This window comes from Aythya marila (assembly GCF_965140915.1).
Source record: "Aythya marila genome assembly, chromosome: 16".
In the NCBI taxonomy this organism is placed as follows: Eukaryota; Metazoa; Chordata; class Aves; order Anseriformes; family Anatidae; genus Aythya; species Aythya marila.
The window spans coordinates 14,303,099-14,372,787 of NC_139057.1; the positions used below are offsets into that span (position 1 = coordinate 14,303,099).

The 69,689-nt window shown below is 51.4% G+C and overlaps 2 protein-coding genes across 3 annotated transcripts in view; one reads left to right on the forward strand and one right to left on the reverse strand.

Moving 5' to 3' along the window:
* Positions 1–1,505: 1,505 nt before the first annotated feature.
* On the forward strand, positions 1,506–51,482 carry RIMS4 (regulating synaptic membrane exocytosis 4; the record flags this gene model as incomplete). The annotated part of the gene is made up of 6 exons (XM_082772941.1): positions 1,506–1,602; positions 35,857–35,998; positions 47,396–47,508; positions 48,157–48,258; positions 48,537–48,676; positions 51,264–51,482. The coding sequence occupies 6 exons, from the start codon at positions 1,506–1,508 to the stop codon at positions 51,480–51,482; spliced, it is 813 nt and encodes a 270-aa protein (XP_082629067.1).
* An 8,989-nt stretch (positions 51,483–60,471) lies between these two features.
* The window catches only part of KCNK15 (potassium two pore domain channel subfamily K member 15), a 10,154-nt gene continuing 936 nt past the window's right edge, over positions 60,472–69,689 (reverse strand). Inside the window, exons 1-2 of one of the 2 annotated variants that reach the window (XM_082773677.1) lie at positions 64,498–64,798; positions 60,472–62,351 (exon numbers count right to left, since the gene is read on the reverse strand). In XM_082773677.1, the coding sequence (XP_082629803.1) occupies positions 61,441–62,351; positions 64,498–64,780 (1,194 nt within the window). In that variant the 5' untranslated portion in view covers positions 64,781–64,798 and the 3' untranslated portion in view covers positions 60,472–61,440. Of the gene's footprint in view, positions 62,352–64,497; positions 64,799–69,689 lie in introns of those variants that run through there. The other variant, XM_082773678.1, reaches the window with a different exon arrangement.

Sequence of the window (69,689 nt, forward strand, 5' to 3'; positions counted from 1 at the left end):
GCACAGGCGATGTCACGATGTCTGTGGCACTTGAGAGCAAGCGGTGTTCAGCTGGCACGTCTGAGCCGGCACTGGTAATTCCTCACGGGGCCTGCCAGCAGAGGAATCCAAGCAGCCAGCCTTTGGGGATAAGCTGAAAATTCACTCTGTTGCTGTGGTGCCCCAAATTCCCAGCAGCATCTATCAAATGGCGTGTCGCAGAACCAGTTTAAATGCTAAGCAAGCTCTGCCTGGTAACTCAAATACCTCCACATTGTGTTTGTTTTTTATTTTTTTCTTGTTGATTTATTTATTTACTGGTATCCAAAGAGAATCATCTGGGGGAAAGAAGATGTTTTCTGATGAATGCCGATGGCACTGCCCTATGGCATGTGGGATGGGGGAGGAAGAGAGGCGCGAGGAAGTTCAACGCATGGCATTAAATGCCACCACGGCCAGGCTGGGTACAGACTTCTCCACGGCCGCAGAGGGACTTCTGAGACATGTAATGAGTGAAACCTCTTCTCAGAAGTTTTCTTCTGAAGCAATTATTTCTGAAAATAAATGTTTCAGGAGAAAAAGGTATGGATTTTCCCATTGCTGCTGGGCCTTTAGTCTACAGGAACCACCGATGCCGTTCTCTGTCTCAAGTCAGAGCACTACAAGTGAGCTGCGTCCGCCTCCTCTGGGGGACCTCCTGCCAGCCACCCCAGGTCTTCTCATGGCTGTTGCCTCTCTGACATGGTGCCCCTGGGAGCAATGTACCCACCCCGTGTCCTAAAACCCTGCAGAGCATGGGGAAATGGGGCCCTGAGCCGTTTATGGCACCGAGCTGGGGAATGGGGCAGCTCTTGGTGTCCTTCACCTCCTCCATCCCCACATGGCGCCTCGCACCCCCTGCCAACAAATATCCTTCAATACAACCAGAAACGTGTATGGGGCAGACGGAGGCGGTAGGGCTCAGCGTGACGACCACCCTTAGGACCACCTTTGTGAGAAAAACACCTTCAAACTCTAACTTTTGTGTTTATTTTTCTGTGGGGGGGGACGGGCACCGGACCGCAATGGCGGCACCCCCTTCACCGCACTGAGGCGAGCCCGCTCCCGGGGCTCCCCTCACGAACCAGAGGGGCCGGGGGGCTGCGCTACGAGCCCGGCCGGAGGGCGGCGAGCCCGGGCTCGGCCCCTCCATCCCCTTCCCCTTCTCCTCCCCTCCCTCCCCTCAGGGCCGCCATTGGCGGCGCCGGTGCCGGGCGTGAGGCGGGGCCGCGGCCCCGGAGCGGGGCGGTGCCGGCAGCGGCGGGCGGCAGCAGGTGGCTCCGCACCGCTCGGCTCCGCTCGGCTCCGCTCCGCACCGCTCCGCTCGGCCCCGCAGCGCCCCGCACCGCCTCGCCGAGGCCCCTGCCGCAGCCAAGACGCCGCGGGCCGTGCTCCGAGTGAAGAATGGCGCGGCCAAGCTGGCCAAGCCACCGGCGGCGGCGGCGGCGGGGGAAGCCCCCGGCGGTGCCCCCGGCTCCGGGCTGTTCATGGAGCGGTCGCAGAGCCGCCTCAGCCTCTCCGCCTCCTTCGAGGCCCTGGCCATTTATTTCCCCTGCATGAACAGCTTCGACGAGGAGGACGCGGGTAGGGGGAGAGGGAGCGGTGCGGGCTCGGGGCTGGGTGGGGGAAGGAGCCGAAAGGGGCTGGGGAGGGGCTGTGGGGGGCGAGGGGACGGTGCCTGCCCGGCCACCGCTGTGCTGGGAGCAGGTAGCGAGGCGGCTGCGCTCCCAGGGGTCGGGGGCTGGCGGGGGAGCTGGGGGCTGTGGGGTGCCGGCACTCGCCCTGGCCCAAGGTGAAGGCTGGGGGTGTCAGTGGTCCCCACCTGTGGGCTCCTTTTGGGGTCCCCTTCGGCTCCCCGGCCACAAGGAGCGGCTGCCCAGGGGTGGTCCAGCGCCCACGGTGTGCCTGGCGCTGGGATGCCCACCAGCACGCATCAGGGAGCGCGTGCCCGCGGAGGTTAGGAGGGAAGGCGTTTCGTGGCGATGAAACATGCTCTGTCTTCCCATCGGTATCGAAACCGGGGGAGATTTGCCAAAGAACGGCTTCAGCATCAGCCGCCTGGTGCTGGCTGCCTCCAGGGAGGAGGTGGGTTTGCTGCCGGACATCGCGGCCGGCTCTCAGGCTGGTTGGGCTGAGGGGTGCTGAGCCTTCAGGGCTGGGGAGCGGGGCAATCAGTCCCTTTAAACGAGAGTGAAGTGGATCATGACATACATGGAAGTGCAGAAGCCTCTCAGAGCGGGTGCGGTGGTTTTTGTCTGCTTTGTAAAGACGTTTCTGGCCTCAAAGAGTTGGCAGTGTCCATAAAATGAGACCGAGCTTCAAAAAGAAGGCTGTTGGGTAAGGAAAAGCAGGAAAGAAATTGGATTGAATGGGAAAGGAAGGGCACCGGGTGCTGGAGAAGGTGCCGGGAGTGGAGGGCAGCACAGCAGCTGTGTGGGTAGGGAGGGCACAAGGCAGTGGATGCAGTGGCTGTAAGCGCTTCATCCGTCCCCAGCGGCTCACTCGTAAATGAAAGATGTTTTTCACAGTCCGTGCTGTGCAAGAGACCGAACCTATACATGAATCTGAGCAGCAAATAATGAAAGTTGGTAACTAAGGCGTGTTTTAACATGGACTGTCATGGTTGCATCCCTCAAAATGCCGGCATGCTCCTTTGTCTGGGAGCTCATCCCAGGATGTGCAGATGCCAGCAGGAATACATGGGCAAATCAGCACTGCTGCACCTTTAACATTGTTGTTTCTAAAGGAATTGACGTAAGAATAAATTCATCATCTGTGTGATTAACTTCTGATTGTCATCAGCATCATGCAAGGATGCCAGGCAGCAGGCAGAAGATTGCATCCTCCAGTGGATAGATATTTATTTTAATGTTATCCTCAACATTTTGCTCTTGATTTATTTTCACTTCATGTTTGGTTTGGATGCCGGGGAGCATGCATGGCGATAACGGGAGCTTTGGGAAGTCTTGGCGCTGTTGCTTCAGAAATGACTGATGGTGAGACATGCTGGAGCACAAGCACCCGGCGCGAAGCCCTGAGCAGCATTTCGTTCCCTGCTGCCCAGCCCCTTTGCTCGGCGTTGGGCGATGGTTTAAGCAAATGCTTCCTGTTCCAGCGCTTAGAAAAATGGGTTTGCACACAATTGTATTTATTTATTCACACTTAGTGAATGCTCATGCATGAATGCTGATAGGCTGTCTTTATACAGCACAAGTGCTCACCTCTGAATTAAATAAATCTACAATTAAGACCTCATTCTCCAGCAGCTTATTAGAGGATCTTGCCTGCCTGAGTTAGCCTCATCAGTAAAGCTGTTTGGGGTGCTGTGCAGCACACCGGGGATGTTGCAGCGTTTGTTTCTGTATTTTGTGCCTCTGAATGTGCGTTCAGACACGTATGAGCAACCAGTAAGGATGAGTGTGTGCTGCTTTGTATTTGTGTGTGTGTGTGTGTTAAAACCAGAAGCCTGGATTTTTTTTTTTTTTAAGGAAGTAAATGTCACAAAAGGGAAATGATAAATGATGAAATTGTGCCAGAAGAGATTCTGTAATTTTCATGCCCATGCGTAGAGTGAGATTCTGACCAGTTTGGGTTGCAGTGTGATTTCTGTCCAAAAAAAAAAATAAAATCTTGATAGCTCATTCAGGGAGGTGAATGTTGCATATGGCAAGATGTTCTCCACAGGAGGTGGCAGCAAAAAAATAAATGAATTGATCCCACGAGCATTGGTAAAGTAAGCAAGCTTATTTCAAACAGGCACATCATCCATTTTGTCTGAAGCTGAGAAGCACATCTTTAGGAGAATGCTCATCCTACGGAAAAAGACGAGGAGTTGATAAATGGCCACACCATTCCTTCTGAACAGAGGTGCTTGGGAACTAATGAGAACTCAAATCATCAAACAAGGACAATTTTTGAGTTGTTTCATTTGAGTTACTACAGGTGGGTCAGATTAAAGGGATTAGAAGGAAGTTTTCAGGAGAGCCCATGCTGAGAGGTGTGGTGACATGGAAACAGCTAGCCAGGTTTGGCCAGTGCTGGAACCATCTGGGGGTTCTAGGATGTTCCACTTTTTCTCTTGAAACATGGATCTGCTTTTGAGAAATGCTTTTACTTGTAATGTTTCCTTTTTTGTATTGGCCCTTTTGTTAGTGTCCATCTTTCAGGCAGCAGATGAGGAGGCTGTTCTCAGCTTCTCTTCTGCTTGCCACAAAACCGGTGATGATGTGAGAAAACTGATTTCTCGGCAGTGGAGTGGGTGCAGATGCTGCTCGTATCACAGTGCACAGAGGCTGGAGGCGAGTATACACAGGACAGTGATGGCAGTGAAGGACCTGGAGCTAGAAAGTGGATTTTCTGAATGCTTCCAGAGCTAATCACCCCGTGGGGAGGGGGTGATAGAGCCTCAGATGTGTGCCGTGGCAAATAAGATCACGTGTCTGTCTCTCCAAAGAGATGGATGTGGAGTGGCACTGAAATTTGCTCTCCTGTGTTGTAATACCCTGTTCATTCCTCAGCTGCTTACACAAAGAGGATACTCTGAGCAAACACTGAGCTCTGTTCGCTGGTAAGCTGCAGTGGGGCTCTGAAATAACAGAAATTACTGTCTGCACTCAATAGTGTAAGGACTCGAGGTTAATAACTCTTTTGATCTCGGCATGGTAATGTTGCTGTGCTTCCTGCCGGCTGAGTGCTGCTGCCTTTGCTCCACGAAGGTCCCCATCAATGTCAGCGGAAGGTAAGGATTCTGAAACTGCGGTTATTATCTGCTTAGGTGTTGGTTTAACTTATGCAAATGCCTGTCCTGAACTCTGATAGTTTTTCCCTAATGGAGTAGTAGACTAAAAAGAGTTGTTTTTTTTTTTTTTTTTAAATTAAGCATAAATGTCCAAATGGTTACATGCCTCTCTGTACAAAGCAGGGTGGTTTGCCTTGGTTGCACTTGTCCTGGGGATTATTCCTCTGCCCTGCTGGCCTTTGAGGGCCTGCCTGCCATCCCGGGGCCCTCTCCTGACTTGCTTTGCCTGCTGTCCATCACCAGCATGTTAAATGTGACTGACTGCACTCTGTGCACGTTTCTCTAGAAATGCAAGCCTTAAACCCATGCATATTTTTAACTAAGCACAAACCTTGGTTGTGTGAAGGATCCGCCTTGCTCTTGTTCTTGCTCCTGGCTGGAAGCAGCAATTTGCTGTGCTGGTGGCAACGTGTCAGAAGGGCCTGAACTGCCAGGTGGCAAGTGCACGTGGCTTAAAAATAGGCTGTCAAGGACTTGCGATGGCTGTGGCAACCTGCCTTGGGGACAGCTCACGAGCTCTGTGTGCAGGTTGCAGTCAAAAACCCCGAGCAGTGTGGAGCAGGGTGCTGGAAATCCACCGCGAGAGGTCTTGGCACTGTCCAGGACCGAGGAGGATCCTTAGGGTCAGTGGGGATGTTCTGCTGAACCCTCTGCTTGCTGCAGAGAGCCTGCACGTCCCAGCTGTGGGGCTTGGAGTTTGGGGAAATTCTCTAAAGCAGAGCAGAAGGCGAGGATTTGGTAGAGAGCAGTAGCAGTGACTTGGAGCTGTAGGCGAAAAACCCTGTGGGCTTTGGGCAGGAGAGGGGAGGTGGTTGTGCAGTGGGGGCAGTTGGTGTAAGAGGGGTCCTGGTGGGAATCCAGGAGCAGCCCTTGGCTCTGAGGAGAGGGGAGCCTCCAGCCAGGACCCTGTGCGCTGCAGAGGACACAGATCCTACCTGAAGACACACAGGTAGGGAAGGGCTAAAGATCACTGAAGTAAGGGCAGCCTGCTCTGAACTCTGTGGAACCTGCACGTCCTGCGGTGTCTCTGGGGAGTGGCATTGTCCTGAGTGCTCTCAGAGCTGGTCCTTGGGGTTGCTGGAGACCCTGTGCGTGAACCTCAGGATCCAGGAGCACTTCTCGTGCCCGAGTGTCTGCTCCAGCTGTGCTGGGACTGAAGAGTGAGGGGCAGGCGTGCACCAGCTCCTTTCTCTTCCATCCCGAGTCCTGCCTTCCTTGGGAAGGAAACCTGTTTGCACTGGGAGCAGGCATCTAAGGCATGCCCCGACAGAGAGACAGGTTGGATGTCTGGGAGCCTGTAACCACGGGTCGTGTTGCAGATACAGCTGCCCTGAAGTCCAGGCATCCCTGAGCATCTGCACAGGGGTAAACTCACGTGAGTTACAGGGATCCTACACCTGTGAAAGCCTGGAGAGCGAAGAGGCTTTGATGAGGAACCAGCAGGAGCCGTGGTGCAGCTGCAGAGGACACGTCGGAGTGCAGCAGGTCAGCGGGCCACGGCCACGGCCACGAGACGGCAGGAGGAGATCGTGCCTCAGCCAGCTGGAGCCAAGTGTCTGGCAGAGAGAAAATGGTTTCCAAAGTCAAAATGTCTCCTAGATACTGCCAGTAAGCCTTCTTGTGGCAGCTGCTTGTTCGGAAGAGAGTTGAGCTCGAGATAAAATTCAGCCTCGGCTGCTGCTTTCACACGCTATCGAGTACTGGCAGATGCGCTGCGCCACGATCAATTGCTTTGAAGAGCAACTGTGTGAAATGTTAATTCAGTGGGTTGGTAAACGTTTAATACTGGGCTGGAACAATGGGCTGGGTGCAGGCTTCTAGGTTAGTTTAGAAAACTTTTTTGTCTGGGTTGTATCTGCTGAAATTCTCTAATTTTAAACATTTAACTTCTCTATAATTTTAAACATTAAAGAGCCGTGAAGTTATTAAATAGAGAGATCCCCTATGTAGGTTTTCAAGTTGCCATGGATATTTCTCAATGGCAACACTGTGCTGGATTGGGGTGCACATAATGTTAAAGAAAATGATGATTCAAGCATTAATCTTTTTTAAAAAAATATATATTGAAATTGTTAAGTCCTTGTGGTCTGCTTTTCCTTCTTTTGGATGAAGCTAAGAGGTTTACAGACTACCCCAAACCCACTTTTATTAATTATTTGGTAGGTAGGTAACCACATTCACACAGAGAACGTACGGAGGACAAGGCAAATTATTTGCACAGTGGGGATGTTAAGTATTTTTCCTGTTAACCTTTTACAAGTAAGATGATAGTTCATCCCTGAAGCCCTGCACAAACCTAAAATCTGGGGCTCATCTGGCAATGCGTTACCCAGGGGATGCTGCAGGGCAAATCCGAATCAGCCTTGGAATAACCGGGTGTGGAGGGAGTTTGCTTGTGGCCTGATCCCTGCTATGAACCTCGCTGGCTCTCTTGTGCAGGAGGCAGTGAAAGCTGTGGCTTTTCATGGAACCATAGAATGAAAAAACATGGCTTTCACTGCCTCTTTTCCCTCTCCGTGGGGTGTACCTTGGCCTCAGGTTGTCCTGGTTGGAAGGAGTGCCTTCCTCCCAGCTGGGCTCGTTCTGGCTCTGTGGAAGCAGACCTTTGTTTTACAAAGGGATTAAAACTAAAAATAGGAATGATTTTAGAGGAGCTGCTGGAACAATCACTCTTCCATCAAAGGAAGGTGTATGGAGTGAACCAACAGCAGAGGTGCCGTGGCTAATGGCTGCGGAGCCTTGTCGGGACTGAATCCGGATCAGACGTGATGAGTATCTTCCACCGCAGACCTCGGGTCGGCACGGAGCTTGCCGGATTGTGCTGTTCCTGCACCTCCTGTGCAGTGAAGACCCTGCACTGAACTCTTGGTCCTGTGGATCCGCTGCCCGCTGTGTGACCGGTGTGCACGGGGAGGGCTGCAGAGACACAGTAAGGATTTGTTCGCCTTCGAGACCAGAAGGGAGCGAGAACCCCGTGAAAGAGTCAGCTTTAGGAGCGAGGGACTTGAAACCTTTTCCTTATTTTCCCTCTACCCACAGAACTTGCTTGCAGTCGTGGAGAGCACAGCGCTGCTTCCCTCGAAGGTGACGGCGCCCAGCCGGCCGTACATCTCCTGCCGGATGCTGCGAGGATGTTGGTGCTCCCCAGCCACGTGTGCAGGAGCTGTGGAGGGCTGCCTCTGTGTCATCTCCGCCAGCCACAGGGGAAGTGTCTCTCTTCCCCTTGTTTTGCTGTCAATTTGCTGCAAATAGAGAAGTGTGTCCCTGGAAAGCTTTCTGTCTAGGAGAAACTGTTTCCTTCCTGCTTCTATTTCATGTGAAATTAATTCTAATGCAACATTTATTAATTCAAAAGCACTCTGTTCTCCAGGCTAAAGAAAATAGTCTTTACTCCGTCAGGTTCCTGCATCAGAACAAGCTGGGAAGTGCTGGAAGTGCTTTGCTTCAGCGTTTCTGTTTGACAATGTATGAACCTGCTTCGTGTGGGGGGATAATCACGTTTGGTTGGAGTAGCTGTTCTGAGAAATAATTTATCTGTGCGATTATTTTTTGAAGCCCTATCTGCCCGTATTTGAGTGCCTCGGTTAGATTAGAAACATGAGTGTTTTAATTTAGGGGATGGTCTGCAAGCTGCTGACGCAGTTAGTGGGCAGTGGGACCTGCCTTACACGGGCTTCTCGGGCCTCCCATCTCCTCCGCCCCTGCTCTTTCCCGCAGCCACCTGCCTCGAAGCACGGCCAGCGTGGTTGAACGAGGATTTCTAGTCCTCTGCAGAGCTGCTCGGCACCATTTGAATATCCGTGTACCCAGGAATGCTCCTCTGAGGTTTGGCTTTGGCTTCTGGGACAGGCTGTGAGAGCTGCGCTGTGTGGGGATGTGTCAGGGCAGGGATCGTGCAACACGAGCGAGGCCTCAGCAGGTGCCAGTGCTCTGACCACCTGCTGGCAGCACGCACGAACGGGGCACGCTCTGCTCGTGCTACCAAACTGTGCTTGCCTGGGATCAGCTTTTAAGCTGGATCTTTGGCTTTGCTTTTGCAAAGCTGCATGCATAGAAGGACTGGAAGCCCTGAGCCAGCTGAACTTCGCATAGGAATAAAGCAGAGCTCAGCACCCCCTGTTTTTTAACCAAATCTAGCCACAGTTCAATCCCCGTGGCAGTTAATGGGTTTCAGCCTCGTGCCATTAGCGTTATATCACCTTCTTCCAACACACAAAGAACTCACACGATCTTGCAGAAGCCAGTTAAAATGTTCAAGTGCTCAACAAGCTGGAGAGTACAGCGTGTACAGGGGTGAATCTCACATTTCTGTTAAACCTGGTTTATGACTAAGGAGCTCTTGCTCATGTCTGCGTGTCCTTACTCCGAGGAGCATAGGGGTGGGAGGTGTCCTTGAGAAGTCACTTTTCAGCACCCCAGCTTGTTGTCATCTTCCTGCTGAAGTTTCTAATTAGAAGGACAGCTTTCCTGAAAAATTCAACCTAAATCTTCATGGAAATTAAGCGCCTTACTGGTGTCTTGCTCCTAGTGACGCGGGAGGCAGCCGATCGCTGCTGGCTGTAGGGGAAGGCTTCGCTCCTCTTCCCTGTGCTGATACCCCGACGTCAGGAGGTGACCGTCATCACCACGGTCGCTCTCTCTCATCCCTCTCCCTCCTTTTTAGCCTCTTGCTTTTTACACTAAAGAAGCCTGATTTGGTTCTTAGCACAGAGCACTTTGCCAGCACTGCGTTGCCCTCATTGCTGTGTGCAGGCTCTTGCTCGCGGAGCATCGTGGACAGTGCTCTGGCTGAGCTCTGCCCGGCTGCTAGCAGAGAGGAAATCATCCCCCACGCTTTGGGGACGGCGTTCCTATAAAGGCACAGCATTTGCAGGAGCACCCCTCTTCCTGACTCGCGTTTCGGATGTGATCCGTTCTCCGTTCCAGATTGTTCTGTGCAGGATTGCTGCCTGGCTGCTCGTTCCCTCTTTGGCCTTTGTGCATTTAATTTCTTTCTGCGTTCGGAGCTACTGCTTGTGCCTTTGCTGAGTCTCCTCTTACTGATTTGTGGGGTGACCTATTTTATCCCGTTGGTACCCGCCTAAATTCTGTGTCTGCCATTTACCCAGACCTGTGCTGCAGGACATTGGTGGGATTTGGGGTTGGGGACGTGGCTATACCAGGGAGCTTTGTCCCCCCGGCTCTGGGCGCACTGCACTGTTTTGGATGGTTTTGGCAGCCTGAGAAGCAGAGACCTGAAACTGAGGATCCACAGTTGAACTGCAGCATCCCTGCAAACCTCTTGGGACTGTGAGGTGTCTCCCTCCCCATGACACGTGTGATTTTGTCCCTCTCTGGATCTCACCATCCCCGTAGCTGTAAGAGCTCGGTGTTTGCGGGGTCAGGCCTGCCTCCAGTGCTGTGGGACTCCCGCCGGCTGCCCACCGATACCGCGAGTACTGACAGCTAGCAGGAAATGTGTCCTGCCACGGGGATGGGAAACATGGTAATTGTGTCACAGCCAAGATGTCTAAGAAGATGAATGTGTTTTTTCTTTTTTTCTTTTTTTTTTTTTGTTGGAAATCCAGCTCCTCATTTAGCACTTCTCAGCATCTTGGAAGGATTGTGTGGGTGGCTGGTGTTTTGTTTTTTTTTTTTTTTTTATAATTTTATTTCTACTATTTACCTTTCCTTTCTTGTATTCGATGCGTGAAATTGCAGCACAAGTAAAAAGGAAAATTTGACTCCAAATTTAAATGTTGCTGCTTTATATCCGTATTTTGTTTTTAATTGCATTGTCAGGGAAATAAATGAGAAGGCTTTTCCTCTTTCATGCTTGTCGGACTTCCAGCTGTTGTAGCCGGTTTGTTCCTAGAGAGCCACATCATGGCAAATACAACCCAGTAGCGCTCTGATGTCCATCACGTGCCGCCTCCCGCTGGCTGAAGCCCTGTTAGCCCATACGAGGTCTCACTGGTGGCCCGTGGGATCGGGGCAGTTGCCCTGCAGCAGTTCTGCGGGGCCCTTTTACCTCCACAGGGGTTTTAAAAATTCATCCGATGGTGCAGGTAGGTAGCGATCCATTCTAACTTCTGTGGTTTGATAGTTGGCCGCTGCTCCCCACCTCAACAAAACAAAAACCGCACAACCAGGATGAGTTGCTGTCACAGCCCACTGTTACATTTCCCCTTTGGTCAGAGGTGATTTCGGTACCTGTCAGGAAGCACACGGTTTTGTACCTGGTCTGCCTGATCCCTGTACATCTGCCTTTGGGAATCACAGCCCACAGATGCATCCCCTCTGGATTTGGGATTTTTGTTTCTTTGTAATAAGACGGAACAGGCTAGGTTGGTGTAGCTCAAGATAAAAACAAGCTTTCTGCCACGGATCGTGGTTTTGACAACCAGAGCACGTGCTTGTTTTAAATATTAAATATGGAAAGTTGGGCAGAAACGCCTGCGAGTTTCGGGCTCTACTTTTTATTGAAAAGGAATGGGATTTCGGGCCGCATCTGCCCACAGCCATTGTGAAAATCAGCAGCAGTCCTGCTTGTGTGAGGCTGAAGCTCTGCTGGTCCGGGCTTGAGCCAGCGAGCGGAGGAGCAGCCTCGGGATGGGAACAGGCTGATGGAGGAGCACTGAGAACGCTGGTGTGGAAACCAGGGCAAGAAATGCCCAAGGTGGGTGTGCAGACCAGCACCTGGCCTGGCAGACGGTACACATGAAATCAGAGTGATTTATGGAGCTGTGCTTCCTCGTGTGTTTTTGAAAGCTGCCAGCTTGGTCAAAACCCACCGCCCGGGCACTCCGAAGGGGCTGCAGGGACACCCGTGGCGACGCTCTGACAGCCCCTTCGTGCGGGCTTTGCAGGCTGCCACGTCCTCGCTGCCTCTCGGAAATCAGACGGTGTCAAAATGTTGTGCGGTACGGGGACATTTCCATGGTAACGTCAGCATCCCATGGCACCCGCTCCTGTGCCGTCGCTGTGCCTTCCTCCTGCGGCTGGGGCCGTCGCGGCACCCAGCTACGGGCTCTGTGAGCTGCGGGATGGGGCTGAGGCTGGAAGAGGTGCCCTCCCTGCCCGTCGGGGTGCCTGCAGTGAGGCAGGTATTCCTGCTTTCCACGGGGCGGTTCCTGCATAATTCAGCTTTAAAGCATCTGCCCCTGTTTTCCGCAGCGCCGGAGGAGCAGCATCTCGCTGGAAGATCTGCCGTGCTCCTGGCACCCCCAGCACCTGCTCCTACCTTCGGCTCCTTGTTGGGGGCTCCAAGATCACTCGATGGGGGAAATGACCTGGCCACACGTGGGGCCAATCCCTTCAGCAGCCTCCTGCACGCAATCCATCGGCTGCTCCGGGCGCTGCTGGCCCTGGGGCCACCTTGGACAGCAGCCTCAGGTCTTTGGGTAGAGCCCCCATGGTTTTGGTCTGCCTATAAATGCTTCAGTTCCTGCTGCTACTTCTGCGCTCACAGTGTCCCGCTAGGGTTCTCAGCATTTCCCATCTGTTTTTTCCCCCTTTTCTTTCTGTATTTACACGTTTCCACCAGGTGATGTTTTCCAAAATTAGCATCGTGGATTTCTTCGCGGTGCAGACAACACATGTTTGTTGGCTCCTTTCCCTTGACATCAAGAAAGCTGTTCTCAATGTTTTATTGATAAGCTAGAGACTTGGCAAGGAGCAAGCTGAAGATACTCTCTGTATGGCAGCCCGTGGCCGTTCCACCACTGATATTTTCCACTCCTGCTCGACTCTCTGGAGGAGCAGCGCAGTGGTCTTGGTTTTATCAGTGTGCACGTGCTGCTTCTGAGAATTGCGTGGGTCAAGAGTCATTTACCTGGTGGTTTGTCTTTCTGAAATGCATGAGGTGTGGATGATCAAACCAGCACCACGTGAGTGCGCGGCAGGCCCATCTCTCACATGGTGCTGTCGCGTAAAGGGGTCATGGTATCACGTATGATAAAACCCAGGCTTGTGGCTTCCCCACCTGGTCTAAAGGACTTCACTTGAAGGGAATGCGAGGATAGATGGAAGACTGGAGAAAGCACCGGTTGAAAATAAGGGAAGAGCTTGACTTTTGATCACGTCTGTTCCTCGGGACCCTCTTCTGGACTGTTTCACAACAGCAATTCTCAGCTCCCCCATTTGGCAGAGGGTTTCCTCTGCTTGAGCAATGCCAGAGACTTGAGCTATCTTTCTACAAACTTGTTTTTCATCTGTCTCCTCTGAAATCCTAGCTTCTGGCTAGCATCACAAGTAAATCTGTTTTTGTGACCTGTCTGCTCTGTGTCTGGAGAAACACTTACTGCTCTGGGACAACAGTTTGTTTTGTTTTGTTTTGTTTTTAAATCCTAAACTCAATTTTGCCAAGACCCAGCCCAAGCCAGGTGCCCCTAACATGGCATCATGTTGGTCCTATTTACTGTTTCCTATTTTTGACTCCATGCCACCCAGTTTACCTACTGGAGAGGCCCATGAAACATTGTATGGGTGGTTGAAGTGAAATTTGGCTTGCAGCTGTAGGAGTAATACCAGGCTAATTATCCACAGTCCATTTTCGTTGGTGTACTTGACACCATCTTCACAGTCTGTTCGCTGCAACCATCTGCTTGTAGGACAGACTGACTGTGGAAAATCAGGAAGTCTTCATTCGGGCCACAATTGTGCTTAATTTCCTGAAATCTCTAAAACTGTTTATTTCCCTCAGCACCTGCCGTGGCGTCCAAAGGCTGGGCTTCCAGAGCTGAGCTGTCCAGGATATGAACCGCACACGAAGTGTTCGGGAGGCAGGCGGTGCAGGGGGAAGTGAATCCTGGCGGGGTGACATCATGATGGGCTGAAAACGTTTAATTGATCAAAATGCTCATGAATGATTTCCCAGGCTTCTGTCTGTCCTTTACGAATGTTTTTGTGTACGGACTGACTGATACAAAAGTGTTCTGCAGGTGTCAGTAATGTTGATTCGAGCAGTATTTTGCCTCAGTAAATGGTTTGAAAGCTGGATTTTGCCTGCTCTAATGCTAAATATCTATGATAGCAAAGATTCTCATCCTTTTATTTCAGTTTGTAAGGAAAAAAAAGAAAGCTTAACATCTTGATATGAGTGTGTCTTGCTAGGCATTGTGAAAGATTCATTGACCTGTTCTTGTGAGCTCTTACAGTTCTCAGGTTCGAGATGAAATTGCAGTCAAAAGCAAACATTTTAAAACTTGCTGATCTAAGTGGTCTAATAGTCGATGTGTTTTTTCCCTTAATTTTCCTGTGCTTATCTCTTCAGAACTGCAGGTGTTCAGTCCACTAAGGCTGCAGCGCACAAAGAGGAAAAGAGCTGAAAAACTAGGACAGAGTTGGATTATATTTAACAATGTTCTATTTCAACTTGACAACCAGCTATCGAACACCTACAAGTTTGCGACTGTGATTCACTCGGAAGCTGACGTAACTGATGTCACGTTGTATTAATAGCTACAGAATCGTAACTGCATTTAGCAGCGAGTTTCATTAACAGCCTCTACAAACACACTGACAATCGTTTGAAAACCTGAAAATATTAGGTGTATATAAAAATGGATTCTGCCATAAAGGAACCTCCCGATACTGCCAAATGTGTTTACAGCAAGTTCTTGCAGGTGTTATGCATAATAATTCCTCTTTAGCACTTTCAGTAGGTCTTACTGATGGCAAAAAAAAATAATGTTTGAGAACTGATCCACGCTCCTAAATTAATTCCAAGCTGCTGATCTAGTCAGGTTACACACGAGCATGCTTGGCGCTTGCGGCCACAGCAGTTTTCTTGGCAAGTGGAAGCTGTCCAACAGCCTCCTGAACGGGGCAGGCCGTTGTGTTGGGAGGCAGTCGGTAAGCCTGCAGGGGTTGTAGTTAAACACTTGGGTTTCAGCTGGAAGTGTTGTTCTGAAAGCTGCGTCTCAACAATTCTCTGCGAGCTGAACGGAGCTGCCTGAGTTCAGCTCCCTGTGGAGCTCCGCACGTTTTCCTCGGGTGGGCTGCTAGCCACCTCCGAGATTTTCCGGGGGAGGTGGGAGTGCTGAGCGTTTCCTCCCAGCTTTTTTTTGGAGATGCTGAGTCAGAAGCTAGCGATGTTGGCGTGTAACCGATCCTCACCAGCCTTGGTTAGCTGTCCCGGGCTGAACGAAGCCGTTACTCTGCGGCCTTTCCACTCTCCGTATGCACTGTCTTAGCGTTTGCATCACTGGCAGGAAAGGTCAAGACTGGCTCCAGAAGTGAAATGAAAACTGAGAGTCCAGAGGGTGTGTGGATGTCGAGTTACGCGCTCAGACTCTTGCTGGGACCTGCAGCCTCCCCTCCCAAAATGTCTCTGGGAGTAATCTGTGGAGCCGTACGTACATTTTGGGTAGGCTTTCTAAACTCTGGGTACCTCTGAAAAGCAGTCCGCTGCTCCTCACGGCAACCATCTCCTTCCCTCAGTTCCTTCTGTCTGTTACATACTTTGCCTGGCCTCTTCTCTTCCTTCTCGCTATGAATAATTCAGTCGGGTTTAAATTTTATGATGACGCCTGTCTCATCCATCTATCACCCATATTTGACACCTGTCACTTGGATGCATCCTGGCTTTTGCTGACCTCCGACTTCCAGGCTGGCCTCCCCTGCCCTCTTTGAGAGGCTGCGAGTCTCCCAAGACCAGCAGGGGTGGCTGCCTCGGGACACGACGAAATGGCAAACAACAGCCCTTTGAAAGGCAAGGGAACAGCATTATTTATTTTAAAAAGATGGAAACCATGGGCAATTTTTCTCCTTGTACCTCGCAGGGTTAGAAACATCGTCTTCAAGCACAACACCAAATGGCCCCTCTCCCTTCCTCCCATAGAGTCCTAAGTAGCTGTCCAGACAAATAAGCATATTTTGTGATCTTCCCATGACGTGGCTTTGTTTTAAACGTTGCAGTGGCAAATCTGAGCGTGGAAGATAGCTTCCTGACACAGCTGGTTAGTGAACCTACCAGGGGTGGTGCCCCGCTAGACCTTCTCTTCACAAACAGAGAAGGACTGGTGGAGGATGTGATTGTCGGGAGCTGTCTTGGGCAGAGTGATCACGCAATGGTGGAGTTCACTATTCTTGGCGAGGCCAGGAAGGGGACCAGTAAAACCGCTGTATTGGACTTTCAGAGGGCTGACTTTGAGCTGCTCAGGACACTGGTTGGTGGAGTCCCTTGGGAGGCAGTTCTGAAGGGCAGAGGGGTCCAGGAAGGCTGGGCGCTCTTCAAGAGGGAAATCTTAATGGCGCAGGAACGGTCTGTCCCCACGTGCCCAAAGACGAGCTGGCGGGGAAGAAGACAAGCCTGGCTCAACAGAGAATTGTGGCTTGATCTTAGGAGAAAAAAGAGGGTTTATAATCTTTGGAAAAGTGGGCAGGCCACTAGGGAGGACTATAAGGATGTAGCAAGGCTGTGCAGGGACAAAATTAGGAAGGCCAAAGCTCATCTGGAGCTCAATCTGGCTACTGCCGTTAAAGATAACAAAAAACGTTTCTATAAATACATCAACACAAAAAGGAGGACTAAGGAGAATCTCCATCCTTTACTGGATGCGGGGGGAAACTTAGTTACAAGGGATGACGAAAAGGCGGAGGTGCTCAATGCCTTCTTCGCCTCAGTCTTTAGCGGCAATACCGGTTGTTCTCTGGATACCCAGTACCCTGAGCTGGTGGAAGGGGATGGGGAGCAGGATGTGGCCCTCACTATCCATGAAGAACTGGTTGGTGACCTGCTACGGCACTTAGATGTGCACAAGTCGATGGGGCCGGATGGGATCCACCCAAGGGTACTGAGAGAACTGGCAGAGGAGCTGGCCAAGCCACTGTCCATCATTTATCAGCAGTCCTGGCTATCGGGGAAGGTCCCAATTGACTGGCGGCTAGCAAACGTGACGCCCATCTACAAGAAGGGCCGGAGGGCAGACCCAGGAAACTACAGGCCTGTCAGTTTGACCTCAGTGCCAGGAAAGCTCATGGAGCAGATCCTCTTGAGAGTCATCACGCAGCACTTGCAGGGGAAGCAGGCGATCAGGCCCAGTCAGCATGCGTTTATGAAAGGCAGGTCCTGCTTGACGAACCTGATCTCCTTCTATGACAAAGTGACGTAATGGGTGGATGAGGGAAAGGCTGTGGATGTGGTCTACCTTGACTTCAGCAAGGCTTTTGACACCGTCTCCCACAGCATTCTCCTCAAGAAACTGACTGCTCTTGGCTTGGACTGGCGCACGCTTCGTTGGGTTAGAAACTGGCTGGATAGCCGGGCCCAAAGAGTCGTGGTGAATGGAGCCAAGTCCAGTTGGAGGCCGGTCACTAGTGGCGTCCCCCAGGGCTCGGTGCTGGGGCCGGTCCTCTTTAATATCTTCATCGATGATCTGGACGAGGGCATCAAGTGCACCCTCAGTAAGTTTGCAGATGACACCAAGCTATGCGCATGTGTCGATCTGCTTGAGGGTAGGAAAGCTCTGCAGGAGGATCTGGATAGGCTGCACCGATGGGCTGAGGTCAACTGCATGAAGTTCAACAAGGCCAAGTGCCGGGTCCTGTACCTGGGGTGCAATAACCCCAAGCAGAGCTACAGGCTGGGAGATGAGTGGTTGGAGAGCTGCCAGGCAGAGAAGGATCTGGGAGTGATGGTGGATAGTCGGCTGAATATGAGCCAGCAGTGTGCTCAGGTGGCCAAGAAGGCCAACGGCATCCTGGCTTGTATCAGAAACAGTGTGACCAGCAGGGCTAGGGAGGTGATCGTCCCCCTGTACTCGGCTCTGGTGAGGCCGCACCTCGAGTACTGTGTTCAGTTTTGGGCCCCTCGCTTCAAGAAGGACATCGAGGTGCTCGAGCAAGTCCAGAGAAGGGCGATGAAGCTGGTGAGGGGCCTGGAGAACAAGTCCTACGAGGAGCGGCTGAGGGAGCTGGGCTTGTTCAGCCTGGAGAAAAGGAGGCTCAGGGGCGACCTTACCGCTCTCTACAGGTACCTTAAAAGAGGCTGTAGCGAGGTGGGGGTTGGTCTGTTCTCCCACGTGCCTGGTGACAGGACGAGGGGGAATGGGCTAAAGTTGCGCCAGGGGAGTTTTAGGTTAGATGTTAGGAAGAACTTCTTTACCGAAAGGGTTGTGAGGCATTGGAACAGGCTGCCCAGGGAAGTGGTGGAGTCACCATCCCTGGAAGTCTTCAAAAGACGTTTAGATGTAGAGCTTAGGGAAATGGTTTAGTGGGGACTGTTAGCGTTAGGTCAGAGGTTGGACTCGATGATCTTGAGGTCTCTTCCAACCTAGAAATTCTGTGATTCTGTGATTCTGTGATCTTCATTGGACACAACCCAGCAAGCGATCACACCACCTCGGGCTCACCGTGTCTGTGCTGAAGCAGCCTATGACAGCGAAGGAGTGTAATTAGCCAGACGCACAGAACGAGATTGAAAAAAGATGTGAAAATAAGCAGAAGGATTTGAAAAGGATTAGGAGAGTAAATGACAAACCAGTAGTTAAATGGTGCATGATTAATGACTGTAGAAGTAAAAGGTTGACTAAATATTGTGACTCTGTAATGGCTGCCCCAAAGTAATAGAAAATACTTAGTTCAGAAGGCTCCAGAAGTGGATTTGTATCGACGCATGCTGACTCTGGGGTTAGATGTGGCTTAGGTCTTAGACATTGGCTTAGGTTGAGGTGAGCACCCCGGGGCCCTTTCCTGGTTGAGTCGATGACCTGAAATCCATCTCCCACCTCTAATATTGCAGATCACCACTGAAGAGTCAGGTGCCCACTGAAGTCCTGCGGGGGTTTATTCCCGCTGTGAGCCTTGGCACAGGTGGTCGTATCAAAACTGCCTGGAGTCACGGAGTCAACCGGTGGCTTTTTGTGGGATTAAAGGAAGTACGTCGGTACTGGAACATGTTGCTGTGTGCTGCAGAGCTTTGTGTGGGCAAACAGAGCCTGGAGGAGGTGCAGCTTCCACGGTGGTTAGAGGAGCACCTAGGAGTTACTTGGGGTGACTGGAGGGAACCTGGAGTACCTCGCTCTAACTCTGTCCTCACGTTGCCTTTGTCACTTCTGAACGTACCTCCTGATCTGGGGCTGGATTTAGTCTTTTTTTTGTGTCATTATTTCTTAATCCTGATTTTCAAGGAGGCACCAAACTCCTGTGTATATTTAGCAAATACACTGTTGAGAACTGAGCAAAATATGGGTGTTCTTTATTGATGTAGCACCTGTCTCTCTCACCTCTCTACTGTTTTAGGGTCCTTGCTGACGTTGTCTTTCCCTTCAAACTGTTTTCTTTAAGACACAGAAGAACAGATCTGAGGATGGCTGGAGGCCCCAAGCTGTATCGTTAGGTTTTAAAGGGCAAGATTTGTATCGAACCTCTAAAAGCCAACAGAAGTTCAGAGTGCCAACCCATAATATCGAGATGCCAATCAGAGATTTGTAGCTGACCTAATTTTTCCATTAGGAACATTAAAGCAGAGCTGCAAGGTAGGGAAACTTTGAAAGCAACTGAGAGGGCTGAGCACACGGTTTTGGCTATCGTGAAGAAAATTTGCTGAGCATATTCTTTAACCTTTGGTTTTTGGTGCATATGCTGCTTAGAAGGGAGGAAGCTATGTAGGGCATCTGCTCTCTGTTCCTCACTGGGAAGATGTTCAACATTGGAGGAAACCGTTTCTATGGTTTTCTTCTTTTTTTAAGCAAAATCTCATTACTGTCAAGAGTAACATTTTTCCTTGTACTGCTTTTTTATGACAACAGCGTTGGCCATAACTCGTGAAATATAATTACAAGTTTCTTAGGTCTTTTTGCATGCGGGCAACCAGCACAAACCTTCCTGAAGGGGATGAGATTTTAGGGAGATGGTCTTGTTGACTCTAGCAAGGAATCCCACAAGTCTTCTGGAGGCTGTAGGCACCTTCCCCCAAGTCAGAGGCCTGGGGTGTGCGGTGTTAATAGCCTGTAAGGCTGTAAATAATTAACTCTCAACAAAATGTCTGCAGTGACTGTCATCCTGTTGGTAAAGTTGGCGTTAAAGGTGTATATTAAGAATCTCTTACTCTTCAAAGATAAAACCATCTATATAAGATGAGTCAATATGAAACGTGCTGTCCCTGTGGGATGAGGGACTGTATGAGAGATGGATTTCTATTACCCATTTGCTTTATAATTGGGATCCTTGAATAAGGTTCTGTGTTTGTTAAACACGAAGGAGTGTGTGTGTGTGAATTTAATTTAATGCAACTGCTGTTTTGTTTGTAGTGCTTTCAATAGGAACATCTTTCCACTGTAATATAACGGGCTGTGCAGGACGGGTTTGGCTATGGCAGGTAGGGTTTAGGAGAGTTCAGTTCTCTCCTGGGTGCGTTGCAGTGGGAGTTACTGGGAACAGCCAGCTGTGAAAGGAGAAGAATGGATCCCCAGGCCCATCCTGCATGTAAGAAATCTTGGAGGACTCTTACGCAGTGCCAGTCATATAAATTGAGTTCAGATGGAGAAGAGAGCTGTAAATAGGTTACTGTCAGCCACCCATCATCCGCCTCTTGGCTTCAGCGGAGTGAAGGTGGGAAACAGCCGTATGAAAGAACTCAGTGATTGCAAAGAGAAATTGCTTCTTAGATGAAATTGATGTCATCACTTGCCATGTTTTAACGAAGAGATAAGATGCAGCGTTTCCTCTTCCAGATTTTCAGCGGACTGGCAGCCTGAGCATATCAGTAAAGCTGTCCCAAGGAAAATCAGACTCCGTGTTCAGCAGCTCCCATCTTCTGCAGTTTAGTCTTTAAGCATTAAATTGCTTTGAGCTCAATAATTTATCTCCCTCCAACTGCCTTATTGTCACTTTGATTTATTAATGCGTTGGCTTGGGCAGCCGTCCTAATGCTGTATCACAGCAAAGCAAAACCAAGGGCTGTGCTGAGCACAGATTGCAAATGTGAGCACGTTTTGTGTGACCAATATACCCTTCCTCTGTAGCTGGTCCCGGAGGGACGATGTGGTTGGTTGAATGGGCATGCAAAAACTGGAGCTCCTCAGCTCTAACCTCGTTTTAGCACTCGCTGTCTCTCTCTTCCAACACTCACCCTCTTCTTACCTTCTCTCGTTGTAGAAGAACTTGAGCTCATGCTCTCCTTCTTTCTTTTCCTTCCCAGGAGTAGGTTGCGATGCTTAATTAGATAATGTTTGCAGAGCGGTGAACAAAAACTGCCAAGGGTTACTGTCCTCGCTGGTATTATTAGAGCTGGAGAAAGGCTGCCAGAAGGTATTGATTACTTGGTAAAAATAAGCCCTTCAAACTTCTTTGGTCTTTATTCATTACTGCTTTTTATCTTTGCTTCCTGCAAACATTTCAGAGGGTGGATTTGTTTGCCAAAAGATCAAAACAAAGCGTTGACAAATCCCAGTGCCAATTTGTAGCCTCCTGTGTGGGTGACATCAGAGGAGTTTTTGCAGTGCTCTGGAAAGTCTTTCTAGGATTTACATCCACTGGGATCCTGGAACGGCTTCGTGACCAAAGCGTCCAAGTAGCCAGGTAGGGGTAGGAAACGGAGTATCAGAAATAAGGAGAGAATTTCTCTGGGGTTTGTGAAATGCTGTTATTTGTAGAGGCTTGTACATAGTCTACAAAGTTCACGTTGGTTTGTTTAGTGAAGGTTGCTGGTGGGTTGGGTGCAAGCTGAGAGTTGTAATGTACAGGGGGTGCTGCTGAGGGCGTTGGGGCTGGCTGCTGGGAAGGGCTCGCTGCCTCCTGTGTTTTCCAGTTCATCTCACAGCGATGCTGTACCTCGTGTACCTCAGTGTGAAAAACAAAATGTCACGCTTTGAATTCATTAGGCAGCTGTGCAAAGGACTGGGGACCGTTGGAAGGGAAAGCTGCTTTACATAGCAGTAAAACGCAGTGGAGAAAGTCACATCTCTGTAGTAGAAAAAATGAAAAAGTCAAATTTTGCATAACTTTCACAGGGCTGAGTCGTGCTTTGTAAGATGAAATTTCTGAGAAGGGTTTTACAACAGAAGGACTCTGAGAAGGAATGTGACTTGCAGGGTGCCAGGAGGATGCACCGCAGTCTCCTGTGGATCCAGAGAGCTGGAATTGTGATTGGCTTCAAAATCAAACGCCTTATAGCCTACTCTGATTGAAGCGGGTGGTCGGAGCAGACGTGAAATACAATGCCTTTCTCCAGAGTAGGCCAAGGGCAAGGCATGGACCTCCGGCCATCTGCACACCTATGACCTGGTAACTGCTGCAGCAGGGAGACAGAAACCTGGGTTTGGGGGAGCCTGCGAGGTGCTGCTGTGCGTGTGTCAGACTCGCAGACGGGTTCTTTGGTTATCACAGCTCCCCTTCGTGTTCGTTTTCTGCCATTATTCCCAGCGCTGAGCTCCTGTGAATTAGCGTTTGGGTAACTGGGGAGGTTTTAAGCAAATACTGCTGACTGCACGCAGTGAGGGACCTCCAACAAGCTGAGACCTGACCTGTCGCAGAGCAGAGGGCACATCTGGTCAGAGCCATCCATTAGCAGGTCCTGTGCTAGCCTGGCACACCAGCCTGCTTGCTGGCAGCCCCTTCTGGGCCTGCTGGCCGTCATTACTCTGCAGCAGTCTTGACCAAACACCGGCTTCGTTCCTTTTAAGACTCATTGCAATTCATGAACAGAAATGACAAGAACCGTCAGCAGCTGCTGTAAACTCATCCCCCAGTGCTAGTTGCTCAGATTTCTTCTAGAATTAACGAAGATGTGAGCAAGCTTTCCAGCTGCCTGCTGTGTGAAGGATGGGTGAAACAGGGATGGTTTTTTTTCCATTTTGTTAAATCAAGTGACAGAAGGAATGTGCAGCTGGGTAGGTACAGTACCAGGACGAGGCTAAAGGGAGGGGTGGTGCTGCTGCTAGGAAGTGGCAGAGAGGTTTCTTTTATTATTGAGATGTGTCATAACCCATCAGTATCTTACAGACAGCAGAAGAGCCATGGTTCACCAGACAGCGAAGACGTGAAGTATGTTTTTAACGTTGTCTCAGTGGAGCTGTTTGCATGTAGTTGCCTGTTTGAGGAAACCCCTGAGTATAGGTTGTAATCCTGGTGCTGCTCGGGAAGTCCTCGTGCAGGTGTTGCAGCATCCCAGTGGTCCAGGCACACTCAGCATGCCGAGGGGTGAAGAGCTGGTGCTCTGCGGGGGAAAAGGGTCCTGGTGGGCTGGGCACAGATGGTGACTGGTAACCAGTGATAGGACCAGAGGGAATGGCCTCAAGTCGCACCAGGGGAGGTTCAGGCTGGAAATGAGGAGACATTTCTGCTCAGCAAGAGCAGTCAGGCACTGGGACGGGTTGCCCAGGGAGGTGGTGGAGTCACCGTCCCTGGGGGTGTTCAAGGGAAGGCTGGACGTGGTGCTGGGGGACATGGCTCAGTGGTAGCAGGGCAATGGTTGGACCAGATGACCTTGGAGGTCTCTTCCAACCTTAATGATCCTGTGATTCAGGGCACAGGCCCAGCCTCCACCCACAGCCCAATATATTCCTCTGCTCCTGATTTTTATCCCCCCCCTTACTGGTTTAGTCCCGTTGCTTTTCAGTCCCTTGTTAATGCCCAGCAGTGTCACGATGCCCCATGGCGAGGAGATGGCACTCGGCAGCGAGCAGAGTCCGCTGCCCCTCTCTCGTCCCGATGCCCTAAATCCTTGGGATGAGAGGTTTTGGGCCGTGGGTTGCCACAGGGCTGCGGTGGGGCAGCCTTTAATTTTAGCACGTTATGCTGGATAATGACAGTAACAGAAAGTCAATTTATAGGCAAGAACAAATTGCCTTTTTATGTGGGGAGGAGGATAATTCCTCCCCTGTGTTACATTATTAAATTTGTAATCTTCATTTCTAATGCTTTTCAAAAGAGAATATTAACAGAATCTACAATACAGATTTTAAATTTATGAGCTGCATTTTTTTCCCCAAATTCGTCAGATTGTATAATTTATCTTTAAAGGTGAACTTCAGCAAGGTTTTTTTTTTTTTTTAACTTAATGAATTAAAATCCCTTACTCGCTACCTATCTCTGGACAAGCTTAAAGGCTCCAAAGATACTTAAATTTTAAATAGAAATAATGGAGATCTATTTCCATCTTTGCTGAGTGGTGAGTTCTGAGTTCAGGCTTATTCCCTAGCGATAAAAGACACCAGCAGAAAAAAATGACACATTTTCGTATGCCGTTTGCGAGGGAGAAGGCTGTGGTGATGCTCTTTTTTGTTGCCAGGGAAACCGAGCGCTGAACCGGTGGCAGGAGAGGGAGGAGAGGAGAGGAGAGGAGAGGAGAGGAGAGGAGAGGACGATGCTGCTCTGCTCCGAGCTCGCTCCGAAATTCTCACTTGTGGTCAGGGACTGCATGGGCTGGGACCTGGCGTCTCTCTCCAAAACCCATTTTCTGATGCGCCTGAGGTTCAGTTTCATGATAGCTGAAATAAGTGGGCAGTTGCAGCTCCGTCCTGGCACAGGTCGCTTCTGGCACGCAGGCAGATGGATGCGGTCACCAGCGTGGTCCCTGCATGGGGTGCTCTGAAGACAGCTTGGGGGGAAAAGGGGTTGTGTGGCCAGGTACCAACCTCAAGAAATCCCAAGGCCTTTTTACCTCAGCACAGCCTCCACTTAAGCATGAGAATGTGTGTACAAGTGAAATGCAGGTCTAAAAGCAAGCGGCTTGTGGCACGGACACTTGGCTAGCAAGGGTAACGTGCGGTGTCCTCCACTGACCTCTGGGGCCTTGCTGTGCGTGGCCAGGAGCTGCCTGGTGACAAAGTTCCCACCAAAGGTTGTTTCTTTACATTAAAACGTTCCCTCCCACCAAACAGAGATACACATTGCTGTGTATTGCCTGCTCTTCCTGGGCAGGCAGTGTTGTCTGCAGAGCTGGCACTATGGACGTGGTCATCTCTTCTCATTTCTGCTCCCCAGCTCAAGGGAGAGAAACCAGCGAGGTGCTCTAAAGCATTGTGTTCATCCCTGCTCCTTCTACAAAATGCATTTAGAAAGGTTTGGCACAAATCGTGGGCTTTTGGTGAACTTGCTGCCGTGTATGTGTCACTGGGTAATTCAAACCAAACGAGGTTTTTATGATTTTATACCCAGCGCTCCCGTTGTGCACGCAGGAGACAGATGCAGGAGGCGGTTATGTGCCTGCCCTGTCTGTGGGTGAGCACGTCGCTTGGATGGAGAGTCCTGCACCTCTGCAGGGGCTGGGCTGTGCAACATTTTGCTTGGCTGGGAGCCTGCTAATGACCTTTCAGCGTCCCAGTTTTTAGTGGTGGATGGCGTTTTTCAGTGCTTGATGCGTTGCCTTGGCACCAGTTGAAGATGCCGTCGAGGCGGTGTGATTGACAGGGCAGTTCCCTGTGTGACGTGACGCAGTGTTTTGACCACTTTGCTTTGTAATTAACCATGAACCGCTTATGTTGGAGCTTAAAATGCGACGGCTGGCCCTGTCCTGCCTCCAGGCGCAGGAGGCCTGACCCTCTTCTTCCAGCAGCCAGAAATCGTGGCCACGAAGGGCAGGGTGCTCTGCTCGCACCCTACCTGAGCAGGACCCGGCGCTCGAGCTGTGTCAGGGTAATCCGTGCTCCTGAAAGGTGGCCGAGTGAGACAACCCGTGTGAGCAGCGTGCCTCCGTCTGCAAGAGCAAGTCTGCTGCAGGTACTCCGTGAAAGCACCTTTGCAGAAGCCTGCCCCAGGTGGTTGTATGGCCTGGTGAAACTCAGCCGAGGAGCCGAGTGCCTGGGATTGTTCGGCTCTGCTGGAAGCCAGGCCATCGTCTCCCTCTCTCTGCGTCTACAGTGGATCAAATAACTGCCTCCAAATGGACGCGAGTTATTAAGCAGTGTGTATAATTAAAGTCAGCTCCTTGTGAATTTGATCATTCATTTCCTTAAGGAAAATATGATGAAGTAATTACAACCCAAGCTAAACACAAATCAAATGCTATTCTAAGTGCGATTCTGCACCATGAGTCTAGTTTATGAATGACTCTGGGGCGCTGTGGCTTCGTGCCTGTTACAGAAACGTGGCTGCATTTTTAATTGTTTATAACAAATGAACAAAAGACTGCATGACTCATTTATTGTGTCAAGACCAATGCTCGCTCTTTGTGCTCACACACGTGGTTTTGACAAAGTGGCTTGCTCTTAAAAGAGCTTTGCAGGGACAGAAGAGAAGAGAAAAATCTCGTGAATGAGATCTCATATTAGAGCTTGTCAGCTTTTTCCCCTGAATTGTCTGAATGAAAACTAAACTTTACCCGCTTTAGCTGTGAATTTGAGAGGCAATTCAGTGCTGAAGCCAGATCCCAGTCCTCATGCTCTCCTCTCTCTTGATCGCTCCTTTAACTCTAGCACAGGCTTTCCATTTCAGCTGAATTTGGTGGGGAGCTAGGAGAGACGCACACCCTACGAATGCTCTGAGAAGATGGCTATGGTGGGGAGAAAGATCCGAATTAGTGCCCCAGAAAGAAGGGTCTGATAAATTGTATATCCCCCGTATTGCAAGGTGTGTTGGCTTCTCTGAGAAGCTTGGGTTGCTCCAGGGTGCTCACAACCTCAAAGACCTCATCCACATCAGGAGAGCACAGCTCAGGAGCAGGCTGTGCGAGGTGTTTTGCCCGTTGCCTTTTTGCAGTGAGGAGCAGTGAGGTGGGCTCTTCCCAGAGGTGAGCTTAGTGAGCAGACAGGCTCAGAAGGCTCAGGAAGGGCAGAAGAGCTTCTTGCAAAGCTTCCTGGTTTAGCAAAGCACAGGCAGGGCAGCTCTTTCATCTTCTGCCGTCATTTTCTTACAGTGACGTTTTCTAGCTGCTTTATTTTTGAGAAGTCACCTCATTTTTGTGATCCTCTTCTAAACTGAGAGGTTTTCTGCAGCTCAGGCTCATTCATATTTCAGATCCCGGACTTAAACAATGTCCTCAGAGTTATTAATAGTTTAAGATGGATGGCAGAATTAGGACAGGGTGCTCTGCTTCAACTCCCTTGTAATTAACCAGAAATCCTGACCTGGCCTTTCTAACTGATGTTGGTCTGCTGGAGGACTTCCAAGGACACCTGTCGGCTCCACCTCTGGTCTTTCCTGTGAAATAACAACGGGAAAGCTCAGGGATGGCCCTGGCAAATGAACTTGCCTCTCACCTTTTGGCTTTTCATGTTTTCATGATGCCCAAATCTTCATAGCTTGCAAAGTTTGGGGTTTTGAAGCGAGGAGGTTGTGCTTTGAAGCACTGGTCATTGGTAGTGCTGTGCCTGACATTTCCCCCAGCTTAATGGGGAACAAATATTGCCATGCAGTGGTAAACGAGTTTGTGTTATTTGTTGTTACTAATAGCCCGGGGCTGTGCCAAATGTACCTGCTGTGCTTGGAGCCGGCCAGCCCAACCTTCCTGGGCTGGGGGTGTATTTAGGTAGCAGCCCCTGGCACCTTCCAGCCGAGGAGGGGGGGTTAAACTCCAAGTGACCCTCAGGCCCCCCAAATCCAAGAAGTGGCAAGATTGCCTCCCCTCTTTGCTCTGCAGTGTGTATCTATGTCGCTCATTGCATTACAGCTATCATAGCAAGGCTTTATTTTTGTTTAAACGAATCGCTCCTCGCTCAGACAGGAAAGAAGAAGATGAAAAGCGCCCGGGCTGTGGCTGGGAGACGCGGCTCTGCCCGGGGCGGTCGCTGCAGCGTCAGCAGCGCCGTGCCTGCCTGTCCCTAGAGAGCTGGGCAGCCAGCAGGGAAGGATTTGGGTTTGCTGGGAGGCTGTTGAAGAATTGTTACAGCAGTGAACGTGCTGCCTGCACGCGGACGTTTCGTTTAATTGCTCTTTCCTGCAAAGCATGGCAGGTTAGGGTAGAGCAGGGGGCAGCACGCTCCGTTTTCTTATAAAATAAAAATGCAGAACCAGCCAGCAGGAGAAGCTGTTCAGGTTCTGCTCCTGCAAACGGGGAAAGCAAAAAAGACACGTGGAAAGAATTCTGAGAAGTCTCGCAGCAAAGCAGTTCCCATGAAATACTCTGAGAGAAATGATCAATTTTTTATAGTGCTGTGGTGCTGTAACTTTTTTTCAGTGGGGAAAAGCTTATTCCCTTTTTTTTAAATGATAGTCAAAAATCTCTTTAAAAGTCGTTGGCAGCGCAGTATATAGGTTTACCTTTGGGTTTCTTAGCTTTGTCTCTTTTGTAGGTAGGAAAATTTGGGATTTTTTTTTCCTTCGCTGACATGTGATTTGTTGAAAGTTGCAGAATATTAGGATTGCAGAACACAAGGATTGCAGAACTCATTAGAAATTTCTAAATGAGACCGTTGGCCTTTTTTTTTTCTCTTATACATCTGAATTATCAAAAAGGTCAAATAATTAAATGTAATATCATGGAAACCGTTTGTGTTTAACCTCAAAAGGAGCAGAAAAAATAGGACATTTTCCTAGTTTAAGGTAGGAAAGCGTGTCTCAGGAAGATGGGCAGCAAAGCAGGGATTCACTCGTGCTCCCCCAGCCCGGCGGTGGAGACGTGCGGGTATCGGCGGGGGGACAGCAAACCGCAGCCGGGGCAGCTTGGAGGAGCAAAGTCCTGAGGAGCTGGGATCTGGGCTGCGGGGTGCTTGGGAGCTGCAGGCAGGCCTGAAAACAGATGTGTGGTTTTTGGAGCTTCCCCTGCTCAGGCTGGGAGGGAGGTGAAGGCAAAGTGCTCCTCAAAGGGCTGGGGTGGGTGGAGGGGAGGACGGGCTGTGCAGGGGAGCGCTGGATCTGCGCTAATTTTAGCGTTTATAGGAAGGATGAGGAAGAAAGTTAGATTTGGCCTACCTAAATTAAGCCCTGATGGGCTTTAAAAATAGGACTGTTGCTGTACACAGACTTGCAGACGTCTGTGTACACAGACGTCTGTAATGCTCCTCCATGGGGCAGGGGAAGCTCCCTCCTGGGCATCCCAGTGGGTAAGGAAAGGAAGCCTCTGGGGCTGCTGCCGGCTGCCTTCTGCCAGCTACCTAATAAAAATAACCCTCTGAATGATCCTGGTCTGCTCCGTGGGTGCACTTAATCTGCACAGATTAAGAATGAACGTGTTAAAACATTTTTTCCACCCCACGGAAGATTTTCTGTTTAATTTGGGAAGAAAGGGTGTGACTTTATTAGTGGCTGAAACTAGGACAAGGGGAATGAAGCAAACAGCCTGATTAGTGCCCCTGTTTATCCCCAGCCATTTTCTGTCATTTCTGGTGGATTATTCAGGCTGTGATGATAGCCTGGCATGTTCTGGAGCACGGCACAAGCTGCCGCTCTTTAGGTGCTCATAATTCACACTCCATTACGATGTCGACTTTGGGAATACTTGGCAGGATGTTGGAGCTTGCCAGGCATGATGAGATTGAGTTCATCTTGTTAAACTGCATTCCGAAATGGACTTATATATTTTTCCTTAGCAATAGCATCCCCTTAGGAGAACAGCGTGGCTCTCTCCAAGCACAGCTACCTCTGTAAAAGGGCCGGCGGTGCCCAACGCTGCCTCTCAGCTCGGCGTGTGCCAGGCTGCCGCAGGTGCTGGCTGCTCGAGCACGGCTGTGGGAAGAGTCTCCTTTTTTTGTCTTTCTGATTCTGAGCAATGCAGTTCTTTTATTAATCACAGAATTGTTTCATGGCACGCAAATCTTCGCACAGGTCTGTAGGGGTTCAGCATCTGACCAAAGAAGAAGAAATCTCACATTTTTAAAGCTGTTAGGGACAACTGTGCAGTGACAAAGGGGAAATGTGAGCGTGTTGGCTCCTTCTCGGTAGAGTATTGGAATATTAAAAGCGGGTACAGTGGGCAGTGCTTCAGCAGAACCCCACAGGGTGCTGAGCTGAGGTGCCCCCACGTCTTGTTCTTTATGGCCAAAGGTGTGCCAGAGCCGGGCTGTTGGTCTCGGGGATCCTTCCTCATCTCAGCGGGTGATGCCCTCCGGGTGGGCGATCAGTGCTTTCCTTGTCCATTTTCAGCCCCAAACTGGCTCACACCTCCTCTTCTCTGGGGCAGACCTTCATGGAGGAGAAAGCCAGAATCGGCTTTGACCTCGGGAGTGAAGTCAGAGGCAGTGGAAAATGAACGGACTCACAAGACCTCCTTTGTGCAGGCAGGTTCAGCACCGTCTGCTGTGCAGCTCGGGGAACATCTCTGCAGGCTGCTGGGTCCTGTCCCACCCGTCCACGCGCCCTGGTGCCCCTGGACGGGTGCTGGCAGCAGGCACACGGCGCTGTCTCGTTCTTCTCCCTCATCTCTGCAGATTTCTGCTGCTCGTCTCTGCTTCTACACGCTCTGCAACGTGCTCCAAGGAGCGCGTCGGCTCAGTCGGATGGGTTTTTCTCTGTTTCCCTGCTGGGGTTGTCAATTCTCCACGCTGTACGAGTGCTGCTTTGTACCTGGGCCTCGGTTTGGAGCCGGGCAGATAATTCAGTTGTGGAGGAACCCAGGTGTGCAGCCAGAGAGCTGAGCATGCCCAGGTCGATATCCCACAGCATGCAGGGATGCACACCGATGCGCGCTGCCTGGCTGGTGTAAGAACACGACACAAATGCAGCCTCTTTGCTCAGGCTTGGACTGGTCTTTCCTGAAAAAGACAGACTTATTTTGGCCAGAGCTTTGCAGTAAGAGCAAATGCAACTGGAAAGTAAGCATCCGAGTGATTTCTCTTGCTGATTTTCCCCCTTGTACTCCGAGTTTGGGAACGAAAATGCTGCCCGGGCTGCTCTGCTGGACGCGTAGGGTGTACGGGGTGGCCTCGCTGGTGCTGCTGGTCGTGTGCTCTGGGTACCAGCACGTTCTGGGCTTCAAGCAGCTGGTTAATTTAGGAGCAAGGCTGATCGAGTTGAAATGCAGTCAATCTGTGATCTAAGGGTTAAATCAATACCAATTAATTCTGAAGCGTGGGAGGGCCTGTACCGCATCCATCGCGCTTTTTGTGGCGGTAGCATTCAGCGAGCCGAGCAAACAGAGGGGAAAATTGAAAACAAACCGGGAAAGAGAAGGAAGATACCGAGCACTTGGGTGGTGGTGGGATGGAGCAGCAGGAGGTGCTGGAGGGTGAGGTGAGGACAGCAGCGCGAGGGGCGCGCTGTGCCGCCAGCACCAGCACCACAGCCCCCATCGCGGTGTCATCCTGCGCGATAGCGCTAATTGCATAACCACGACCTTGTAACGAGCTGCTGCAGAACCCGCGGAGATTTTCCAGACTCGCTGTTCTCTGAGCACAGAGACCTGCCAGTAACAGCTTTAGCGAGCCAGGTGGCGGCTGATGGGGGAGAGCGGGAGAGACGGCGGCTGTTTCCCTGGGGAGAGGAGGAGGGTGCCACTGGTTTACTCTATTTACTTCCCAGCCCCAAGATTAAGGCAGATACAGCTTCTGGGGCAGTCAGTTCAGCCATAGTGTCCACATCATCCTCGTGAAGTGATGCCTCGCAGTGCAGCTGACGGATGACTGTATTTAAGGAAGAGGATGCTCCGAGGGGTGCTGAGCTCTGTACCTGCGCGGTCACCTTACCCCTCCTCAACCACTGCTGGGTTCTCTGGAGGAAACTTCTGCTTTGTTGGTCTGATGCTGCTCCGAGGCAGAATTAAGGGAATCGTGATAATGAGGTTTAATTACTACAGAACAAAATGGTGCAAATATAATTAATACCAGTCAAGAAGGATTTGGGGAAAGTGGGTCTTGTCAGACCTTTTTATGCCTGTTTTAGTGGAAGCAGGTATCTGGGTAAATGTGATGCGTATGTAAGGATTTTGACCTAGAACAACATGACCCTAAAAAACGTGGTAGTGACAAATAGATTAAAAACTTGCTTCACTTCTCAAAAAGCACTCGGCAAGGAAAACTCTTAAGACAAGAGGCTGTTTCCAAGGTCTGGTGCCATTCAGTGTTTTCATTTGGTGTGGAGCAAACATGGATTTAAATCTTACCAAATTCACAGGTGAGGAGCACATTAGCAGGGTAGTAAATAGCACTGAGGGTGGGAGAGTTGGATAGAGCTGCATGGACTGTTTCCTAAGATGTCTTCGTTATTTTTTTTATTACATTTTAAAGTTCTCCAAGGCCATACCAGCAGGGCATGCAGGGCTGCACAGCATCAGTGAGGCGTGATGCTCTACCAGGAGCTTACTGGGGTTTCAGGAGGTGCAAGGAGCAGCATTGAAGATGGGAGTACAAGCTGAATTCTACCTTTGTACTTTATTTTTTGCAATAAAATGCAGTCTTCAATTCCGACGCGCTTGTTCTCAACAGGGTGTTTAAAACCCAGGAAGGTCATTAAAATGATTCAAGGGCAAGAGGAAAAAAAAATGCCAGAGCATGAGAAACATAAAGAGCTCAGTCTGCTTAACTTGTCAGAAGAGATTGAGAGGTGACGACTACGCTGCAGAAGAGCCTTTCAGCGAGAGCACAAGGCAGCCCTCGTGGTGCAGAAGGACATTAAAAACCTGATGGCGAAAAGCTGGAGCCAGGCAAACTTCAGTCACTTCTTTAAATGTCAGGCAGTGAAATAAACTGCACAGGCAAATGGCAGATTCTCCATCTCTCTCTCTTCCAGGCCGGAGTGGGTACATTTTTAGAAGATATTCTTTAGCTAAATGTAAGTTGTTTGGCTGGTCCGAGCTGCTGTCAAGGCAGAAAGCCTGTTGAAATGTCTGCTGCTCCCTTCTGGTCCTCGGCATCCGCGAGGTGCTGGGTGCCCTCAGCTTGGGAATTGAGGCAAAATGTTTCTTCCCAAGGTCATTCTGAGCCTGGCTCTGCTCTTCAGCTGCGTGTTGTGCTGCAGGCTCCATCAGCTGCTTACCCTTCGCGGCTTACTGCTTGATTGGAGGAGGTGCAGGGAATAAATCCGGAGATGCTGCAGGAAACGTCAATACCACTCCAACGTGTTCCAGGTAGCACCAGCGATGGAGACAAATGGGTTTGCCAGGCAGTGCTCACAGGGGGCTGATCATTTACATTCTTGATCTGGAAAGGAGTTGAAGGCTTTGGGTTATAAGGGAGGAGGTCCTGCCCCGGCACGATGCTCCACGTTGCCCAGAGGCTGCTAAGAGCAGACAATTGCTTGCAAAATGTTTTCGGTGTGCAGGCAGGCAATGCAGGTTTGTGCTGACTCTTTCCAGGTATGTTACTTCTGACCCTGGTCTTCTCTCCCAGCTGAGGGAGTTGAAGGAACGTAAATTTTTGTCATGTGCCAACCCCAGGTAGGGTTTCACTGAGGGGTTTAAGCAGCTCAGGACCCTGCATCCCATCTCTGATGGCATCTGTGGTGCTCCTGCGGGTCTCGGGCGGCAGTGGTGTGGGAGCTTGCCTTTTTGGCAAGTCACATTCCTCCCCTTCTGCTCAAGGGAAGCTTCTGGCGAAAAGGTGAAGGGGAACGAGGCTGGGGAAACCTTTCTGTGGAGTAACTGAGGATGGTTTGTTGGGTGCAGCCGTCCATGTGTGCTCCTACCTGGGAAAGGAGGGAGGGATGAAGGACTCGTCACTGCGGTCACAGCTCATCCTTTGCATCTGACCTGCTCCTGGCTGTTTTCCCAGAGTTTCCCCAGTACCATAATCCCCCTTTTTTTCCTTTTCCCTTTTAAGTAAGAACATCTACATGTCACAGAGGTGAATGTGATCAGGAATACTGGAAAACCACCCACTTGCAGAAGGCCTGGAAGAGCGAGTGAGGGGTGAGGATTTGGAATCGCCTGGCTCCCAACGCAGGAGGCAGTCTGCCTGCCTGCCCTCCCTCCTGATCCCATTTCTCAGAGCAGGAGGCAATCCGCCTGCCCTCCCTCCTGGTCCCCGGTGCCCAGCAGCAGGTGGCTGTGCCCCAGCCTCCAGCTCCGGGTGATGCAAAGCCACGAGCACCTTGCCTGGCCCCCAGCCTCTGTCTTATTGCCAGATGTGGACATCTCATCAAGCCATGTAAGCCTGCACGTCTCCAGGCATGGCTAACTAGATTGGAGAAATAACCTAGAGGATGTTGTTTTTTTTTTTAAGCAGATGTTGTATAGCTGGGCTACTGGATGTTTTTCCTTTCTTTTCTATGTATTTGTCAATTTGTTGCTTTGGCTCTGGTTGCCCACCCGGGTTGTAGTAATAACGAACCTCCAGGGTGCAGCAGAATGAGCGTGCTGAGAGTGCTCGTGTGGAGGAGGGCTGGGAACTGGTGGATGAGGTGCCTGAAAGGCTGTCTGGGGAGGTCAGTGAGAGACAGAAGTGAAAGGGCCCATTGAGTCTGTCCGCAGGGCTGGGGGTGCTCTCTGCAAGGAACCCAGAAACCCCGTCAGAGGCTCCAAGCAAACCGCACAAGGCTTGTAGAGGTGCAGCAAAGGCAACTACTCTGCAGTGGTTGGGGAAATAGGTAAGGCCGTTTCATGAGACTTTGCTTTTACTGGTGCCTTTACTAATATTCTTGCCCCAAGGTTGGATCTTGGAAGCACTTCAAAAATACCTGGTTTATGTTCGTGGGTCTTCCTGATTTATGCGACACGCTTCATACGTTGCTGCAGGCACACAAACAATCCCAGCTGTAGTTAACGTTAACTCAGAACATGTGTGTCCCAGCTTTTAGCCCACAGGGACGCACGGATACGTGCTGCAGCAGATGTGGGGACAGCTGCTGGTGCAGAGCCCGGGGGCCGATGTGGTTACCCGGTCGGAAACCTCGGGATACTGGAGGAAAAGGGACTTCTGGCTGAGCTTATAGGAGAAATTCTGTCTTTGCATTTCATTGCAATTAAAATTCGAGAAGTGGAATTGGAAGTATTCTGGTATCTTACTGATTTGAAACGTGCCTGTTACGCTAAGCCCCAAAGAGAAGTATTTTTAAGTCAAGCGGCTCGCTGCACAAAAAAGTGTTCTGCATATTTTAGAGGTTCGTACAGTTACCCGCATATTTCTCTAAAGTAGGAGGGAAAGACTTATTTCCTTTAATATTTGGAGAGCTGGGTCATTTCTTCTGCTGGGCACTACTTGAAGACTGGCAGATTTCTGAGAGCCGTGTGGCTTTGCAGCACTGCGCTCTCCTCGGTGCCATCAGGGAGGCTGCTGCCATGTAACAAGAAGTAAATTAATAGAAATAATCAGGAGGTTTGGGGGGTTAGAGGTTTGTTCCTGAATCCGGATTTAACAGATAGGCACCTTTAAAAGGGTTTAGACGTTGAGCTTTGTTCAGAGAACTTGCAGATGATGTGTTGCAGGATGAGCACTGTATGTGGGATGGAATTTGGAGCTTCCTCGCACCAGCTAAAGCAATTAATAGTAATGGTATTCATTACATGCTCATTACATAACGTGGCTTGTTCTGAGAAACAGACTGCTGGAGCAGGAGGATGGAAATAGCAACTGTTAATTTCAGAGGGCTGAGCCTCTCAAGGTTGCACCCAGGAGGGAAGAGAGCCTGCTTAATTCCCTTTGCGCTGCCCCAAGGGGTGTGCAAAGGGGAATAGGCCTCTCTGCGGGGTTTTCCACTGCTGGTGCCATTCCAGGTGCCAGCATCAGGGAATATTTTGGTTGTTCCCAGCTTTTCCCCTGCTGGGACGGTTCCTGCCCTCGCAGCACTCCTGGTGCTGCCTGGCCTTATCCATCCCTGCTGGTCCTTCAGTGCTGACCACGGGCTGTGGCTCTCAGCTGCTCCGCGCAACCAGAGGTGTCAGTGTGGGATTTAAGGAGTGTTTCCAGGCTTTTTCAAGCTGCACACCTCAGTCTGCCCGTGGTTATTGTTGCTTGTCATCACAAATTGGGTAGCGTTACGCACAGAGCCAGCTCGCGTGCCTGTGTGCACCTGCGCTCGATGCATAATTAATTGGTACAAATGCCTGAAGTAGGTAGGGTGGTGTGTGTACCTGGAGGATCTGCTGGGCCCTGGCTTGCTGGATCTCTGGGTTAGCTCCAGAGCCGGCTGGGAGCTGTTGCTGAAGCAGGGCTGAGAAACAAAACCCAGCGTGAGAGCAGAGTGCTGCCTGGTTGCCAGCTTGCCGGGCTGGGCTTCTGAAAGACCTTCCCTGCTTCTCCTTGACTCTGCTGCTGCAAAAGGCTGGGAGAGCAATAGCTGACTGACTGCCTCTTCTCCCCTTTTGTTCCTAGATGGGGATGGTCGGAGACTCAAGGGAGCCATCCAGAGGAGCACAGAAACGGGGCTGGCTGTCGAAATGCCCAGCCGGACCGTCCGTCAAGCCAGCCACGAGTCCATCGAGGACAGCATGAACAGCTACGGGTCCGAGGGAAAGTAAGTCACTGAAAGCATCTGGGTAATCGCTTGTGGGATGCTCAGTTCTTCTTACACCTATTAATTTTCCTCCAGTGTGATAGACGATGTCTCTGTCAGACTCATCTCAGCTGCAGGTGTACTGCCCATTCAATTACAGCAGGTCTCTCTGCCTGCATAGCTGGCACATCCTTTAGCTGTTTATATACTTTTTTAGTGTCCTCATTATTCTGAGCTGAAGCAGATACCCATTACTTTTAACAGCTTTGCTTTTAGAAGAATAATTCAGGGTGAATAGCTGAGGCCCATTACAGGTAATAAATTATAAGCCGGCAGTCTTTAATGTTGCACAATGGCTGTCTCCCCTGTTTCAAAAGAGCCTTTTGCTTTGGGAAACAAAAAATATCTAAAAAAAAAAAATGTGCAAAGGTGATAAAAATGATGCAAGTAGCGAAATAATTATTCTGATATCAAAGTACATATTTAGAAACACTAGTTAAAAATACTTATTTAGAAACCGTAGTTAGAAGTTTTGTTAACAAACTTTCTTTTCTGTTTCATCTGAGTTAGTGTCCTAAAAAAATGTATTTTAGAACTGTTTTTTGACCCCAAGAAAGGTTATAACACCTCCTATTGCATTTAGGCCCTATAACTGAATGCAAAGCAGTGGATCCATTGTCCGTAACTCCAAGGACTGACTTGTCTTCAATTCTCTTTTCTCTGTTTCCATTGTTTGAAGCCATAGATGGAGATTATCGTAATTTTATTAAGATGGCTATTCATGGGATCTTTGAAGAGGCTAAAAAACACAAGAAAACAAAACAGTATTTAAAAAGGGGCAGTCAATATATATATAATCAAATTCCATGCTTGTAGGTGTGAGACTAAAATGTTTGTGTACCTAAAATGAGTCCTGCTTATGTACCACACTCGGCTTCTCGCTGCGCGCTCTCCCTAGCCCCGTGAGGTATTCCAAGTACACCGTGCTGCTAAAATACCAGGGTAGTCCAAAGGCTCCCTCAAATAATTAATGCAATTCTGGTGTTAAATAAGTAACGGGCTGTAAATTAAGAGCTACTTTCTTTAGCTTTGGAAGTAGGCTAATCCTGGAAAGGCATCATAGATCTGTGCTGAAGGTTGGAAATAGTAATGAGGCACAGGCTGCGATAGCAATCTTGTCACTCCGGAGCTGTGATGTACCTTATCTCTTCCGTGAGCCCTTGTCTCTGGGGAAATATTCCTTCTACACCACCACAGTCCTGTGGCTTGGAGTTCTGCCTCTGCTACGAGATTCGGAGGATTAGTGATTAAGTTCAGTCCCTTGGCAATGCAGGGCAAGAATCTGCTTTTGTGCAGAGCAGAATATTTTTCTTTTTATATTTACATAGCTTATTCTCCTGGGAAGGGGGTGTAATTCTCTGTGTCCTGTCCTTGCACATGCTGGCTGCTTGGATTGGTCTTTCCTGGAGAGGGAATATTTCTGCCAATAAAATATTGCACCCGGCCGAGTGCTGTTTTACCCTGAGGACAAGCTGCGTGTAGCTACCAGTGCAACAAAGAAGTCAAAATCCTGTCTTGCAGTCCAGATGTCTTTATTAGAACAAGCCTGATGGTTGGTATTCAAGCCTCAAACGTGGCCAGAACGTCCTCACCAGCCCCTCTGCCAGGGATGGGACAGTTTCTGCTCCCACTTCTCTGCAGTGTGTGATAAGTGGTTCCTGGGCTCTTTGTTCCTAGGTGGGATAATTGGGCTCTCTGGAGAGCCCACGGGAATTGCAGTTATCTGCCTGAACCACCAGCGATAAGCAAACGGGGCCGAGAGTACAAAGAGCAAAGAGGGCTCTATTCTCTTGAAACATGGTGGCAGGAGAGTTTCTCTGCTTTCTTTTCCCATTGCGAAGAAAGGAAGTATTGGGGAATAGCCTCGAGGGGCAGAAATGTATTCAACTAAATCAGATTTCTGTTGGTTTCTCTTGTTTGCTGTAGCTGTGTTCCCAAGGAGGCAAAATGAGGATTCGGATGACTCCATTAACTGTGGCAAGTTTATTTTCTTTTTAATGCTGGCTTTCTGACTGGTGCAGATAGTCCTTGGTCAGAGGCATTTGTTGGCAGTGTCTGTCAAAAACCTGGTTTCCAGCAGCACGAGGTTACCCTACTTCTTCCTGCCCATGCACCTCTTTGGTATGTGGTTGTGGGAAGAAAATTCATTTAAAACATCGTCTTTCCAAAGGGCTTGTTTCCAAAGTTCGGTATAGTTTCATAATCCTCTTCAGTTTAAGGGCTAAAAGGACAACTTCCAAAGGTGGCACACTGAAGCGATCAAACATTTATGTAAAATTTTGCTGCAGAAGGCCTTAAATACCTGCTCTGATACAAACACACTCTTGAAAAGTGATGCTGATGGACTGCTGTCGTGTTTCCTGCAAGGAGCTGTCTACAGCTGCTCAGCTCAAGTGCAAAGAACCACAATCGAAGACTTTTATGTATTGCATGATTCTGAGCAGCTCTGCTTATAGTGTGAGCACCAGACTGCCTGAAATCTGGATCATTTTATGGAAGGCTTATTATACAGGGATGTACTTCTCAGATCCCCTAGGCCCTCCTTCAAGAAAATACTCATTTCAGGGTCTTACCCAAAGACTGGAGTATATGGAAGATTAGCGGGTCTGAAAGATGACTCTCCCAGAATTTAAACTCCTACGACGTGTCAGTAAGTGCTGACAATGTCTCACACTGCCCCATTTCATTTTTTTCCCAGCCGTATTATGCAGCTTTTGTACTGCACGGTAGTTGTGCACCAGTATAGGAAATTAATGTAATAAAACTCACTGTGTGCCCTTATAGAAGAGAAAGGTGGTATTTATTTTAAACAAAACTGTGTTCAGCCATTCAGACTTGTAGGTTTCTCTCACCAGCTCTCTCACCCCACGTGCAGGTGCCAAGCCTCGTGCATCTGGGTGCTCTGCCAGGCTTGGTTGGGTGCTGCGGGGAGGAAGCACCAGGGACACCATCTGTCAAGCCCTCACTGCGTCTTCTAGGTTGTTCTGCACAACAAACTTGTTCTTGGACTGCTTTTTAAACACTTTCTAGGACTTGTTTCCTATTACGGGCTGATCTTTCACTTCAGGGTCTGATTTTCTTCATCCCCCATAAATCCCACACAGACGTGTTTCCAATCGTAATTCACCCAGCCCAATCTGGTTCTGGTTACAAATCCCTACAGCAGTATTTTCTTCTGAGAACATATGTGGCAGCCTGCCTGAGAGGACAGCTACCCAGTATAGCAACTCTCAGGACAACACCAAGATTACCCAGCGATAACACTGAGCACAGAGGAGGAACTCCCCAATAAACCCTTGGGATGCAGCAGGGCTCCCGCTCCGTCCTGGCTCCCACAGCCTACCTCTTGTTTTGGCTGCGTTTTGATGCAGCTGCACGAAACCATGTGCAACATTCAGCAAGCGACAGATTCTGGACTTAGGTGTGCCTTACTCCTGCCAAACACTTTCCTTATTGAAAATGGAGCAGAAAGGCAAAAAGGGACCTGGAACAACAGACTGCTAGCGGCCCCAGTCCCTAATGTGTGGCACTTGACAGGTTTTTTGTTCTTGCTGGCTGCTGCTGAGATGATGGTCACAGAGAGCTCAGGTGACGTTTACCTTAGAAAAGCCCAGCAGGTGATGACCAGCAAACACTTAGAGATGTGTTCGTGCAATTTCTGAGATGAGCCTGCCTGTCCAGCAAGGACCATCCTAAAGGCTCGTGCTGGAGCTGTTCAGTGAGTGCCTCTTCTTCAACATCTGCAGCCGAGGGACTTCCAGACTCCTTTATGACAAATCACCTCTAGGGCTCTCCTTTTATCTGAGTCTTTTAAAAGAAGAAAAAAAAAAGTGTTAATACAGCTCAGGCTGCAAGAAATCAAGGCCCAGAGGTCTTGATGGAAACCAGGGAAGGCACGGAGAATTGTTCCTGTAGCACACCGAGAAATTCATCGGCCTCTTCACCAGCAGCACACCTTCCTGTGCTGTTAAGCTTGACCAGCGTGGCTTGGAGAGGTCGCAGCCTTGAAAGCTGTACTTCCAAGACTGACTGCAGTGAATCCCACCTGCAGGAACCTCTTGAGGAGCAGGCAAAATTGCTCCCTGACGGCAGGGATCTTTTATTCAATGTGCCTGAGAAGTTGTGGTCTGTAAAACCGGAGCTTGCCTGGCGAGGTGGGGAATGGGGGAGGTCTTTGTACATAATTCCCTGCCTATTTTTTATAGCACAGCTTAGGTGGCAGAACTCACGGAGCAGAAGGATCCATACACAAAGGGAGTACAGGGTGTTACAGCACATAAGACAGTACGTCACGGTGCTAAAAATGCTGCAGAAAGCGGAGTGGCCAAGAGGGAGCGGAGCTTGTTGGGAGGCAGAGACGGGAACGCTGCCTGCCTGGGAGGAGATGTGCAGTTGGTGCTGTTCGCTTCATTTTAGGTGCTGTGGGGACAGGTGTTCACCAAAGCCTCTCACTGCCAACGTGGAGGCTCCTGCAGCACTCACATCCACTTGGACAAGGCACGGGGCTGTGTGCCCAGTCCCACGACGCTACAGTCAGATGTACAGTGCATTAATAATGCCTGATACGCACTGTCAATATTTTAAAGGCAGGGGCAATGAATGTTAAACTAACCAGTTGTGCCTTCCTCCACAGCTGATAGATAGTGACTTCGCTTTTGTGTGTGTTAGACGCAATTTAAAAGAGCTCAACATCCAATATGGATGAGTGCGATTGTGAGGCAGTGCGCTCCTGCTCTCTGAAATTGGACTTCTGATGTCTTCTTTCTGCTCAGATAAAATAACTATTGAATACATTATCATTCTCAGAGGAGACTTTTTTCCCTCTTCTTCTGGATGAAGTGCGTCTTGCTGGCCCAGTTTTTAAAGGCAGAACAACTTCCACCTGCAGGAGATGCTGGATATACAGCAAATGGGTTAATTCGGCCACGCAGCTCAAGCCACTGCTGCATGTTTAGTTGCATGGCTGTGTTCAGGTAACCTGCTTATTAATTACCCCTTTGTGCACTAAGAGGATGAGAACAAGTCTTTTAGAAAATATTTACAGGAAGAGATCAGTGCTCTCTGAACCCCAGAAATGCCCAAACAAATTCCACGTATGTACTGGTGGTGGAAGGAGCTCCCCTTTTAGGAGGGGATCACTTCTAAAGGCTTGAGCTGATGGCAAACAGGTGGTTGTGTGGACAGCACAAATACTTCACAAAAAGCAGAAGACAAAATGTTGTCTTCTGAAAATAGCTGCTCTCCGGGGGCGCGGGGTGGCTGTGGTGAGGCTGCAGGCTTCACGAGGACCCGCGGTGCTGACCCCACAGAGGTGCAGTGCTGCAGGAGTCGGGATGTGCAGCTGTACTGAGAGATGGAAACGGGGCCTGGGGCCCAGGGAGAGGACACAGAGTCACCTCAGAACAGCCCTGGTTGTGCCAGAGCTCTGTGACAGAAGGGCTGCGAGCGGAGCTCAACGCCTCACTCTGCCTTCCTTTGGTGTGGACACAGCAGCCGGTACGTGGCCGTCACAGGCTGGGGCAACTGAGGGCAGTCCCAAGGTCTTGTAGGAGAGAATCACAAAGTGTTGTATCGAGGGCAAAGGAAAGGAAATAGGCTGGCTTGTGCTTCTAACTGACAGCTCAAAAAATGGTGTTGAGGGCTGCCTGGGAAGAGATGGGGAAGGAAAAAGTAAAACCCAGAGACAGATTGTCTGGGGGGTGATTTTTGGAAGAGGTTCATGAATGATGTGCATGAAGCTGCTCTGTCTCGAGGCCTGGCTGTGGACGGGGTGACCTGTGCAGGTGTTTCCTATCCTATTTCATACGAGTGCTGCGACGTCCTGACAAGCTGACTGTGCAGCCCTGTGCAGCAGAATAACGGCGGTACCTGGCATGCAGCATCCCAGAAGCGATTTAAAAATAGATTTAGAAAAGAGGTCAGACAAACTCCACATGGACAAGGGTAGAAATTAATGATACGTTTTCCCTGCACGTGTCTGTGCAGATGCACGCTGTGCATGCTGATGTGCAGCGAACAAGGGGTGGGGGTGAGCCGGAGGCTGAGCACAGCCACGGATGCAGGAGGAGAGGAATCGGCACAGGTGCTCCGAGTCCTCCTTGCACTGCTTGCTATTGAAACAAGCACTGTCCTTCTAGTCAGTCAAATCCTGACCGGTTTACAAGCGAAGTTACAGCTAGTTCTCCATCGGAATGGACGTGAAGGAGAGCAGCCGTGCTGTGACGGAACCGACTGCGGGGTGATCTCCGCGTGAGTTGTGAGTGCAGCCCAGGCAATGCTGCCACCTCCGAGGAGCAGAGGAGCAAGCAGCTGGCAAAGAGCCCTTCAGCCACTCCTCAGTTACACTAAAGAGGACAGATTTCATGTGCCCCGACCTGCAGCATGCATCACAGGAGTGCAGTCTTCAGAGACTGCTGTGCAGATTTCCTAAATCATTGGAATTCTCACTGCTGTTAAAAATGCGCAGAAAAAACCAACTAGGCAATTTCAGCTCCAGCCTGAATACACAATTCTTCATATTCTGTGAACACGCAATTTTGTTTTACACATACACATGTCACAAAAGAGACAAACTCTTCATGCAGTCACCTTTTTCGTGAGGTCGGGAATGAGAACTAGGCGTGCGTTTGGCAGGGGCTGCATGCGGGCTCTGCTTGCGGCTGCCTGGAGCGGGCAGGGCTGGGCTCCCCGCTCTGCCTTCCAGCTGGAGCCTTGCAGGCGGTGCTGTGGGATCTTGTCTCCCTCTCGTGGGTGTCCCAGCGACTGCAAGGACAGCGATTGTCCCCTGCGGTCCCGAGGTGTGTCCGTGCTGCAGGTGCTGTGATGCCGTCAGCGTGGCGTGGAGGCACCCACGGTAGCTGGCTCATGTTCCTGGCTTGGTCTTTGCAAATGGCTCTTATCCATCCATCTGAATTGGGTTTTGCAGCTGGTGCTGAGCCTTGGGGGCTGCAGCTGATACCTGTGCAAACAAAATTAATGTTACTGCATTTTTTTGCTGATGCTGCTCGGCAGAGACAGTGTTAGTTGGCTCAGAGACCCCAGGATCAACCACATCCTGAGCTCTGTTATGCTGCTGCCTCTGCTTTGCCTCCTCACCTCCTGCAGGTGCTCGAGCACAATGTCCTGTGCTTGTCCTTGACAGCCTGGAGGTGTCCTTTTCCTCCCTGTGCCTTCAGGTCAGTAACAGAATCGCATTTACTTAAAAGCAATCCCACCGCACACCCCCTAATCTTTAACTTCATTAAAACCATCCTCATTCAGCTGGGGCAGAGCAGAGCCCATGAATCATGGCTAGCGAAAGCAGGGGGCCAAAGAAGAGACAATTAATTTCTTTCCAGCCCAAAAGGCTGGGCTGTGCTCTCTGGGTGGAGGATTTGTGCCCTTCCCCAGCAGGCTGACACGTGTCACCTGTTCATCCTTCTCGGCGCGCTGCTGTTCGGTTCCGTACCAGCAGCCCCGCTCCCCAGGGCCATGCTATGACAGTTGCTATTTGCAAGTCAGCTGCAAAATGCTCCCTCTTTATTCCTGCAAGCTATTTTTAGCACTTCTCTTTACACTGAAATAGAAAAGACATCCTTTATTGGTGATAACCAGGTTACAGTAGCATTTTCTGCCCGTAAGGTGGAGCGTTTCGGGAGAAGGAAGGGTGCGGTGTGCCGGGGCGTGCTTTAAGTGATGGGACCAAAAGAGTGCTGTGCTCTCTCTTCTGGGTGGTGGAACAAATGTGAAAGGCCTGTCGGGGCCAGAAGCTCCTCGTGCAAGGAGGGTGATGGCCCTGTCCCGGGGATGCTGAGGGGGCACCGTGTCCACCCCAGCAGCGAGCAGGGGAAGCGGTCGGGGCTGGGACAGGCTGGGTGGGTGCCCAAGCGCTCTCCAGGGCTGCGCTGGAGGAGCTCTCTTCCCCCCTGCTTCAGCTGTAGAAACAGCAGCTGAATGTATGGGGAGGGTCTGTCCCACAGACTCCAGCCCACACCGTCCTCAGCCCCCCTCACTTGCTCACTCCAGCTCCTCGCCGAGCACTTGGTGCACGGAGCTCAGCGAGCGGGATTTGAGCACCCTAAATTTAGCCGGTGCAGCTCAGTGGTTCCTGCTGTTTTCTCTTCCCATGCATGCTAAATGTCTGCAGTTGTGTTTTCCTCTCCCCCCTCTCCTCTCCAGGGAGAAGCAAGAGCTTTCTTGGAGATGGCTTATGATTTTTCCAGACAGAAATTGTTTCCATTCCAGGTTTATTGGCCATACCCGAAGAGATGTCCAAGAATCACTAAAAGCCCAGCAGCCTGATGCAGAGCTGGTGTTTCTGATGCCTATTAAAGCAGGGCTGCAAAAGCCCAGCCTCTGTACAACGTAACTGGCAGTCCCACCAGCTAATGGCATGATCTGTTAAAGAATCAGTTCCCTGTATCTTCCTTCCTCAGCTAAACATAACAAAATGAGGGAACATTAATTGTCTAATGTGGTACTGAGTGCTGGTAAACCCCCTGACTGAGGCTGGCAGCCAGACTGCTCGAGTCTTTGCCTTGGCCTGGGGTTTGAAAGGGGCTGTTGCCATCCCTCTGAAGATCAGCCTCAGGGTAGGAAGCAGCACAGGAGCTTTGCTTCTCCCAGCTGCTCCTCACCAGTGGCGGTGGGCAGCCAGGCCGTGTGCCTGCAGCATGGCCCTGCTGTCCAGGTAGCGATGCCCTGCGGCCTGCCCCTCGCTCCAAGTGGCTCTGACAAGGGCGCATCATTTCGAGGTAGTCCCAAACCCTCTGACTTCTGAGTCTGAGCAGAGATAACAGCGACTTTGGTCTTGCTGCGAGCCCTTCCAGTCGCTGTTGTTCACCTCCAGCCCAGCAGCTCTTGTTCTCTCTGGTGCTTTGTATTTTTTTAACCTCGCTTTTCTCGTGCTCCTGCTGTTTTCCTCCGTGCTGGAACATGGTTGATGGAGCTGCAGCATCTGCTGTCCCATTAAGGGGTGCTCTAATTTGGTGGTTTGGAGGGGTGTGCCGGTGTGCAGGACCCTGTGCCATCCTGCCAAATACTGGCATCAGCCTTCAGTGTGAATCTGTGCCCCACAGTTAATGGGAAACAGCCCCATGGGGCGCACGTGGTGAAGTATTTGGAGTCCTCGGGGGGCAGAAAGGCTTCTCCTTGCTGTCCTGCAGTGAGCAGTAAGTGGGGTTTCTGCGGGTGGGCTTCTCCCAGCCGTGTCCCCACCACGGTCACTGGCCAAGTTTTGCCTCGCAGCCCTGCCCTTGGGACGGGGAACTCACAGAGCCCCGAGGCTGAGCTCGCTTTGCGCTCCTGCAGCTCCAGGCTTTGCTGCTGGACTCCTTTGTTACCCTAACCCTGGGCGTCTTGTCAATGAGACCGAGCATCTGCTCCGAGCACGGCGGTGAGCGTTTCCCTGAGCGAGGTGTCTCACCAGCTGGTTATTTACGCGCTCGTTCAGGTCACGTACTCCCCGGGGTAGGAGCGAGACCGAAGTTGTGCCCATTTATCTTCCACGAGTTGAAGAGAATAAAGAAAACATTTACCTTCTGGCTGAGAGTCCCTTCATCCCCTGCTGAATCATGTCTTTCTCTTTCAGATCTCCTGTTTTTCAAACTATTTTAGGTTCTCCAAGCGCAACTTTTCATCCTTTTTTGACCCTCTGTAGATGGCTCACTGTGGTCAAGGAACCTCGCTGGTCTCCCGTGTGGCAGAGCTCCCTCGTTCCCTCCTTGTATGGGCAAATAACCGGCCTTACACAGCCTGCCCGCTCCCCCTTCCCCTGTTTTCCCCGTCGTGTTTCCCTGTCCCTGCAGATTCAGCAGCCCTGCGTGTGCACGCATCTGTCCCCAGTGCATGACAGGTCCAGGATCTCTGTTCTGTGCCTTGTGCTCGGGGTGCTGCTCCTGGGGGCTGCCCCGTTGGGGATGGGGAGAGCTGGGCAGTGGGACAGGGACCCTGAACCCATGGGGTCCCTGCAGGACAGACGGTGGCACTGGGGACGCACCCTGTGCCTGCGAGGAGTCGGTGACACTGAGAACAGGCTTAGATATTCTCCGCAATTAGTGCCAATTATAACTGCTGCTGCTTTTGTCGTGTCTCGGAGTACCACCTGGGGTGCTGGTGCACGCCGTGGATGCAGGGTGAAGAAGCGCTGAATCGAGGGAGGCTTCGGGGAAGTCTGCCCCGCTCGGAGCCCATCCCAAGGCTGCCTGTAGGATGCCAAGGCGCCCTCCTCCCTCCTCCTTTCCGCACAAGGTGGCTCGTAAGGAGCTGGAGGGCAGATGCTGAGCTTTGTGTGCCGCCTTCCTCGGGGGAGTAAATAAACATCCCAGCAGGCTGAGACCGGGGCTGCGAGCAGCTAATGAGGGCTGAAACCTCAACCTGAAATTACCGCTCTTCTGGGTGAATGGGGTTAAAAAAAGGTTGATTATATTTTTTTTTAATGTCTTTTAAATGTAACTGGCTTGCAGGGGGGATTCAATGGATCTTTGTGAGCCCGCAGTGCACAGCCCTCCCCGGAGGCAGGGCTTCTCCCCATCTTCATCACCAGGGTAAGCTGGAGGGAACATGTGGCCCTCCTCGCCCGTTCATTTCGACGGAATTAATTCCCAAAGCAGCGAGCTGTGTCACTGTGTGGGGAATGCCCCCCTCCAGGGGCCTTTGGAGAAGTGCCGGGGGCTGCACGTTGTGTGGCTGCCCTGCGCAGCACCTTCCCCGGGGGGCAGCACGCAAACCCGGCGCTGCAGCGGGGGTAACCCCACAAACCTCCTGCCGTGTGTTGCAGCGGCTGTGCCGCGGGCTGCTGGTGGAAGCAGGTGTCAAAACCACCCAGTGGGCGTGACTCCGGTGTTGAGTGATAGGAAATAGGGCTCTGGTCAAGAAATAGGTGAGTTGCTGTGTGTGTCTGAGAGAAATGGGGGATTCCGTCCCAAGGGGATGGATGTCAGCACCCCTAAGCTCCCCTCTGGCGGCTACTCTAGCTGTGTTAATTCCTTCCCGAAACTGAAGGTTGGGAAAGGAGAGCTACCACGCCAAGCAGCTGCTCAGATGGCAGTGCTCCCTGGGAGAGGTGACAGGCTGCACGTGGGTCTGGGATGGCAGAGATGTGCCCTTGCAGACGATTCATTAGAGATAAGTACCAGCCGACTGGTGACTGCAACCATCGTTGCCTTTTTTTTTTCTTTTTTTTTTTTTTTTCCTCCGCAAGGAAAAGGATTTTAAATGGATCCCATGTAACAAAACTGCCTTTGAAATCACTGAGCTTTTCAGGGGAAAAGGCTTCTGCAGATGCCATTCATTTCAAGGATATATTAAATCAGGCTCTTTAGTTACCGGGTTGCTTTAAAATGCAAATTAACCACTTGCCAAAATCCATTTATTTTGCAGCTTGAATTTCAGTGGAGTCCATCTGGCATCTGCTGGGCAGTTTAGTGACTTCCTGGGGAGCATGGGCCCTGCACAATTTGTTGGGCGTCAGACCTTGGCCACCACCTCGATGGGTAAGGAACACAGAGATCTTATGTGGCTTAAATTGAATCTGGAACAGACCACTCCTACGGCCACCTAATAACGCGTCCAGCAGCTGCTGCTCTACCACTCCTCCGCTCTGTTTCTGCGTTAAATCAAGTAGGCTTGGCTGCGAGGGTTTGCTGATTGCTGCCAGTACAGCGTTAGCAGGGGAGCACCAGCTTTATGCTTTCCTCCACCAGAGCTGAAAGGCACAGACTAAGCAAAACGCAGCTAAAAACCTGAAAATGCGTCCTGTGCATCTTTCTGTTTGCCCTCCAAGGCCCATCAGGCTCTATACAGATTTTCTTACCGTATACCATAATTGCATTTTCCCAAGCAGCCTGCAACTCTGGGTGTTCCAGTTTGGGAGAGAATGGAGGCTTGCTGCCACTGAGGAGTATGAGACTGAGTCACCAAAGCCATGTTAAAGGGCTGAAATTAGAGATTGCTTTTGGAAATGTGGGTTTGAATCACTGCAGAGCTTCTGCAGAGTGAAGCAGGAGGAGATCAGGCACTTAGGGCCTACGGTTCCTTACAGCTCATAGTGGGCATGACACAAAGATTGTTTGTTAACATTTTATTAGCCCACAAATGTATTGTTTTGAAAGTGTTCTGTCTGTTCTGACATTTTGGTTTAGGGGATGTGGAAATTGGCTTGCAAGAGCGAAACGGGCAGCTAGAAGTGGATATCATTCAGGCCCGAGGACTGACACCAAAACCCGGCTCCAAAACACTGCCAGGTAGTGTGCTTTGACCTCCTATAACAGCTCACTGAGCTTCAGCCTCCTGTCACGCTTGTGAAAAGGAAAATTTTGTATTCTGCTTGGCTTCTGTGGCAATAAGCAGTATTTTTGTTGTATGGAAAATAAGGCTGGCTGGGCAAATCTTTTCACTGCTGTACATGCCTTCTTTGGGAATAAGAGAGACAGAGACGTGGCACTCTGTCTTGTCTAAAGTGAGCATGAAGGTTTTTTCATATTTGACCATATTTGTGTTGTTTTTGTTTTTGTTTTTTCAGCTGCTTACATCAAAGCCTACCTGTTAGAGAACGGTGTGTGCATTGCGAAAAAGAAGACAAAAGTGGCCCGCAAATCTTTAGACCCTTTGTACAATCAGGTGTTACTGTTTCCTGAGAGCCCTCAGGGCAAGGTATTACAGGTAAGAGGAGTGGGTTTCAGGTCTGTCTCTTTCTCTCCCACCTGTGCTGGAATATACTAAGTCTGGCAAAGAATCTGGATAAATAACACAAATGAGAAAAAGCTAATAATGCTTTCATGGAACTACATGCGCTCTGTCTGAACTTAACAAAAGGAAAAACCTTTTTTCTTGCTCAGACTGTTTATTATTTGATACCCTGCCAGGAAAAGGTTCCCTTTCTTTGCTTCCCAGGAAAAGGTTCTTGTTTTGTTTTCCAGTTAGGAGATAGACAGTATCCGTAGGGGCTGAACAGCCTTGCACCATAGGTTTCTTCTGTGTTTATTTGCATTCAGAGCACTCTGCTTTGGCCATCACCCAGTCACATATCCTACCTATTTCTACCTCTGTTCTTTTCCTGCCATACATTCTCTGCCATACTCACATTTTCAATCCTGTACGTATGTTTCCAGGGCAAAGAGTGAATGCCATTGGTTAATTCGTACCTAAATCATTCCCATCCAACAAACCCTGGCTAAAATCCACTGGGAATACTGATGCAATTAACCTGTGAGTTTCTGTTGCTTACCTCTGCTGGCATATGAATTGCCAGCTAATCTACTTGATCCTTCTCCTTAGTGAACTCTTCTTCGTTTACCTCGATCAGAAGCATTTTCCCCTGCTGCAGGCAGAGCACACGTTTTTGACTGAAATGTGGTAGGGCCTGGCTTGGTCTGGGTTTCCTTACCTGCAGCCTTGCTGCCATGTGGGCCTTCACCCCGAGTTCTGTGGATCACAGCACAGCCACAGTGCTGTCACACGGAAGGTGGAAGCAAGGCAGGCAGCCTAAAGTACCTAGAAATTAGCTCACAAAAGGTGTTGAAGGTGTTAAGAACTATGGATTTTATCCTCAACAAGGATGGGAAGTTGAGTATGAAGCATAAATTAGTCTTCATTTCAGATATGTGAGCAACATTTTCCAGATAGTCTCCAAGGAGGTCAGCTCGGGGTGGTGTGAGCTGGCAGAGCCCAGCTGCTCCTGGAAATGGTCCCCTGGGTGATCCACTGCTGTGTCTCCCTCGCCACCATTTCACCTTCTGCCACACAACCATGGCTGAGAGGGTTCTCACGAGTCTTTGCCTTGATCTTGCTTTTATCAATAGACCTTTGTAATAGGACAGTGAGAAATGCCTCTGCCCTGCTTTGCCACTCAGTCAGAAAGACTGCTGCCTTCCTACAGGCAGAGGCACAGCAGAAACCCAAAAGCAGGCAGTAACTGTCAGTATATGGTCCTCTCAGGCAGTATCCTAGCCATATCCTCGCCTTGGCAGCAGCCCTGGTGCAGGAGGGCAGCCCTGCTGCAAAGAGGGGTGGAGTTGTGCCTGCCTCTTTGCAGCTCTGCTGTCCTGTGCCCTGCTCCATTTGTGGTTTCCAGTTTGTCTTAAGGACCGGTTTCAGTGTCTGATTGCACCTTGCACTGTCCCATTGGAACTTACTAAAAGGGAATAAAATTAAGAGCCTGTCTCTCTGCCAGTTGCTGTGCCACCAACCCAGCTTTCCTCAGTGCTTTGCTCCATCCCGTGCTGACATAAACATTGATGTTTGATGTCTCTCCTACCTCGTTTTACAGAAAACTCTAATATTCTGGTTATTCGGAGCCTAGGGAAAGAAGCTCTCAGGATTAGCCAGAGATCCCTAGTCACCATCATAACCCATCGTCCTCATCCTCTCGTCTTCAGAACATGAACTCGCTCTGGAGTCAGTCGTCACCTTTGTCTTGAGCCATGTAGGGCCACTCGGCCACACGCAGCCCTCCAGCATGCCTAAGCCCATGACCCTCACTACATCTGTGCCACCCACTGGTCTCCATCGTGTCGTAAGTGTGATTCAGCTTCCCCTGCTCGGCTGCCAGCTCTCTCATTAGACCCTCCTCTGCGTCTCCAAGCCGTTCTCGGCAGCCTGTTCTGCTGTCCCCGCATGCCGCCCCGTGTGTGCCCCTTACGTCACCAGTCCCGCTTGCCAGCGCTCGGCTCCTGCCCTTTCTCCAGGTGAGTGACCGTGCCTCGTGGCCATCTGCCACACGCCATGAGGCCTGAGTGCGGATGTTAAGACACAGACTTTTCCTCAAATGGTTGGCTCTTGGCCCAAGTTATTGCCCTACTCGGATTGTGTTGGGTTATTTTTCCAGACCAGGAGCCCTTCCTTCCCTTTTCCCACCTTGTGCACACACTTGCCTTGTCCAGCAGTTAGAGCAGAAGAAGAGTGTTTCATCCACACATGCTTTCATTTATTTTTTATTTTTCATGGGGAGAAAAAAAAAAAAAAGTCTGGTAACGTTCAGATTTGTAAAGCTGTGCTTAAAACAAAGGTAAAACCATCAACTTCACGTCACCAACAGCATAGCATATACCAGTGTATTCCTGTTGTAGTGTAAAACTTCCTGTTCTTCCCATGTAAAACTTTCTGCTCTTCCCAGACTCTAGTAAAGCCCAAGGAGGTTGGATAAACAGAATGCACAGAGATCCCTCTGATCCCTCTGATCAGATTGCTGCTTCCCAAGCAGGTGTACAAGTCTGAGGATTAATTGTGCTTCCCCCCTCTTGTTTCTCAGGTGATAGTCTGGGGGAACTACGGACGCATGGAGCGCAAGCACTTCATGGGAGTCGCCAGGGTCCTCCTGGAAGAACTGGATTTGTCAACTTTAGCAATTGGCTGGTACAAGCTCTTCCCAACCTCCTCGATGGTAGATCCCACTACGGGCCCGCTCCTGCGTCAGTCCTCACAGCTTTCCCTGGAGAGCACAGTGGGACCCTGCTGTGACAGGTCTTAGTGAGTAAGGAAGGGGGAACTGCTTTTGTTTTTTAAACATGCTGTCAAGGTTTTGTTTGCTGGAACTCTGACCTCAAGCGCAATGCATGTTCAATCAGTTCTCGTGGAGCTGGAAGAGGAGGATAAACCAGTGACCTTAGACAGAAGACGAGGGGGAGGGCGCTGTACCCTCTCCGTCCGAGGAGGAGGTGCCATGGGGCATGAGTCCTAGTTGTCAAATTAGACATACACCTCTTGTTTCACTTCTCTCGCTGTCATTCTTGGACCCTTGTTTCAGATCAGTATTAACCCTGGAAAGTTGCAGCATTTGAAAGAGTATGGGGGGAGTAAGGAAGGCATTTTGCTTAACCGTGCATCTTACAAATTTCTTAGGTTCTTTCTCACAGTACCTGAAAAATTCAGAGGCCAATTTCTGACCTAAAAAGAGCAGGAGTAGAAAGTTTGAGAGGAAGCATTTGTTTTTTCTGAGATCTTTCTTCTTACAAAAAAGAAAAAGAAAGAAACCTGCAACCCTTAAGTACCAATTCCACGTCAGTGAGTCACGTTAACTGTAACGCTGTCGTTGCTGTGTTTTCAAACTGTGCCAAATTACCAGCAAGTGTCTTTGCCGCGTTACTTGTCTGCCACTGCTGATGAAGCATACTCGGTGGGAGAATAAGCGCCTACTTAGACCAGACAGTTTGAACAGAGTTCGAGTTTAGCAGTCTAATTAACTGCAATTTTGCTCAGTAAAAAAGCACTAGAAGTGGGAGCTGAACGTCAGACTTGCTGCTTGAGATAGGTTTTATACTGACTCCCTCATTGCTGTGCATCCTTCAGCCCCAATGTCTTCTCTCTCCTGCTTTTCTTTCATCTCCTTTGTGCTGGTACATATCTGCTGGAGATGCTGCCCTTCCTGTTGTGCTATTGCCTGACCTGAAACAGGACTGTTTTATTCTGCCACGGGAGAGGAGGTTGAGATTTCTTTGGGTACAGAAGAAAGAAACCTCAGGTTGTCATCTGACAAGAAGGTGCTGGAGGGCACACGATCCTCCTTGAGGAAAGAAAGTCGCTGTAGGCAATCTCAGTAATACACAGGCATTGGCAAGTGTCCTGAGAGAGGAGATGCTGTCCCCAGAGTATGGAGCAGTAGTGGGTGAGGAGTCTGGAGACCTGGTGGTCACAGCATGTATATTCTGTTATTTTAAGTGCAACGCTAGCTGTAAAAGAGTCTTGTAGATGAACCCAGTAACGCACATTCTCTGAGCTGCTGAGCTACAGCAGCTGTTGTCAGCAGTCACATGCTGGAGTAAGGCATGCTAGATCCTTCAGACAAGTCAAAACTTCTATTTGAAAACACTGAATAGCCAAAATAATGGAGAATCTCCAACGATTTCCAGTTAAAAGGCCCTTTCTGGCTAGATTTTCTCATAGTCTTCATGAGGATTTGATGGCTGTGGTCTCCAAATGAGCTTTTGGAGATGTTTGACTGTGATTTAATAGTGAAGGTCCCATGTCGTGTTCAGGAGGGAGCAGATTCTTGGCCTGTCGTTGAGGAATACTGAACATTTATTTCTGCATGCGGACCTTGGCTTCGTTAGAATAAAAGCATGAGTGTAGAGTGGATGGTAAAAGCAGTTGCTTTTGGTCCAAGCTTGTCTATGGCATTTTAAATTATTTTGAGATAAACTGCAGGATAGATGCAAAAATAATAGGCCTTACTTTAATGTCTGTAAAAATGATATAATTACAAAGGAGAGGGAAGGAGGAGAAGGGACATAGAATTAATAGGTTTTTGAGTCTTAAGTGGCAAAAGCCTCAGCATTTCAGATAAATCTCTTAATTTCCTTGATCAAATATGTCTCTGGCCTCTCACTAATTATTTTTTCTAATCGTATTAGACAATTTCTATATATTAGATGAAGAAAGTTTGTTGCATGCTGATCAAACTATGTCGTGGCTCTCTTATTTTAAAAAGAAAAAGCACATTTACTGTAATTTAAGTCAGCATCCTTTCCTCTTGGTATGTAGTGAGTACTAGGCAATATTGTACAATATGTGTATGAACTAGAATAGATTAGGTAGATTTAGTGGTTTGTAGCACTGGATCTTTTAATAACTACGTCTTTAAAAGGACCGTGGGGAGCTCCGGGTACATTCCAAACCTGGTAACTGAGTAACAGGGCTTCTGTCTTAAGGAATGCTGAAAACTTCATGTTGGCAATCGTTTGGACATTACCTACTAGTAACAGCTAGTTAATCACATTTTTCCTGGGTCCAGTGAGATGAATGCAACATTTTTGCAGTCTTTCACGGGGAGTAGGAGACTATATATGCCAAAAAAAAATGACTTTATTTAATGACTCCGTTGAAAAGCGCAGTTCCTCTATGCCTGGCAAATGTAACGTGTCTCTGTATCTCATCCCTCCAAAAGCTCTGCAAGCTCAAAGTCGATAGGTTTTGTTAAAAGAGGACTACTTCACATCGAGGACTATCTTCCGTATGTTTTTAATCATGCTGAAAGTTCACTGTCAGGGTAAAACAAAGTTATGCTTCCACTTGTGTTACTTTGATTAACATCTCAGGTTCTGAGTTTGGAGGCAGTTTTAGCAGTCTGCTCTGGACTGTTTTCTTCTGCATTTTTTCCATGGTTGACCATCGTCCAGTGATTCTCACTTTTGTTTCGAGTCACTTCCAAGTCCTGTTTCTCCACAGTAAGTGAACGTTACAATCCCTGGCTGCCATGCACAGCACAGTCATGTGAACTGGCGAGTCCAGAAATAAACCAAACAGACTCAACAAAACCAACAGCCCTTCGTAAACCAACAGACTCACAGGAGCCCTTTTCAGAGTGCCCATGGGGCGCAGAGTTTGGGGTCAGTAAAGTTGCACAGTACTGCCCAGCCTAAATTCTTGCTTCACTCATGCCCACGATTCCTGAGCTGACCAAGTCATATCATGGTTTAAAAAAATAAAGATCTTCTAGTTATCCATCAGTTTAAAGACCCCCCAGTGTAGCATCCAAGGCAAGTCTCAGGCTTGGGATAGCTTATTGTCATAAAACAGAAGCTTTTTTTTCCCCTCAAATTTGACTTGCCAGTTTCTGTCTAAGGTGTTGTAATGTGATAGTTGTGATTATCAGTGCGCTTGTGTAAAAAGTAGCAGCTTGCTAGGATGGTGAGCAGCTGAAAACTAAACTTTGGTCCCCTTTAGAAGTCCTGACTGAGTTTTTCTCCTGTGTCTGAGTCTAGCTGTTAGTTATAATCAGGGAGGGGGAGAGAGGGAGAGCGGGAGACTTAAAAAAGCCAAACAACCAAATAAAAATAATTGAACGTGATAATACGTTTGGTCTGTGAGTGGTGATGAGGGATGAGACTGAGGAGAGATGAATACCTGCCCAGCTTCAGGTTGGTTCCTTGATCCTTGTGCACAAAATACTACATCTCAATAGTAACGGGAAGGTTGCTTGCAGGAAAAGAAAAAAAAAAGGAGAGCTGATCCCTAAATGTTTCCTGCATTCCTGTTACTATGGAAAACGAGGAAATCCTGACGCTGAGAGCATCTCAGAGAGCAGTGATCTCTCCCCAGTGTCCCTCCCTGCACCTTGTGGTCTGAGCAGACAGCAGCCGTGACCGCAGTGAGCCCAGGTTTGTTCAGGTGCACGTGTGATGTTCTCCTGGTGTTGCTTTCCCTTTGCCCCGACACAGCTGGGATGCCACAGAGACAACACGAGGTCCTCGTTCTGCAGTTAAATCCAAGGGTCCTCATCCTGCAGCCAAAGCCCCGGGGGCAGGCTGCTGTGCCTCCTTTGCACCGTGCAGGCGTCCGCCTCCGCACGGCCACGGCAGGATAGGGGCCGGGGGACGTCGCTGTTCTGCCGAGCACATCCCCAACACTTGGCCATGGGTTGTTTAAACGAATATTGCAGATTTCTTTGCTTTGAACGATGATATATATTTAATGTTTCTAGCTACTGGATCCTTTATCAATGTACTGTTCTAAATTGCAGGTCTTCTGGAGTCAGAATATCACAAGTTCCTGTAGAGGAGCTGTTTTTAAGGTGTTGAGGCAGTTAACAGAATCTCAACCTAAGCATGTTTAGCAATGTTTAGACAGCAAGACAACTTTTTTATGAAACTCATTTTAAGTTAGTTTATTACATGCTGTTAGTAATATTTTAAAGCAGGAAAAATATTTTTCTTTAAAGACCAAATGATGTATGTTTTTTAACGGATAGCATAATTTAGTGTTTTCAAAACTGTTTAATGTTCTCAGTATGGAGTTTACTCATTCTTTTGATTTCTGTGTTCCTTGTTATATTTTATCAACTTTTTTTTTTTTTTTCCACAAGAAAAGAGGCATATGTAAATAAACACCAGAAAAGAGTCCTATAGGAAATTCTGTTCAAACTGACCATTAAATTATTAGTAAATATTTGTCACTGTTCATTAAATCTCAGCTACTATTCAAGCCTTTGTTGAAAAAGAATTGATGTTGTATTTTCAAGATGAAAACAACTTAGCTAGTTTTGTCATAATCCTGTACTCTGTATAAAAATCTTTTTATAAAGAAAGTCTAATAGGCTAACAAGCAATAATCTATTCCATTTGGTGTGCACAGATTGTGACTTGCAGGCTGTAGTACATATTGTTGATACAGTTTATAATTGTCTTCAATCTTAATTCCATCACTTTTGAAAAAGATCCATATGAACTTTGATTGTAAAAAGGAAGATTGGGCTGTTGCCTTGTAAGAAATACCCATCGTGTAGACTTCGCTGTGAGTATGTGTGCCCAGCGACATGAGATCTCTCCTAGGTGAAGGACGAAGCAGCTGTAGGTGACTTCGTACTACAGAGTTAACAAATCCTTTCGGTATGAACTCGACGACTGTTTCAAGCACCCTGTTTTTCTTAGGCTATTTAGTATTTGTAACTCAATACGAATGGTTCCCACTGCCACTGTAGCCCTGATTAAGCAAAAAAAGCCTTTGCACTCTGGGGCCACACAACTCTGCCCAGTAGCTGCCTGTTTTCCTCGGGATGGCAGGGGCAAGCTAACGGGAGTTTTTTTCAGAGCAGCAGATTGAGCTGCTCTTCTTTAAAGGCTTCGTGGGTTGTTTTGTCCATTTCATAGATGGTATTTGTCCATTCCGTTAGAAAATTCCACCCAAGGCAGAGGAAGGTTGCACCTTTGCAGAGGCTCGGGGGGATATCCCAGCCATGTGAGACGGGAGCAGGCTGTTCTGTGCCAGTCTTCAGATAATGCTGGGCTCGTCTACAGATTTTTCCAAAGTGGCAGGATCAGGATATTGGATTTTAAGGCAGCTCTATCATTGATGAGTGCATAAAATAACAGAGCTTCAAACCAGCATCCCAGTCCATTGCCTGTGGGCTCCTCGCAGCGTTTCCCATAGGAGAAATCCCTGCCTCGTGCTCCAGGCGGCCAGCCACGCAGACAGCGGTGATGCTGGAAGCCCCAAGAAGTGATGAAATAATTCCCAGTCATTTTTGAAGTGCTTGGAGAGCAAAAAGAGCTGTGTAAATGCAAAGTGCCAGCAGTAGCCCGGGAAAACAACCAGACCTTAAAGCACCTTTAGTAATGCAGAGGGACGCACGGAGACCTGGGGCAAGCACCTAACGCCAAATTGCAGCTCCCCAATTTGAGCCAAACATTTAGAAAAGAGGACGATCTTTGAAATCCTTTCCACGTGTACCTCAGTGAACACCCAAAGCATGTTCTAGTGGTGTCCTCGTGTGTGCAGCCAAGACTGCCCCCGCCTGCGGGGTGCTTGTGACCCCTGCATGGCAGAGCCCCTGAGCTGAGCTCAGCACTGCTGCGCCCTGCCTGGGTCTGGGGGCTGCCTGGCTGCCAAGCGCATCCCAGCACAAGTCAGGGAATGTGGTAGTTCCCCTGGGAATTTGTCAGCGGTTCGGTATTCTCTAAATGTGGCTTTTGAGTCTTAAACTCACATTGCCAGACTTCTCTCCGTGACCAGGCAGCCCCCAGTCCATGCCAAGCCCCCACTGCACACCATGCAGCAGCATCAGGCTCTGCCAGGCACCTGCAGCGGTGCCAGCAGCCCTCTGCCCTCCCTTCCCTTCGGTAGTGGCTCCCATCCTCGGTGGGGCAGAGGAGCAGGGTCAGTTCCTTGTGTAGCATTTGGTCCTTTGCACTTTAGCAGCTGAAGCTGAGAGGGAGCCAGCACCAGCCCTCTACAGAGCACCAGCAAAAAGAGGCTGAGACCGAACGCTTTTCCCTTCATGACTTCCCAGAAGCTAAAATGACAACCAAAGTCATGGTGTTAAACCCCGCTCTGCTGGGCCAGCATAAAGGCAGCCTTTGCATTTATGCAGCACGCTGGGCACCTCGCTTGGGCTTGAGACCCCTGGCTCAGGAAGGAGAAGGCTTTGCTTTGCAGGAAGGACACAGCCCAGGGGCAGCAGCGAGCTCTGCTTGCTGAGCAGGGACGTGGGCAGAAGAGGGAGGAATCGAAGCACACCTGCTGCAGAAGCCCACGTGCTTTTCCAGTGGCTCGTTTTTAAGTTACCTGGGCACCACAAGCTCTGGTGGCTGCCCCCTGAGGGCTCCAGGTCCCCCTAAACACAGCCTGGGTTGTTAAATCTTGCAGCAGGTTTTTTTCTGGGGCTGTGGTTCCTTCCCCAGCGCCACTCTCTGGTCTCTGCTTTGTGATTTCATCCCCTGGCCCTCGAGCTGCTCTGGGCTTTCTTTGGAGCCAGGAAGAGCGAATCCACGGTGCATTCCCTCAGCCTCACTGTGCTGGGCTTGCCTCCCTGCTTCAGGTGGGAAGGACGTGCTGGGGGCGCAGCGCCTGCCCCTGAGACCCCTGACACAGCACTGCCATGGCCTGCCACCCGCCTGGGATCCGTGTCCCGGCTCTATTTTGTGGCATTTCAGACCGGGGGGGTCCTTCCGTGCCGTGCTTGGGTGGAGCTGGGGGTCAAACACATACCACACCATGCAGGCGGCCAGGAGACAGCAGGGACAGGCAGGAGCCTCTGCTTTGTGCTGCCCCCCAGATGCTCCCCATCCCTCTCCACCCGAGGCCTTACTGCAGCCCGTGGGGACGAGGCTGCCCAAAGCATCTCCCATGCTGAGCCGTCCGTCCCGCGGGGAGCCCGGGGCACTGCTGCAGAGCTGGCCTCTGCTCGGGGCCGGGGCTGCTCCCCTGGGGCCCAACCTTTGTGCTTTGTGAGCTGCTCCACAAACCCATCGCTTCCGGGGCGCTGAGCGGTTGCTGCCCATTCCTTTCGCCTTTCTGTAGGAGCAGGGGTGGCTGATCCCGCTCTCGGGGGGCTCTGTAACCCGCTCCAAAACCTTTTGGAGGTTTTTAACGCTGTCTGCTGAGATCTAACCTTGCGGGGCTGGAGGAACACAGGCGATGGAGCCAGGCAGCCTGCTTGCCCCCCGTGTCCCATGCCCGGTGTTTTGCGAGGTGCGTGGGCTGCCTTGGGTGGAAGCGTTGGGCGCGGTGCCCGAAGCGCGGCGTGCCGCGCCTGTGGCCGGAGAGGGTTCTGCTGTACTTTTTTCCTGTCTGTAGGTTTTATTCAGACAATATGTAACGATCGAGTGATTTACAATTCAGTGTTAAGCTAATGAAAACGTTGATAATGGTGACAATAAAAACCTTTTTTTTTTTTCCTGCGGTGTGTCGGAGGTGTTTCATGGAGTGTCTCTGCACTCGGCTGCCACCAGGATTGTCTCTGACCCCAAATGGCAATGGCAGCTTTGTGAGCAATGTGGGATCAGGGGAGCCTGAGGATCCCCAGGGAAATGCAGGTGCCACCGGGTCCAGGGGAGCCCAAGCTGTGAGCCTGCAGGAGGGGAGGGCCTGGGGGCACTGCTTGGACACACGGGGCGCACCAGGGGACCTGCACAAACCCTTTTCCCATGGGAACTATGAAGCATTGCAGAGCCCCAGTTTCCTGAGAATTTCCTAAAGGTTTTCTCATGCCTTCACATCCCTCTGCAGGTCAGCAGGGGCAGGACTTCGGGGCAGGGCAGCTCCCAGCCACCCTCCTGCTGCAGCCACCGGGCCCTGCCTGCCCTGAGGACAAGGAGGAGGAGGAGGCGGAGGAGGAAGATTCCTCCAGCCTGGCGCAGGGGGGTTTGAATGGCATCTCCCACCCTCAGCCCATCTCCAGCTTCCAAAAGCAGGATGGGCTCAGGCAGTCACTAAGCAACGGGTGACCTTCCCAGCACAGCCTGGCAGCTCAGGCTGCGTGGAGGCAGCGATTAAAGCGAGCAGGAGCCCTGCCTTCTGCGCTCCCAGCTCGTCACCAGCTCCATGCACGGCACAAGACGAGCTCCACGGTGCAAATGTCACACCACGAGCCCCTTTCCCTTCGCATCGTCCTGCAGTGGGTTCTGCAGCTCACGGGCACAGAGCTGCTGAGCACACGGGTCTGCCCTGATCCCCGGGGAGAGGGAGAGCCTGGCTCAGCCTCTGCCTTGTGTTTTCTCTCCTGCATCCAGCTCCAGCAGGGCTGGCTGTCACTGGGTGTTTCACTGCCCTGCTCTCCTGCCAGCCGCTCGCTCTGCCCGTCCTGGTGTTGCCTGCTTGGGTCTCCTGCTGCAGAGCTCCGAGCCGAGCCATTGAGAGCTGGGAACAAGAACGTCCCAAATGTCAGCAGCCCACACAGCTTTGGGTGATCGCAGGGGAGCCCGAGCACTAGGAAAGGTGGGAATGTGAATGTGGGGGTGGAGGAGTCTGGGGTGTCCCTGTGCAGGAGCAAAGCCACCAGCCCACGGTGGGTGAGGAGCCCCAGCCTGGGACAGCCATGCAGCCCCCAGCTCCCTCGGGTGCCCAAATACCCCCGCACACATCCACAGGGATGTTCCTGCACATAAATGTGGTGGGGCACAGCGAGCCAGGCACTGGGCTCAGGCACACCTGGTCCCGCTCGTGACAAATACCCGACCACCACCAGCTGGATTCACCTTTTATTAAACTTCCCAGAACAAAAGGAGGAGAGAGCAAAGCCTGCCCTGGAGCCTCCCCAGTGCTGGCGCCCTGCATGCCTTCCCCACCAGCAGAAAAATGGAGAGGAAAACCACATCAGAGGGGGGGTCAGGTAGAACTAAAAGTGAAAATGTCTCTTTATTGGGGGGAAAAAATGAGATGGAGCTGCTCCTGCTGCCAGAGCCCTGTCCTGCTCCTGCAGATGAGGCAGGGTGGGCACGGGGCATGGAGGCACCAGCTGGAAGCAGCTTCCCCATTAGGGATTTTTGCTGATGATCTAATTATGGCCAAACCCTCTGCAGGTGGTCTGGGGAGGTGCTCCCTGGGGCCGAGCCCTTCACACAGCCTGCAGTCCCTCCTGCCCAGGCCATCCCTGCAAGCGGGACGCTGCCCCCCAGCTGAGCCTGCAGGACCCCTGGCAGCGGGTGGGGAAGCAAGAGAGCGCGTGGGGCTCAGCTTGAGGGTCTCCAGCCACCCAGAGCCAGCTGTCCCCATGTGCTGAGGCAGAGGGAGGCCTGCAGCCCACCCCTGGTGCCATCCCAGCCATGATCCCGCTGCGTGGCACCGCCTCACCTGTGCCCAGGGCTGGGGGCAGCTTGCAGGAGACCCCCGGCCCTGCAGGGCTCACCCACATGCTTCATCCACAGGCTCGCAGCGAGCCTAACGCAGCCCATGATGCTGGGCAGGGGGGCGGAAGAGGAGGAGGAGGGCAGTAATAACTTAATTTTGGGAGTAGGGAGGCTGGAAAGCAAACCTACAGCCCGCTGGTTTAACATCACAGGGCCTCTTGCCAGACCCAAACGCTCGAGCCCACCTGGGAGGGAAGAGCAAAGAAAGCCGAGGGTGTGCAATTCCCTGCCCGCTCCCCTGCCAGGGGAAGGATCCTTTATCTCCTGGGCTTCGGGCTGCCAGCTGGGAGGGGAGAGGAGAAACGAGGGCGCCAGGAGGGACCTGAGGCCTCAGTTAATCGTCTGCCAAAGCAGGGCCCGAGTGTGCTCCTAGATGGATTTCCTCCGCGGCCGCGGGCGCTGCCGGCACCGGGGGCTGCCAGACGACAGCGTGCTCGCCGGGGAGGAGCCGGTCTGGCCCCGCGTGCTCAGGGACACCTCGTCGATTTTGTAGGAGATGGAGTTGTAGTAGACGGGGTTGGTGTGGCAGCTCAGCGTCTCGGGGTGGGAGGGCGCGGGGCTGCCGCACAGCGGGGCTCGGTAGCACAGGCAGGTGCAGAAGGAGGGCACCTTGGCCGAGGAGTTGGCCGAGCGCCGCCGCCTCTCCGCATCCTCCTGGACCAGGGGGATCAGGTTCAGCTGGCTCGTCCGCTCCTCCGCCGGGAGGAAAATGGCCTTGCTGCTCCGGCCAGCCTCGCCGGGCGGCGGGTGGAGGTTGTTGCGGGCCCTGCGCAGCGAGGCCCTCTCCTCGGCGTCCCGCCGCTCGTCCTCCGAGTTCATGGTGAGGAAGCGCAGCACCACCAGGTTGAGGAAGGCGCCGATGACCGTCAGGCCCACCAGGATGTACATGAAGCTGAAAGCCACGTACGGGGGCTTCTTTTGCAGCGCCTCGTTCTTCTGCAGGGCCACGAAGTCGCCGAAGCCGATGGTGGTCAAGGTTATGAAGCAGTAATAGTATGCGTGGAAGAAGGTCCAGCCCTCAAAGTACGAGAAGGCCGCCGCCCCGATGCACAGCGTGCCCATGCAGGACAGAAAGCCCACCAGGACCATGTTCTCCATGGAGACGTTGGTTGTCCTCATGCCCAGGCATTTCTTGACCTTCTTGAGCAGCAGCCGCACGAGGGTGTTCATGCGCTCGCCCAGGCTCTGGAACATGACGAGGGTGAGGGGGATGCCCAGGATGGCGTAGAACATGCAGAAAACTTTGCCGGCGTCCGTGCCCGGGGCAGCGTGCCCATAGCCTGTGGAGGGAAGGGGACAGGCAGGCGTCAGGCCCTGGCGGGGGCTCCCCTGGGAGCCCCTCCCAGATTTAATTTCCCACCGCTGTGGGGAAATCTCTTGCAGGACTCGAGGACAGGCACAGCGACGCCATGAGCCGTAGTGAGCTATTCACCACCATCCCCCCGACCTCCGCTGTGCTGGCGCCCACCTCGCTTCGTTCAACCAGCCAAACCAAACCCCGCGGCCCCTGACCTAAAAGGACGAGTGAGCAACGCGCTGTGAGCAGCCCAGCTGCGTGGGGGGCTCGGAGGAGGTGCCCAAAGCTTGCTGCTGGGTTTCCCTGAGAAACCACCAGGGCTGGAGAAGCCTCTGAAGGTGCCTGCAGAGCAGCACCAGCGAGCAGCTCACAAAGAGGGATCCTTCCTGCACTGCTGCCTGGCCTTTGGCAAACAGATATTTGTGTGTGTGTGTGGGTTTTTTTTTGTTCTTTTTTTTTTTTCTTTTTCCTTTTTTCCGGGTACCTGATGGACTTTTGCTGGAAGAAATGGGGAGAAAATGTGCTCTTTTTACTTTTGTTCAGAGCTCTGACTTGGCTCCACCTCTGTCTCCTTTGCCAGCGGATTTCCAGGGCTCTTAGGGGAAGAGTTAGCACAAAGTGATGGGAAGAGCAGAGGATGACAAACGCATTGTCCTGGGCTCTTGGCGCACCTCCCACTCCAGGAAACTCCTGCAGGTGGTAGGGCTGGGAGCAGAGGACAGCGTTACCCTCGGCCACGCTCTGAGCTGCAAATGCAGGGGCAGCAGGGAGTGACCAGTCTCTAATTGCCGGGTCTGTGCACAAACCCGTGCAATCACAAATGACCAACTTAATTCCTGCATAGCACATCTCTCAGAATACAGAGCAGAAATGCGACTGCAGTGGTAAAGGAGAAAAAAAAAAAAAAAAAAAAAAAAAAAAAAGGCAGTCAGATCCCAGCCTGATAACTGAGTGCAATTATCAGGTCCTAGGCTACCAGGTAATACAACGAGAGCAATGAGGAGGTAAATACAATGATCCAGAAGAGCAGTAAGTGGAAAAACAGCTGTTGTACCCTGAGAGGCTCCTGAAAGAGCGTATGACTGATGCTTTCAAAATGACAAAAGGAATTAGAAAGAGTAAACACAGCTACGTTGGTGCTAAAGCTGAGATTCAGAGCGCAGCCCGATGGAGAGGGAGCTGACACACCAGGCTTTTAAAATATGGCACCTGGGCTGAAATTATTTATTGCACGGGGCGTGTAACACGCTTCCCAATTGTTTGTCACAGACGACAGAGGAATCATGTTAATGAAGCTATAACCTGTCGTGGGGTGAGGGGGATTTTCCCATTTGCCCCGAAACACAGCGTGTTCAGCTCCCCGATGTGTGTGGCCCTTCCACGAGGCTGAGATGAGGAGCTGCTGTTAGCTGCTGGCTGTGCAAGGCAGGATTTGGCCTCAGGGCTCCTGCCCCCAAAAAACATCTGCTGGTTGAGCTCCCAGCCCGAGAAATGACCCAAGCGGGGGTCCCACACCTGCCTGCCCTCGGGGGATGCTCGGGGTGCGTGGATTAATGGAAGTGGGTTAATTAAATGCTGCGAAACACCTATGTGGCTAACCTCAGAGTGAAGGCAGTCCTTGTTGAATTTAGTGTCATTTCATCGTGAGATAGCAGACAAACCACATCTGGGCTCTAGTAAGCGTGTCTACCTGGGGGCTCCATGCAACTCCATCATTCCCCCAACCCAACTCACCCCCATCCCCACCCCCTGTGGGTGCCCGCACCTGTGTAGCTGCTGGGGCTCCCCGGAGCAGCTCTTGCACAGCCCCACAGCTGGAGTTTGGCGGACCCAGAGCCTCCTGCCCGGCTCCCCAGCCCACCTCTCTGCCTGCAACCCTCCGGGGGCCCGGCGTGGCTCCCACCCTTGCACCCAGCCAACTTCTGCAGCCCCGGGACCGGGGGCGCATCGCACCCCGCGGCTCCTGCCCCCCGCTGCGCCTCCCCAACCGCGGGGGGGCCGGCCGGGACCCCCCAGCGAGGCAGAGCCCCCCGCCTGGGGTACCCGGAGCAGGGGCTGGCTGGAGGGGGAGGACCCGGAGGGGATGCGGGGCCGGATGGAAGGGGGGCACCGCGCGCTCCGGCGCTCACCGATGGTGGTGATGACCGTGATGGCGAAGTAGAAGGAGCCGGCGAACTTCCACTGCCTGCCGGCTCGGTGGGGCTCGGCCTGCAGCACCAGCCGCTCCAGCTCCCGGTAATCGTCGGCGGAGAAGCGGTACTTCCTCCGCAGCTCCCCGCGCTTCTGCTCCAGCAGCCGCTTGCGGCCGCTCTCCGCCTCCGACTCCAGCGCATCGAAGACGGCGGCGCCCACCAGCAGGTAGGAGAAGATGCAGAGGATGAGCGCGGCCGTGCGCAGGTTCTGCCGCTTCATGGCTCAGCCCGGGCTCCGCATGGCCCCGCCGTGGGTCCCCCCCTTTCCCCGTCCCCCCCTCCCCGTCCCCGGGCCCCGCCGCCGCGCCCCCGCGCAGCGCCCGCGCCCGCGCACCGCCCCCTGCGCGCCCCCTGCGCGCCCGCCGCCGCCTTGCGCGCCCCCAGCGGCACCCCGAGGTGCCCCCTGCGCGCCCCCGTGCCGGGCCGGGGGGTACTGGGGGCGCTGGGGGCGCGCAGTGGTGCTGGGGGTGCTCAGGACCACCCCGAGCTCTCCAGCAGAATGGGCTGCGGGAGGAGCCGGAGCCCGCGAAGCGGAGGCCCCGCTTTGTCGTCTCTGGCTTCCCGAGCTTTTATGTAAGCCTTCTGCTGCCTTCTTAAAAATAGGATACTTCACTGGTTGGATGGTGTCTGCCTCAAGAACTAAACTCCCCTCCTCTTGATCTGGAATAGGCAAAGCAGGCGAGCAGGATTACATCCCCTCCTGGTGCACCCACCCCACTCAGTCCGGAGAGGACAGGACGATTCGGGCTTTAGCTGCACAAAGGAGGTTTGAGTCAGACACAGTGAAACCTTCCTAACCCCGCAGACAGGGAAACACCAGAACGGATCACCTGAGAGGTTGTGGCAGCCTTGGCGTGGAGGAGTTTGAGGTGGGGAAGGGGACATCAGGCAGAAGTGCCATGGGGACAGCTGATGGCCCTCGGGGCAGGACACCCCTCGCTGCTCCTGCAGCTCCTCCAGCCCTGACCTGTCCACAGCCAGCACCAGGGACACGGCGCCTGTCCTGCTGCAACCCTGAGCTCCTTTCCACCCTGGCCACCTTCCCACTTCCTCGCGGCACCCCGGTGCCAGCACCAGTAGTGAAAGTTGTTCCCAAACAAAAACTGCAGGTGCTGGTGCCCACAAGCTGTGGGAGGATTGCTGTGTGCCACCGCAGCACTCACAGCCCCTAAATCACACGGCAAGGCCTCCGCTGGAGGAATGTGCCTGGTTTGTGTTCTCCTTGGCCTTGCTTGCAGCCCTGCCAATGGGTCCTGGGATGCTGTTGAGTCTCCAAACCTAGGGCAGTGTCAGACCACCTGCAAGAGGAGACGCTCCTCGTGCTGCTGGTAATTCTTTCCACTGGTCAGCAACGACATCTGTGACATCCTACCTTGCAGGAAGGGCACAGCAGTGCTCCTGCTGGTTCCTGGAGAAGACACAGATCTCGCAGTGACCACATCACTCTCTTAGGGGTGATTCTGGGGCCCCAGTGCCCTGCAGCTCCTGTTCTGAGTTCCTCAGGTACTTGGAGCATTAAGACGCTATCCAAAGCCAGCTGCTCCATGCAGCTGCTGCAGCAACGTGCCAGGGCAGGGCCAAATGTGCAAAACACAGGGAGACGCTCTGCAGCCACAGGAGAAGATGGGCACAAGCTGCCTGTGCAATCCCTTTAGCAGCAGCTGAAGGAAGGACATCACTGGTTTCTCCCTTGGGGGGTTGCTGTGAGCATGTGCACAGCCTCTGTGCAATAAAAGCAGCTCAGAAGGAACAAGGGCAGGGTCAGTCTCCCAGCAAGAACCCCCAGCACCAAACCCAGGTTGGAATTGTTTCGTGCTTCCCTGTGAAGCTCGCTCCGTTCAACCTTTGGCTTCCCAGCGCCTTCGCTGTGCTTGGGAAGGTTCACGTGGCACCGGCAGGACCAGAGCAGGCAGGGTAAGGTACCTCAGCATCGATTTCCAGCGAGAAGTTGCGTTATGAGATTAAATGCCTCTTTTTTACTGCACGGGGAGGCAGAGGGCAGGTGAGAGCTCTGGAAATCGAGCAGCAGCTGCGTGGTGTGCTGCTGTTTTCAGAGCCTGTGAGCAGGACAGGCGCTCCTCATCCGGCCAGCCCTGAGTGCAAACAAAGCCAGACCTCATCTGTGCTTCAACAGGGCCTAATTAATGTGTCTAATTGGCTCACATCTAATAATTCGGGGCTGGAAAGGAATTTATTAAAAAGCTTTCCTAGTTTTAATGGATTGAAACAGGCAAAGCTGCTCAGCAGGCTCAGAGGAAAGAGGCTAACACAGGCCGGCAGCAGAGGCTGTTTGGGGGGCTCCCGGAGCTCCTGCTTCCCCCTGGGCAGGAGTTTGGGCAGCACACAGCGCCCTGCCCAGCCGTGCCCGTGCTCCTCTTTGCTAAAAGATAAGGGCAAAGCTGAAGCTGGGGTCTGAGTCCCTGCCTTCTGCTCCTTCCTATGGCTGAGGGACAAGGGGCCATAACTCCCTCCAGGCAGCTGCTTCCCTGTTCCTTTCTGGAGGTGGCTGTAGACGACACCTTGCAGTATCTTTGCATTCTGAAACATCTCAGCAATCTCTCTCCTCGCTGCTGTCTGATGTACGTAGAGATGGGTGCACGCTGCCAGCCATGCTCCAGCTGCTCTGTGCCCCTCGCTCGGTGCTGGCCGGACCCAGCACCCTGGGGTCCCTGACACACCGCCTGCCCTCACACCGCCTGCCACCCTTGGGTGTCACCGAGGGCTGGAGGCAGGGGGCTGGCACCTCCCCGTGCTCAGCCGTGGAGTGCTGCAGGTCGCCGAGTGGCTCAGAGAGCACCGTGGCACGCTCCTCTTCTTCGGTTATTGGAAAAGAACAAATAGATGTTTTCTTCTGCCTTAGTAAAAGCATCAGCTCTTCTGGCTTTAATGCCATTTAATACTGAGATTATAGCCTCGCAATGCCGCAGGATATTTTTAAAGCAATGGATTAGTTCATTTCTAAAAAGGATTAGATACTGAGATACGAGTGCCCACACCAGCTGCAGCAGGCTGGAGCTCCAGGGACTGCCCAGCAGCCCCAGGCGTGTGGGGCGGGGAGCTGGGCACAGTGAGTTGGGCACCTTTAGCTGGGCATGGTGAGCTGGGCATGGCAGCAATCCCCTCTCCACACCAGGTGCCGGCGATGCCCTCTTCTGCAGATACAGAGACTGCTGCCCCGTGACTGCACTGATCGTCCTGCACAACACCCTCCTGCTAGCCAGAACTAGCCTGCCTCTCCTACAGGCCATGCCCTGGGCTATTCGAGGCTCCCCCTGTTTGGTTCCAGAGGTTTGCCCCTGCCGTAGCTGAGGGTGGGAGTCCTGGCACGCCGGGGTGCTGAGCATCACTCAGGATCCTCCTGGCTTTCCCTGGGCTCTGGGATCTCCCTGCTGCCTCCCCCCCGACTCTGTGCAGCCTGGATGGCCGCAGGCACTTTGCTGTGCAATCTGGAAGCTCAGGCAGTGAATTAATAAAGTGCTGGGTGTAGAATGAAAATATAAACCGGTCACCAATGCAGATTGCCTCCATGTGGTTGCTACAGATGAGGCTTGCGGGTTGCAAACCCCAGGGTACGTGCGGGTGGGCACAGCCCCGCGTGTGGCTGTCCTCAGCCTCCTTGCCTGCTCCCAGCCCTGCCAAACCTCGGCTGTGCCTCCTTCTGACACCCTGGCACCCCACAGCCGTGGCAGAGCCCTGCCCCATTTCCTGCCCCATTTCCCTGCCTGCCCGAAGTGGGTGCTGCAGCGCCCGCACGGCCCCATGCCCCTTGCTCCCCACCACAGCTGGAGCCTGGGCAAGGAGCGCAGCTGGGCCGCAGACGTTGATGGTGCTCTTGTCAGTTTGTGACCACAAACTCTATTTTCAGCCTAATAAGTTTTTTATGTGCTTGGAAAGCTGTCAGCTGAGCGTCAGCCAGGCACAAAGTACCTGCCATAAATGCCTGGCCAGCACCCAGCCGGGGAGGTGCTGCACTGCTGCAGCGGGGTTTTGATCTCGGCCACTTCAGTTGGTTCATTTATTTACCTTGAGTACCTCGGCTTCAGTAATAAAACCAAGATAAAATAATAAAGTTCCTGCTTGCTAACCAGTGGAAATACTTGCCGAGAGGCTGCTGGAGCAGAGCAGCCCTGAGTTTGGATGAGTGCCCCCCACGCAGCCAGGCTGCTCCTGGGACAAGGGGCAGAGGCTCGGTGAGGGCTGCCCAGCTCGGTGCCCTGCACGGTGACTCCGGGGACAAGCAGCCACAGCATCGGGCTCACTGCAGGACCACGGCCACATCAGAGCCTTGGCTGAAGGCAGATCAGGGCCTGATCCTGCTCCCACCATGCGTAGTGTCACGGTGCTATATATAAACACCTTCCCTGCTGCGAGCCGGGGCGCAGAGGCTCTGGGAACGCATCGCAAATATTCAAGTATTGGAAATATCCCACTGTAACCGGGGAAAAGTGCGTTGATTATTCACAATGAGTGGTCCCTTCCCTGTGCTGCTGTCTGAAATCAGAGCTCGGGGACTGAGTGGTGCGGAGCTGACTGCCTTCCCCACACCGGCTGGAATGCGCCGGGCACTGGTGTGTTGGGATGCAGTTTGCTTCCTCTCTGGGAGGCTTAATTGGGGAGATGAGAGACATCTGCCCTGAACTGTGAATGCGAAGGGTCCCCTGTGCCTGCCCCAGCCCTGCCCCTTGCTTCCCGGCGCTGCTCAGAGGCTGAGCTGGGTCCCTGGGGCACAGCAAGCGGCAGCAGAGCCACAGCTGCTCCAGGCACCAGCGCCCCGTGAGTCAGCCACAGGGAATCAAATGAGCCCCCGGTTTTTGGGGAGCCGGGCACACCGCCTGTGAGGAGCAGGAGAAGCAGCCTGAGGCTTCCCTGGGACGAGGAGCAGCTGGGTAACTTTCAGGTGTCTCCTTTGAGCCTCCTTTGGGGTGGGAGGTGATGCTGTCCTGGGTTACCATAGGGCACGTCCTAGCAGTGACAGACCCAGGGCATGGGCATTTGGGGTTTCTGGCTTGGGAAGCAGATGTCCACAGATGGAGCCTGCTGCTTGGTCCACCAGTGACCCTCCCGTCCTCACCCCGTGGCATGGGAAAGCAAAATAAAACCTCCCAGCCGGTGCTGTGCTGCTGTGCTGC